The 72,089-nt window shown below is 37.8% G+C and overlaps 1 protein-coding gene across 1 annotated transcript; it reads left to right on the top strand.

Moving 5' to 3' along the window:
- The first annotated feature begins 16,822 nt into the window (after window positions 1-16,822).
- LOC135208411 (tripartite motif-containing protein 72-like) lies at window positions 16,823-61,715 on the top strand. Its single transcript, XM_064240548.1, has 5 exons — window positions 16,823-16,954; window positions 46,479-47,159; window positions 47,371-47,511; window positions 48,184-48,363; window positions 60,253-61,715. Exons 2-5 carry the CDS (start codon window positions 46,482-46,484, stop codon window positions 60,745-60,747), a joined length of 1,494 nt encoding a protein of 497 aa, XP_064096618.1. The 5' UTR covers window positions 16,823-16,954; window positions 46,479-46,481; the 3' UTR covers window positions 60,748-61,715.
- Window positions 61,716-72,089: the final 10,374 nt, after the last annotated feature.

The following is a 72,089-nucleotide window of genomic DNA, read 5'->3' as shown; positions in this document are numbered from 1 at the left end:
ATTTCACCAAAATTCAGCCAGATTCGTCACCCACGAACTACTGACATATTCCCCAGTCACAAAAACTCTATAAATAATTAACCACAAAACTTCTCCCATAATTCATCATAATAATTCTCCATCAAATATAATTATCTGTAATAATATAAAATTAATCTCCCATGAAATATCTCAAATCTCTCGTAAAATATATCTCAAGTAATGATAATTCTACTTAAGTAACTCTCCCCATAAAACTATCTCAAGTAATAATAATAATTCTCCATAGTAATAATTCTCCTGCAAATATCTCAAGTAAAGGCATTAATATTGCCATTCCACAGTATTTATCATAATTGCCACACCAAAATCAGCACCACTCACCACTAGGCACATACAACCCCATTACCACGCCCGGGTACTCATCATCAATCATCATCAGTCATCACCACAGGGCAATCACCAATTGACAAAATCAGTCATCACCACTCATCACCATCTAGCATTTTTAAAGTATCTCTCCACACCAAATCAAAATATCTATTAAAAAAAAGATAATAATCTCTGTGTCCCCATTATAATTGGGCCTTCCAAAGCATAAGGAAAACTTACACCCACATCCCATATGTACGTCATTTCTTTTTCTCTTCACTTAAGAGAAAGAAAATCTCTTTCAAAAAAAAAAACCCTACGGGCATCTCACATCATCAGCCCAAATCATTATCAGCTGATGTCCTGTGCCATTGGAAATTCATTATTCAAGGGCAGATTCTTCACCCAGTACCCCCGACACAGAAAAAAAAAGAAGGAGTTCACCCCCCACTAAAAAAAAAAAGAGAGAGCTTCACCCTCCTCTGAGCGTTAGAACACCACCCCCTGAATAGTGTTTGAGTACCCTCCGAGGCAGACCACTACTACCCTCCCCTTGCAATACCCTTGTGGGTCGGTCAGCAGAAATTACGCTGAGCACGTAAGAACAAGTGGGCGATCTTTTGGTCTCCAAGCAGAGAAACGCAATTCAAGCACAGTTTCACATGTATGAAAAAACTATTCATACACACACATATATCAACACAAAGACGAATACGTCTCTTCAAAACATGTGCCAATAAAAAAAAACACATCACTTTCTGCTACTATGGGAAAAAATGTGATATCCTAAACCAATCCCACAATTCACAAAATGATTCAAACACCCCCCCCCCCCCCCCCCCCGACTGAAACACACATTTTGTAACACTCACCGCTTCACAATGAGAGAAAACCCGAAATCTGCTCAATTATAAACAAGCTAACACACATACGCAGACGTCTCGGGAATGCACTCGCAAGATCTCAGCTCTAACTGACTGACCTGCTCTCTCGAAGGGGTCACTTGCCCTGGGCAAAATTGATGACTCTAGTTCAATTCTCTCATATCATTACCACAGTTAACGGACGGATATTTCTCATTCCCTCTCACTTAGTAACCGAAATCAATTTTCCACAATCTCACAAAAGGCTTTATCATTCGACCACCGCTAAGCCACCACTATTACCAGTGAAGGGCGTCGCCCCCCACTAGTTTTTTAATATTTGGTATGCTTGTTTTAGCCATAGCGTAAGGTGAACTGGTAAACCCTCAGTCTCTTCTCTCTCTCTTTCTCTCTCTCTCTCTCTCTCTCTCTCTCTCTCTCTCAAAGCATTCACTGGCAAATGCCCCCTCTCTCTCTCTCTTCTCTCTCTCTCTCTCTCTCTCTCTCTCTCTCTCAAATTAGAGTCGGAGTTACAAAAAATATATGTTTTATTCAAAGCAAAGTATTAGTTGAATAATTCAAGTTCTTACAAGATAATTGATGGAATGATAATAGTTCAAGTCTCACAGACAACTAACTCAGATAACCCCGTGGTATTTATACAGTCTAAATCAGTAATTAGTCACACCAATTATCTCTTCTCCAAAATACAGTCCCCTCACTAGGACACTCAGCCCCTCACTAGGACGCTCGGTCCCCTCACTAGAACCGCCCATTACAGCTTGGAACTTCACACACTTTAACAAATATACATTATAGAGCCATCCAGGCTCTTTCTCCCCAAGGCAGCATCTCCCTAGTTGTTGGCTAAACCATGCCGTTATGAATGGACATAGTTCGTACACGTACAAACGAATTCACACTCTTCGTCAACACCCAATTAACTTGTCACAGCCAGTTTTCATAGGTACCTTAAACAAGCCCTCACGAAACTCACATACCCACAGAACGAACATTGACCTGCTTAAGTAAGCATCTTCGTATCACACCATCCCAGAAATGATTTATCAGCTTTCTCCAGGTTGCCGCTCGGACTCTGTCTCCATGGGAAGTTAAATATGATGAATCTGTAAATTCCTCCTTTTTACACATTTCTGTTCTTCTTTGAGTGTGACACCGCCTTTGAGTGCCATACCTGTCCAGTTTGTGCAAAATGTAAAACTTTCAGGGTGGGACCATTTGGCGTGTTACAAACACAAGTTACAAAAAATGAATCTCACGCCTCACAGTGTCTTACAGAAAAACAAATTTAGGTTCACATTAAAAAATATCAATCAGTTCAGAAACTGTCAATAATCGTTAACAAGACAGACTAATGCAGACATACATAACCGTGCAAGTATTATTATTATTGACCCCGTGTGTGTGTGTGTGTGTACTTTGCATACATCATGATTATACTAAAAATCTGTAGGAGAAAAAGGGAAACTTGATAAGTTTTCCATGTCATTTTACTTCCAGTATTACAAATACCTAATAGAAATTGGTTTTACAATGCGACATAAAACGCTACATAATAATTATTTGATTCGTTTTCATTTTTACTCAGACCAACCAACCAAGGCTCATGATTTTCAATCTGTATTGCAGAATGATGCTAATATTCGAGCAAAATGAAATTAGAAAATAAAATACCCTACATTTTCCAGTACCCTTCGCAGCTTTTAGGCGAGGATGAAAGGTACGACTCCAATAGAATCAATTCCATCCTAAACAAAAATGCATAAAAAGGGGGCAGGAGAAACATAGAGAGAGATTGGGGAGGAAAAGTCTACGGATGAATACCATAACATTTTACTATCGATGAAACTATAATGCATGCTGGCTGGCATAGAATGAAGGATGTGCTTGGCAGGCCTCTATATATACCCCTGGTTCATATCTGACACAGCGTGGCACGGTGCATGTGCAACAATCTTGCAGCATTCCACTTCGTGTCTCGTGCACGTGTGCGCACTCCTTAACAACACCGCAGGCCACCCGCAACACACCGCTACACGGAGTAACAAAGCCGCAAGAGGGTGTGGCATCGCATATGAACCCACACCATAAAACCGCACCAACGTCGTGACACTGCGCCAGACACCGCAACAACACGCTGTAACACACCACACAGGTCCGTGGCACGCCGCCCAATAACAGATATTTTGACTCACACCGCATCAATTTTCTGGCGGCTTCTTGCAGACCCACACCGTAACTGCCCGTAACACAAAAGTGTTAGGCGTAAACGTGCCTTTACTTTCTACAAATTCCCTATCTGCATTTCCCTAAAACAACATGCTACTGATTACACTACTAAAAGTCTACACGACTTGCTCATTGTCCAGTTGAATTAGTACTAATATTACTATCAGTGACAACTTTTAGCAATTACAACAGCAGGTAGGGAGACGGCTTTTAGGTGGGGCGAGGTCTCCCACCTCCGGGGGTGTGAAGGGTATCCACTCTCATCACATTCCCAATCCCCATAGTGTCACAAGACATTATCCTGTACTGTCCTTCTCTCTCTGCCATACGGCTAAGATGTTTCTGTTTTCTATGCAATTGCTCACAGGTCAGCAGCTCTATTAGTGCCAGCAGCGGTGCCAGCGGTTTGCTACTGATGCTATTAGTTTGCTTGTATCTCCTTCACATTGCGCCTGGATTCTCTCGCTAGTTCCTGGCTGTCATCTGACGTCTATCAGTTATTCCTAATTCTAACATCGCGTCATCCTATCCATACCTTAGGCAGGTATAGTGACTTCCTTCACAGGTCGAGGTAGGTAAGGGAACTTCTGCGCTATTCACCTTAACACCATCCCTCTACTCTTCAATAGGTCACGATCAGAAGTAGGAGTGGACTTCCCCCTTCCCATGGGGTCATGGGAGAGAGGCTCTGGTCGACCTCTCTCTGTCCCAGCATTCTTGACTCGTGGGTGGAAAGGTTGTCTTCTAATCCCCTACTTCTCAGGGGTGGGGATTTGCACCCCTTCCACAACAAGACAACAAGGCGTCCCTTGTTTTCCCGGGCACTGCATAACAGTCCTGCAAAGACACTGGGGGAAACCAGGGGTACCTTCCCGGCATTACCTCCATGCCACCTCCTGCTGCCACCTTCCGTCCTTCCCAATGAGTCGGTACTGGTGGGGGGGGTCACGAAGGGTGTTCGGGTGCCACCACCATTGCACCACCATCCTTTGAATTTGGCAGGCACAGCACTGTAACTGTTGGTTTCGAATTCTCCCACACTAGCCTTTGTCTCAAACGGATTTTTCTAATATTTTGTTAATTCTTCCGCTGATTCGAATTATTCTCTCGCCCGCTTGTTATTGAATTCAGCCTCGAAGCTGTCTAACAGCAGTAATTTATTAACGATTTCTGCGATCACACTCTGTCTGTCTGGTTAGCACTGCGTTTTTTGAAATCGTAGGGTGTGTGATTGTACACTGCCTTCTTGGTTAGCACTGAGCTTTTCGAAATATTGGTGTGCGATTGTACACTGTCTGTTTGGTTGGCACTGTGCATTTCGAAATTGTAGGGCCACTCGATTTATTATTCCCGTTCAAAATAGCACCGCTCACCACTTTTCTGCCAATTGCTGTAGCCATAACTGTTTTTATCCAGTTCGTTCTTGTCACTATTTCCCTCGTAATCACTGTCCATCGAACTTGCTCTCGTTTCCATGTTTATTTCACTTCATATTACCATTTGTCTGCTAAAAGACCTCATAAGACCTCAGAAGACCTCATAAGACCTTATAGGACCCCACAAGACTCACAAGACCCCACAGGACCCCACAACTGACACCAAAATTACATGGACTGATCTCGGTCATTTGTGGGTTCGGGATATGAAGGAAAAACAGGAGAGAGAGAGAAGTTTACATGCATGCAATGCAGGACATGCAAAAATAATAATCGAGGGAATGTTTAACAAAATTGTATTCTTCTTAGCTACGCAGGTGGCCTGTAATTATTATGTTAACTATACTAGTGCACAACCGAACGGCAGGTTAGACTGTTATTGACACTCATGGGGATACACGTCTTTGTGTGGCAGCCGACGGGAATGGGACTGCGGTCACTGGTCACTCGTCTCGACCCAGTCTGTCCGGTATGGGACCCGCTAACGAACTGATTTGACTCTGTTTCAAATGCCCCATTCACACGGCATCATTATGCAAGAAGCTGATTGGGTTATTCTGGCTCCTTAGACCACAAGGGCCAATCGTGAAGGATTGTAGAGATGTGTGGCACTCTTTTGAATTGCCCAAGCCATGCCAACTTGTAACATCTTTGGCGGTTGACTTGTGTTGTCACACATACACACACAATCACTTATAACGGTTTCATGGGACTTCAGAATATCACGGAGAAGGCATATTCAAAACAGTATTAAATGAGCTCATCATTTTGATGCCAAACAGCGGTGATACATGAACGAGGGTGAACTCATAGCCAGCAGCGCATCTGCAGCGGAAATCAACATTCTTCATAAACAAACAAAAAGACAGGAATGAGTTCCGAAGGTTGAAGGAAGCGAGTCATATCACTAATTCAAACATATTTTCAGATATGGTGTTGTCGGTTGCAGTTTTTCAGAAGCGGAACAGAAGTCCTTGAATACAACATTCAAGTTAATCTTCAACAAGCTCCGACCCAATTTCAAAGGGAAGTGCGTCTGCAAGCCTGTCCATCTTCCGGCGATCCTTCCATAAAACCTCAGTTGAGTCTATTGTGGTTCTTAGTTTTTCAAGTCGTGCAGCACGTAATAGAGAAGCTGGGTGCCTAGCCCAGCAGACTGTGTCTTGTAACTGGATACCTGAGCTGTGAGTTTTAACCCCTTAGATTCCTTTCATTTATCTTTACGAAAGAGATTATTTCAACTTAGAATGTTTTTTTTCTTTTCAATTATTTTTCTTATCATATGAGGTTAAGATCAGGAAGAGTCTATCAAAATAGCTCTTCTGGTAGGAGGTAATAAAAATTCAGTTAGACCATCCAACAAACCCAACAAGATGCCAGCTGATGCTGACACTGACGCTAAATACATTTTCACCGTTGTGAATACCCGCTCAGCCATAGTGCCATTTCAAGGTTTGGTCAATGGTCAACTTACTCAAGGGGTTGAAGGCTGGATAACAGCCATTGAGTCTCACTTAAAAACTAAGAAATAGTGGATCCGGATAGCCAATTACAGGAGGCCAAATCATTTATAAAGTTAAGTTTAGTGTTAACAGCTCTCCTATGGCTGGCCCGAAGGATTAGCTATATTTTACGTGGCTAGGAACCAATTGGTCACCTAGCAACGGGACCTACAGCGTATTGTGGGATCTGAACCACACTACATCGAAAAATGAATTTCAATCACCAGAAATACATTTCTCTTATTCGACGTTGGCCGTGCCGAGAATCGAACTTCTGACCACCGGATTGGCAGCCGAGCGTGGAAACCACTCGTCCAACGAGGAACACTAATCATTTATAGATTATGGCAAAGGGGGTGCAGTGTTTTGGTTACGAACACTATCGTTCACAACATGTCAGACATGGGATGAGTTTAAAATCGCATTAAGGGATGTGTATGGTACCGAAGATCAGTTAGATGAGGTTCTAGTTCTTAGGAGTATATACAAAATAACAGAATGTAAGGACTTATCAATGATTAAACGTTCAGCCCTTATGGCAGATAAATTTCAGGAATGGTAGACGAAGGTTTTAGCTTCTTCACGAGATAATGGTAGGAATATAAGTGTCATAAATATGTGTCATTTGATGCAACTGACATTTACGACTGTTATGTTGCCTGATGCATTGGTGCGTTGTTTTGATACTAAACTTGAACACATTTCCACCGAGAGAACGGTCACTTATCAAATTAAAAGACATATGTCTTAATGCCCAGACTTAGATCCTACAATAGTAACTTGTATCAATGGGGCTCAAGCTAAACCTGATGCTACGGGGCTCCAACAGGTAAATGTGGTTAATTCCATCAACCAGTCCTTCAAATGTTTTAATTGTAGTTGGCCCGTCATTTTAAGGAGGACGGTAGGGCTAAATACTGTAGTTTCCACCAAACCTCATCCCATAGCTATCAGAATTGTTATCAGAGGAAAAACAAGTACAGTGGGAATAAGAACAATCAGGGTAACAACAAATCCAGTTCCACATCCACAAGTAATCACAATAATGATCAGAAGAAATTCCACATTAAGAAAACCCAGGGACAGAAATATCACAGCAACCATCAAGGTAAAGCCAATGTGAATACAGTCCAGGATCAAACCCCAAGTAGCTCGTCATCTTCACAGAATTTTCCAACTGTCAAGGACAAATAGTGTCAACTTAGATGTATCTAAAGTTTAGGATAGTTATGTTGAGTTGTCTGTGAGTAGTAGATTTCATGCATTGACTGATCAGTGTAATGTTCAATTAGATTTACAGGAGAGTGTTAATAATAATACTTTATTTTGCAATCATTCGTAATTTGATGGATTTGAAATCACATCACTTGTTTTCTGATTTTCCTATAGAGAGGAACCGATGTCAAGTTGGCAGGCATTGGAAATAACAACTTAAATGTCATAGGTACTGTCAGAATTCAGTTAGGATAGGAAAAATAATGTTCATTGATGATTTCATTGTGGTAAATGGGGTCAACTTGCACCCAGTTGTCATTCTTGGTTATCCATCTATGTCTAAGAATAATTTAATAATAGTTCCAGCAAAGCGTGGTGTTTTGAACAAGGGGAAATTTATAAAATCCTCCCATACACTTAAATCCTCATCAGATTGTAAGGACGCACCAGGTAGTAAAGTTACTTACATAGAAGAACCTACTAGTGTTTGGAGTATTTCAGAAATGAATGAAGCAACTAAACATAATTTGTTTTCACCGGTAATAGCTAGTTTAACCCAATATGTAGAACCTAATGAATCATCATACATTCTTGTAACAGCTAAGAAAGTCCTACCTGGGACTTAGATCATGGTTTTAAATGAGTTGATTAAGGTTCATGGTTTGTCTGCGACAGAAGCAATTTACACTGTTGATAGTAATCATCAAACAGTGGTAGAGGTTTACAATCATTTGAATAAAGAGCTGATCATTAATGAAAACACACCTGTGATGGATGTTGAGGTATACCACCATAGAATTTTATCAATAGCAGGAATAGAGGATGAACACTCATCAAGGGACAATGTTATTGTCATTGCAATAAAAGATAAGTTAGCAGGGGATATCCCACAAGACACAAATGTCCGTAAGGATTTTGAAAAGCTGTTAACAAAATACAGCAATGTATTCAGTGCCAACACGGGTTCTTTGGGAAAAACAACAGTGATAGAACAACAAATACGATTAAGAGACCCAAGCAAGGTGATATTTGTTCCTGCATACCGGTTACCTATGAAATTCCAGAATGAAATAACAGAGGAAGTAGATAAAATGCTTAAGGTAGGTGTGATAAAGAAGTCCATTAGTCCATATAACCTTCCACTTATAGTTGTTCCCAAGAAAGACAGGACTTGGAAGATTTGTTTTGATTTTCGAAAACTAAATGCTGAAGCAGTTCCAGATAGATTTCCTGTTCCATGTACTGATGTTATTTTGTCAGTTTTAGGTCAATATTCTTACTTTACTTCCTTAGACCTATTAAGAGGTTTTCATCAAATTCCCTTGGAGGATTTTAAAGAGTACACGATATACGGCATTTAGTACGAACAGGGGCCATTTTGAATTTGTCAGGATGCCTTTTGGGTTGCGTAGTGCACCTATAACATTCACGAGAATGAGTAACTTAGTTTTTGGTGACATGTTGGGTGATATTCTTCATGCATATATGGACAATTTAGTCATCTTTTCTCACACACTTGAAGAACTTCTGAGAAAACTAGAATTAGTTTTCCAAAGGTTAAGAGAGTATAATTTATGTATTAAACTTTCAAAGTGTGATTTTTTTCAAAGATGAACTAGTCTATTTGGGTTTCGTAGTATCAAAAGATGGTTTAAAGGTTTATACGATAAGGTTTATAGGTCTTTGCTGTCTTACCATGATTTCTTTTCATTACAATATTTGCATCAGACAACTGCTTGAAATCAAACCTAACCTTACTGACATCAGTTGCATTCCTTAATGGGTCAGGCTTATATGTGTGGAATTCAACACATCATGATTAACCTGAAAGATAGAGACGGAATGTAAAAACCATCCTCACAAATAAAGTGATAATTTACAATAATATATAAAACAATGTGATTAATAATATAGAATAATAATAAAAACGATACCAAACAAAAATATGTTATGGCAATGTTACGCACGATTTTGAGACATTAATTATCTGTTCATCATTTGGGTTAGCTAGATTCCTAACCTTCAATCTATTTGCTAACAATATTTCTAGAACTTGAAATGGACCATCAAATAGTTGGATTAACTTATAGTTCAAACCTTTTCTAACTATTTGATGGTCCATTTCAAGTTCTAGAAATATTGTTAGCCAATAGATTGAAGGTTAGGAATCTAGCTAACCCAAATGATGAACAGATGATTAAAATATATATATATATATATATATATATATATATATATATATATATATATATATATTTTTTTTTTTTTTTTTTTTTTTTTTTTTTCCTCTCCATATACATTTTGTAATGGAAAAAGTTGAATTATTATTCTTTTTCCTACAAGGGAAACTTGTAATCAGGGTTAAGCTTTACATAGGATTTCTATTATATAAAGGAGGTAGAATTTATCTTGGGATATGTAAGATAGAAGGGATATTCAGCATTATGTTTGATGGAGGTTAGCTGTATAAATATTACAGGGATGTTGCTGTATAGACATTATGGGGGTTTTTTGATGGTATATTTGTCAGATATAGGATTAGTTATGAGGATTCAGTGGATAAAGATCATATTTTATTTTAGTAGGAATTTTTAATAATTGACTATTAGATTGGGTATATTAGTTGATGACAGATTCGTGTGTTAAAGCAAGATTTTATTTGCTTTAAGATCATGAAGACTTTTCAAATACGGACACACAATGAATTTAGAGAATTCCCAACTTCACGCGAGGGTGACGACGGAAACAACTTGGATCTACAAGACCAGAGGTCGGATCTTCACATGGGCAACGATGTTACGGATCGTCTTTGCAATGGACGAGATGTCGTTAGTGGATCGTCTCACGATACATTCTGGGACAAATCAGGAGTCTACAATCTTCTACGAGGCGGGTGCAAGACGCTCTTGCATGGGAGTCACAGGATATTTCAAGTCGACAACTGGGTGGCGGTTACGATTCCTTTATTGGAAGATGTCGAATCTACAGTTCAGCAACGAGGGCAAGCTGAGTTGTTTTGAGATGGTTCACATGCTCAGCCGGGATCTACAATTATTCAACAAAGGTGTTCGTGAAACACTTACATGGGACCACGAGGCGGTTCAAGTTCCACCGCTAGAGGATAACGATGGGAATGAATTCTTCTTCGACGAATGCTACAGAGTTCCAGTGATCGCAGTTATAATAGCTATAATGATAGTCGAAATATGTGTTATAGGGGCTATCTTGCAAATATTAACCTTAGCTCTTGCCGGTTAGAGACAGGCGCAAAACACTGGATTCCTCGAAGATGCTGAAATGAAAAACAGACAGGATAGCTTACCAGTGCACTTTGTGGTCAATAACACGCCTCAAAGATCACGAGTTTCGAGCATGAAGCATGCATGCCTATTGTGTGCCAATCAATGTGTGTGTGTGTGTGTTCGTAACAAACAGAAAATGACATTTAATCTGGAGAACAAGTGCTAAAGGGGGATTCACTGATTGTGATTGACAGAGTGTGGAACACGCCTGGAAGAGGTGTTACAGGTCCGTCGGACAAGGTAACGTAAGAGAGAACTTGGAAAAGTAACATTTGAAGTGACAGTTACTTGTGTCTGGAGAAAGAAAAGTGGGGTGTGGTACATATTCTTTTTTGACAAACTTTAATATTTAAGTGATGTCATAATTATGGTCTCTTTATTTCAGATGGATTCGAAGTTACCCAGGGGTTTATTCTCTGACTGGTTTTGACTATTAATAAACTATTAATGTATGGACACTTAGGGGAAGAGGGGGTACTTACTTAAATATGATTTTGAGAGGAATATGATAGTTTAACGTTTCTTTTGAGTCAGAGTTAATTAATTTTATTCCATTTTAATGTTAGCCAATTTTTGGGAAATAAATAGTATATTTTTGTAACTACGGGGGTTTATCTTTGCCTAGCTTGGACTTTCATTATTTTTCACTCACAACCTTCCTCTTGATCTCACTTCCATTTCAGTTTCATTTATCTCCACTTTTATAAAGCTTCCCAGTCTCTTTACTTAGCCGACGCGAGTATTTCCTCACCGTTCCCAGCTATCTCTGATTGACACTGTATCATTTGGAAATATTAGTGACTACACACTCTGTTCATGACACCCTTTCTTCTCTAACAACTTTATGAAACATTTGTCTTACCAGTTGCATCAGTCCATCAATAGAGTTATTAAACAGCCATGAAATGGTCTAAAATCCACTTCTACAAAAAACCAGTCTCTTTCAGATCTGTATGTTTTAATACAATCTTTGCTCCCGTCATAAAAAGATAGTCATTATTCTAAACAATTTACCTTCGGTGCCAAATATTTTCATCACCTGTCCTCCTCCACGTTGCTTTTCTATTAAGTAAGTCAGACACACTTGTTTAGAAGGGCCCTGTCATCCACATATCCCATTACTCTCACACTTCTTAGAATAATATTTCAAATCATACACTTGACCCACATACCTCTTTTATGTCTAAATGCACACACAATGGCTACTTTTATCATTTGTCACACACTCCGAATCAAAGCCATGGCATACTCCCAGATAATATGCCGAGTAATTTAAAGTTCTTCTGTCTTACATAAACAGAACCTTTCCTTTTGTGTGCATGTATATTTTTTTTATTAAGTTTTGTATAAAATAATAAAAAGCATTATAAAATACAGACAGTCGCCTCTAAGAAGGTTAATCTGAATGACTTTCATCGAAATTATAATATAGTACTGCTTTTGGTATCCTCAAATAGATGTACGGCACTTTTTCTCATCTTTAGCAAATATTCGTATTCTGCGAATGAGATGAATGTTGCGTGAATGTTGCTTCTTTTGATCTTCTGGCTGAGTCTCTTAGGGAACACACTGTAGAGTTACATTGAATTTATTTAAGCTCCACCATACAAAAACTGTTCTTAATTCTATTATTTGATATTGTTTTGTAATTGTTAATAGTAAAATATTGCCATTTAATTCCCGGCCGTGGTTTTAGTATTCAATAGAAATATCAGTTCCATCACCTTCAAAATTAATACCTAGTTCGTTACTCTGACTTGGGAATTTCTATCATACCAATAAATACGGTGCATACCAGCTGCTCGATTCCATATATTTTTATTTTAATTCATGCTAAAGTCAAACATTTTTCCTTAGGAGGAGTCTTAGGAGTGCATCATTATGTTGATTATTTATCACCATTCTGATATACAATGGAGTAGTGCAGCAACGTGCCCAGGGTTGTAATCCCATACGTATGAGACTATGGGTTGTCAACCGGAAAAGGGCCGGGCAACATGAATCATTCGTGTTACGTTGCGCCGCCGTAGTCTGAGCGCGTTGTTTGGTTTTCGTATCCTCGTTCACTCGTGTAACAGGAAAGACGCTGATCCTGAAGTCAGAGACCACCATAAAGAGAATTAAGAAAAGGTCTGAGCAGTGGCAGATGAAGAACAATTCTCGTTCGTCCCTTACTTGATGAGAGAGACATTTTAGTCTCTGAAATATATTAGTATTTACTTTCTACTATTTGGCGTGTTTAAGGGCTCCTTTCATTAGATATATTTCCGAGACGAAACGGTCTCTCTCATCAGGTAAGAGGTGAATGAGAAAAGTTATAGAAAAAACGGTATTTATGCAAAGATATATATATATATATATATATATATATATATATATAATATATATGTATATATATTACATATATATATATATATGTGTGTGTGTGTGTGTGTGTGTATTTGTGTGAGTGTGCGTGTGTATAACGTACACACATACAGTAGTATATATCAATATATACATCTGTAAGCACAAAAGTAGTAGTTGTTGTTATTGTTCTTGTTGATGTACAGTTATTGCTGTTGTAGAAATAATCATAAACTAAGCAAAAGTTTGCTACCATTAATGATTTATTGAAAGAAAACCCTGTTCTATTATTCAAATTCATTGCGGGGTCCCACGTGACCAGGTGGCCCCACCTTTAAATCCGCCGCCATTGGTTCTGAGGAAGATTAGCGGATGCAAGTGTAGCAAAGATTGAAAGAGAAGTGGACAGGGAAGGAACAGAAAGCCCAAAGACCGAAAAGAACGTCCCGGTCGTCACTGGCTCTTCAGGTGCCTGCCATTTTAGGAAATAATCGAATTTTACTGTCATCCGGAGTGTAAGGTCGTGGCCACCAACCCTCTCCCCCATCTGCCTTAATTCCACTGTCGAGTTACATCAAGATCCAGACTTGATGATCAGTGATCATCTCTACGACAATGAAATATGGATTGACTGGAAAAGAAGTGAACAAACTATGTTTGTCCAAGTCCATAAGTGAAATAACAAATATGATAAACGTAATCAAACTGCATGTCCCCTGTCTTATTTAATTGGCCTTCATCATAATTATCATCAACTCCGCGGGTAATTCAGTATGCATTTTGCGTTGCACCGCCAGAATAATTATCCATTCCTAAGGCTGGCCACCAGAAGGACTACTGATACAAACTTTCATTCTCCTCTTACCTGAAAATGAAGTCTGATGGAGAACCAGAGCCCCGACTTTCTTTTCTCGAAGAAATAATTCTGAAATCTGCCGGTAGTCGTACAACGAGAAACATTTTATTTTTCATAACCTAACGAAGCGAAAATGACAAATGCGAGAAGGCAAATTTGTATAGATTATGAGAGAGAGAGAGAGAGCGTCGCGGGGCAGGGTGGGGGAGGGGGGGCAGCAGGGGTGTTATTGCATTTTTTTGTTGGGGGCCCAAAGACGGATTGGCGAGCAAAGCGAGCCAAATAAATTTTTTTTTTTTTTTTAATTTTTTTTTTTTTTTTTTTTTAGCTATTTTGTGTTTCTTAAAGCCATATGAGCAAGGCATTTCAGCAAAAACTATATTTTCCCACTACTGTTTGTTTATCTCATCATCACTGGTAGCTAGTGGACAGACAAGGATCAAGAAACGTAATATTTCCGCGAAATTTCATATATTTATGATTGCACATTTAAAGACAAAACATGTTGTTACTTCTTGGGGCTTGGGGGTGAGGGCAACTTGATTCTTGGGGGAGCAGTTGCCCCGCCCAAATGACGCCCCTGGGTGGCGGGGGAGAAAGCGGGTGCCTTTACGGTATGCATATATATATATATATATATATATATATATATATATAGATATATAATATATATATATATATTAGAACCATTTGAGTCGACACTCGTGAAGTCGTTATCGTTTGTAATTATTGTGGGCTCGAAAAAGTGACGTACTACAGGTATCAAGATATCCCGCACACGTTCTGACCAAAATATGAACACACGTTACTTAGACCGTCCGTTTCACCAATTCTCATCAAGAACTTTTTGGTTTCTTTTAATAGAGAAAATATTCAATATTTTACAGATTTAATCGTATTACATGCAGAATTTTATGGAAGGTGTCTTAATTCAAAAGAATTTAACAGAAATTTTAGCGTGTACATTTTACAAATAATCTATGTATTTCTATGTTAATATTTTTCTGTAGTTACCCATGTAAGATTTTATCAGTATACATCTATTTTTTTTTATTATCTGTGATTTTATAAACCGTCCAATACCATCGTTTCCATCTTTTATTCCTGCTTTGTGGGCTAGCCAAATCCCAACAACATAATCTCAAATTAAAATTACAGCAGTGTTCCTGTCCTTTTCTGAATGTGCTTCAAAATCCAATTTTAAAATTTTCCATAAACTTTTTGTCTTGATGTTACACAATTCATTTCATAAGTCACAAAACCAATTCACCAGTTTCTTGTTACACTCACAGAAATCAATTGGATGCATCGCATTTTCTGGTTCTTTGCAGTTTTCACATAGTTTACTATTTGATATTTTCGTCATATACAATCTATCTTTTATGGCCAGAATTTCACGAACATATTTGTACAAAATTTTTCTATCATAACTGCTAATCAATTTACTGATAACATTTTTCCAAATATTTTTCCATTCAAATAAAGGGTCTCTTCAATTTTGAGGTTGAACTTCTCATAAATACTCTTAAAAGTTCACATTTGGGAAGTTGTCCGTCTTTATTACCTTCCGTAAGGCTGTTATTAAATCATCATAGTAGGGAGAAGATACTTTGTTCAATCTCCAAAAAATACCATGTCCCCATATTATAAGAAAAAAATATCCTGCCACCTCGGTGGCCTCGAGTTCGATTCTCGGGCATTCCACTGAAGGGTTAGAGATTGGGTATTTCTGGTGATAGAAGTTCACTCTCGACGTGGTTCGGAAGTCACGTAAAGCCGTTGGTCCCGTTGCTGAATAACCACTGGTTCCATGCAACGTAAAAACTCCATGCAAACAAAGAAACAAAGAAAACCAGATTATAATACACAAGAAATTCATAATCAATTACCCTTCTTATGAAGGACTTAAAAAGTTTTGAAAAATACTGAATTGGCGTTCGTTGTTACATTGATAAAGTCCAATGCCTCCCTTTTCGCTTTTTAAATACGTAGTCTGCCTGTTTATTGGGTGATAGTTTCCGTTCCTTAAAAACTTGAATATACATCTTTCTATTGATTTCCCAGTCGTTTTTAGTAAAGGGAAAACACGGGAAATATAACCAAGATTTTTATAAAACCTTTGAATTGACTATAATTGAATTTTGGAATAGAGATTCACAGGGTGATCTCTCCTTGGCTTTTTTCCGTAAGGTATTGGGATTTTGTAAGTGATCTGGGAATCTTGGAATTTTTCAATAGCTATCGTCCTGATCTTGGGATTTTCAAATCCGAGTTAAATTTATTAAATAAATAAATAAATATGAAAAAATCAAGATAACACCATTCTCTACTCCAGTAATATTTTTCTTATTTTATCATTCTCATTCCTAGACACAGCTTATAAGAAGATAAATTACGTAAAATCAGGCGCGAGTAACAGTTATGATGAGTCATGGATCATGATGCTGGTCACATACGGCATACTTGTTCATATCTCGGCTTTTCAGTCGAACGAGTGTATGAAATTCAGATTAAGAGTTTTGCTTATTCCAATATTTCATTTTATTTCATCAGTTTCATTGCTATAAAAATACACCGAATATGGATAAATAAAGAATAAGCCTCAAATAAGTAGATATTAAATTACGACGTAGAGACTTCGATCTTTAACCCGCGCGTGCGCATTTCGATTTCTGAACATAACAAACCAGGTGAATGTGTCACACACTTAGTGACTGACTGAATCAATACGCAGTCGAGTACGCCCAACCATTGTTGCGGTAGTGACTTGTTTTGAGGCTTACGTTTAATCTAGTGTTTATTCATTACCGAGTTATTTCTGAAGTTATCGGAGGTGAGTGCATTTAAGATATTGATAACAAATAAGCATATCCCGTGCCAGAACTAATATTGATAACAAATGAGCATATCCCTTGCCAGAACTAACAGTGCATGTTGTCAAGGTCGTCTTGGTTTGTGCTAGTCCAGTTGCCTGCAAGTGAAGGCTTTTAGCTAAATGTTTGTGCAGTGCATCGTATGGCGTCAGTGTGATTTAATAAACTTGGCTGACTAGTTTTAGATATTTAATATATATACATACTAAAACTTTTGAGAAGCAATGAATGACAAGCGCTAACAGCAAAGATATTAATATTCCAACCATAGTTGCTGTGTAGTACGTACTCCATTATAATATCAGGTGATAGCGTTACCAAATTTTTAAGATGCCAGGCAGGGCTTCATTCATAATATGTATGTGAGAGCACTTCCATAATTGTGGAAATGACTGTAGTTAGTCAGATTTATTTTGAATTCTCAAAATCAAGAATACAAGTTAAAAATAGATTTGCTACACACGACAGATCGATTATTTCTCTAAAGTCTAAACTGACTAAATTTTGATACACGAAGGAAATGCTTGGTTTTTTCTCTCTTTCTCTTTTTCCTATCAGAATATTTTTTATATGGAGTGGAAAGAAAATCATTCATGTTAAAATATATACGAAAAGCTTTGAAAATTCATTATAAGTCGTTCGGAATGTCATGAAGGAAACATCAGGATTTTATTAAAAATAGCTGTTAGTGGTTGTGATATGTATGAGAATCAAATTTACTTAGATTCCAGCGGATTACTGTCCTGCAAAATTATCAAAACTTGCTCAAGAGTCAACAACCGCCGTAGCACTGACGAATTTCTCAGTGCATTTGGCTTATCTGAAACGTGGATGGTTATTAATTTTAAATAAAAAAGTATTTTTAAGAATTCTTCGTTTTTAAATATTAAGTATGCACCTAGCATTGTTGATCACTCGTTTTTTCATCTTGGTAAAATGAGTTGCTCATGCCATCACGTAGAGTATACCTGCTGTTTACATGAATTACTGTATACACCTTTTTATAATTGTAACTGTAATTGACATAAAGCATGTGTGTAATTACACCAAGCCTGACTGAAGGAAATTTGTCTGCTAAACGGATAAAGACGTCATACTACAGATATTACGATATCTCCTGCAGAAATATTTCTTGGAAAGCAATGGTAATTTACAAATTTCATTATGTTTTTCTGATTTATGTGGCACAAGACACCATAATTTACCTATGTTAAGATGTCAAAAAAAAAGTTCAAAAGACTGCCTACCCCCTTTGACAACTGAAAGCTGACGAGCATGGGGGAGGATCTTATTAACGTCACCCATAGCTAGCCAATCAGGACAAAAAAGTTTTCAATTATGCAATTTTTTATTATTATTATTTTTTAATCATTGTCGATATCGTTATCAGGAGTGCAACAAAAAATGTAAACTTTCCTTTAAGCTTGTGAAACTATTTTCATTATAGCGAAACTTGAATAACAACGGGTAAAAATCATATTTTGGTTTGTTTCCACAGAGCTCAAAGGGTGTGGCAGTCACTACCCCTTTCTCTAGATACCTTGATAATTAGGTAGTAATTGCTGTCTGAAGCGGTAACGTCGATTATGGCAACATTTTTAGTCGTAAATAAGTCGGCAAAATAACGAGAATCCTCATTGTAGGAATTTATTTTAGGGCAATACCTAGAAGTTTACTAGGGCTGTCGAATGACCACAGTGAAAATTATATGAGAAAAGACGTAGAACAACTCCTTTTAAGAGACTTTGGTGCATGCAACCTGATCAAAGATGATGCAACACTTGAACTTGAAAACGGAAAAGGAGACGTTTGGTAGCATCGTTGCCAATTTAGTGGAGCTTCACACATACCCCAATGCATTTACAAACTGTTTCCATGAATTCTAGTTGTCATAGTAATGCAGTGATGATAAAATTGCTCTAATATGTATAAATACTACAAATAGATACGTCGATTTCACTTATTTCCCCGGTTTTGTGTAAGTCTTATACCCAGTTTGGAGGGTAAACATATACCAATTGGCAACACTGTTTGGTGGTGTTCTCTTTGGTTGACTTTGGTATCAGAGATAAGGTTTTTCATTATTCACCTCAACATAAAAGTTACTCAGTAATACTGGGACTGCTGCCAGGTTAAGATGTGGTAAATAACTTTTGGGATGGGTGTTTTGCTGTCTTTATTTTTATTTCTCTTCGTTATGTTTGCGTGGCGTACTTATGAGTTCTTATTCTCTCTCTTCTTCTTCTAGTTCTTTTCGTTGTTACGGGTAATGTTTGAAAGGTTATTTGTCATATTGGCTAACCTTCATTTATCACTTGTTATGGTTGAGTTTCTTCTCTCGTAGGAACATTTAGTTTATTTATTCTTTTCACTAAGTCTCTCAGGAGGAAATTTATAGGTTTAAAACATGGGTTGGATATCTAGAGTCTGTCTAGAAATAGCTAGGGAAAATTTAGTTAGGAAAACCACTGGTAGAATATATATAGTGAAAGTAGAGTGATGAAGAATCTACCAGAAGTTAAGGTAGAAAAGGGAGTAGATGTGTGCAGCATAAGATTGCACGAATAGCAGTTTCGTAAACCAGACCAAAACATTGGCACTTGTTTTTGAAAACAGTAAAATGCAAACCGAACCAGAATATATGAACTTTGACTCCTTCAGTAGGTGGTTACCGTCAAGGGACGAAACCAATCAGACGAATCTAGAGGTGGCACCGGAAGTAAGGATAGCCATTCATAAAGAAGTAGGATGTGTCCTAAAGGATAATTGAGGAGGAGCAAATTGAAGTAGTTAGGTCGAAACTTCATTTGAAGTCCTAGAGAAACTCAGTCAAGAACCAGTCCTTAAACGGGGAGGCTGTGTTCCTTCCAACTCTGTTCCATTGTAGTGTCAAGTGAACCTTGTACTTTATCTAATATAAGTAAATTTTATGAAGAGGTGTTTAACTTGCCCAGTTTCCCAAGGATATCCAACCCATGTTTTAAACCTATAAATTTCCTCCTGAGAGACTTAGTGAAAAGAATAAATAAACTAAATGTTCCTACGAGAGAAGAAACTCAACCGTAACAAGTGATAAATGAAGGTTAGCCCATATGACAAATAACCTTTCAAACATTACCCGTAACAACGAAAAGAACTAGAAGAAGAAGAGAGAGAATAAGAACTCGTAAGTACGCCACGCAAACATAACGAAGAGAAATAAAAATAAAGACAGCACAACATGGGAACTTGACCACACGCCTATTGATTATAGTCGAGACAAGATTGGGAGCCTAACTTGACAAATGCTGACCCTGGAGATTTCCCCTCGCTAAGTATTAGGGTAATGGCACTACTATGAGATTCAGGGTCTCTGTAACACGGTTTTTTGGACTTTGCTCCTTGTCAAAGCATTGGATGTAGCTGAAAGTTGACATATGAATATTTTACAACCACACACAAATTTTGTCAGCATTATCAATAACCTAAACCCGATAGTTTTAATTTTTATAGAGTAAAAATGATCTAGCCGACGCCATGGCCAATGATTACGAGCCAAGAGTCGAAAAACATTCATTACGTAAGCAAGGTAAACAAACACCTTTTGACTAAATGTTGCCCCGCCCATCCACCAGACAGAAATTCCATCGGCTCTGAAACCCAAAGACTTTATGAATGGCGGAACGATACATAGATGTGGGTGGGGTATCAGTGCTAGCGTAGTAATACTACTGTAGCAGTAGTGTCGCACAGTATAGCAGTAATATACATGAATTAAACGTTTAGGCCAACTGCTGGGATCCTTGAGGATCATTTAGCACTTCTTACAACTACTCGAGAAGTTAGTTTTTATAGCCAGAAGTTAAATTTTCTAATACAACAATGCCCATGGTAGCCTTCAGTGTTATCCTGAATTATAACGAGGCGAAAGTGGGTGGAGCCTCATGAAGTCACCATTCTGACGATAATTATTGGTGAAGGTTTCAAGCCAAAGTACGGTATCGGCTATTTTTTTTTCAGTAAATAGGTAGATAGCCAATAAATAAAAATTGCTTGACATTGGATATAGCAGTTATCAAATCAAGCTTGTCTACTATGTTTTTGATAATGACCAACTATTCCCTACATCTTATCAATCTGATTGTGACCTATAAAGTAGACTGTAATTTCTTTGGAAACTTATTTTGGGAGTTAGACTAATAATCGAAGTGTTTTTGTATTTATTAACATATTTTGTTGGTTTGTTCATTATGACAATTATCAGTGGAGAGGTTCCAGAGTTCATAAAGGTGTACTGCTTTGCTTGTATTTAAATTTGTATGTCATTGTTGCCAGAGGTTTAGCCTTCGTTACGTATAGCCAATCATCCATCGAGAAAGAGGGAAGAAATGTAGTCATAAGTTACGTAACGGGTGCGTTCGAAACCTTTTCTCTGAGTAAGTTGGCCCGTCTTCAAAAAAGGTCACTTTTACATTATAAGTACCAAATTTATTCAACCTACGTAGTGCAGAATACTCTCAAAATTTATGTGTTGATATAATATGTATTCTGAATAAGCGTTATATTTATGAAATGCATAGATAAAAAGTTATTCGCGGAAAACCGTGTTACAGAGGCCCTGAATCTCATAGTAGTTTCCGGACAGCTGAGGAAACTTTCTAGCGGTACTCTCGAGTGAAGGGCAACCCCTCTTATTGGGAGTCCTAGTTTTCCTTTCTAGGAGAAGAGATTCGGCCAATAACATCTTAAAATCTTGTAACATTAGCACTTTTGTAGAGGGTACCTCTAGATCTTTACAGCCAGCAATTCAGTACAACAACGTCCAATAAATGAAAAAAATAATTTGTGATAGAATTTCTTTGAACTGATATGAATTTTGCAAAGATGATATTGCATCCATCAGGTCTACCCAACCCATGAATTGATTGTAATCCTGAACATTTGTGGGGCATGGAATCATCACATCTTGTTTCTGGGATAAAGAAACATCTGAAATACTCAACTGGCAAATGTACAGGCACCGAGGGTTCAATATTCTCTTGCCAGTTTGATTTCTCTCAAGTTGCGCCAAATGGAAACCTCGGTTCGATTTCTTCCTTTATTTGCTTTATTCCCGTGAGTGTTGGCAGGGGTTGGTTCTTCAGGATCAGTTGATGTGTTCATTGGTGTTGAAGCGCCTCAGCGGCGTGGTTGGTATGGTATTAGCGTCCCACCTCGGTGGTCGCGGGTTCGATTCTCGGCCATTCCATTGAGGAGTGAGTGATGTGTATTTCTGGTGATAAAAGTTCACTCTCGACGTGGTTCGGAAGTCACGTAAAGCCGTTGGTCCCGTTGCTGAATAACCACTGGTTCCATGCAACGTAAAAGCACCATACAAAAAAACAAACATTGGTGTTGAATGAATGAGACTTTGCTCTGCATTACCTACATGAAGGGACAGATATTTCATCTGTAGTGGCCACAAGAAAATTTCTGCATCATTAAGTCCCAAGATGATGATCTTATCATCAGCATCAGATATATCATCACTACCTGTATCAGAGCATAGAAATGTTGAAACTAAATTCTCCCCCTCCCCCTCCCTCTGTTATTTTCGTTCATTTCTCCCTCTCTCCTCTCACTTATAAGCAAGCAGTAACAAGATAGCAATGTCTGTAAGTAATAATGTACACAAATATGCAGTGGCGACTAGACATGAAAACCAATGACAATTTATCAGTGCTCGTAATGTATAGTATAATAATCATGAGTCTTTTACCGTCAGGGTCCCCTGAACTGCATACTCGCCACTGTTCATGTTCATATGTGATGTTTTTCTAAAATAGAACATAATCTTCCAACATTTTGCATCAATAGAATAACAGGTAAATTAGTCTATTTTCAAAAGTGCAGTCTGTTAGTTACTCGATCTACTTGTAAGTTTTAGTCCCATTTAGGTAAACTTTTGTTAGCATTTTCTAGAGTTACAAGTACTAACTTGCTTCTCTCTCTCTCTCTCTCTCTCTCTCTCTCTCTCTCTCACGAATTTTGCTTTTGTTTCTTGCACTCGTAAGTTATGTGCATCTACATATTAGGCTCATAAACATATAACACAAACATACACAAAATCTTACAAAAGTACGGAAAAACGAAGGCAATGGACGAAGGGCACGAGTACGTTTAGTAACATAATAATGACTGAATTTTGGGTCCATGGAGCCTTGTGACTAATATGCTACGCTTGGAGTTACGCTTCGAAGTACAGTCCCTATGATCACAATTTACAATTTTTGTTATCGCTACTTGACCACTAACACATCACCTGACTGCCAAGATTTTCTCAGTGTCGTAGCTTGCCTCATACACTGATAAATTTGGCCCTGAAATGCGGTAAACCAACCATCAAGACACTAGCATGAAACCTAACACTTCGCTAGCGCTATCGTCTTAAAAACATAAACAAACCTAGTGTTGCCAAAATGATGCCCAAATCTCATAATGCTCAGATATGCGAGACGAAAAAGTTACGCTGCCCCATAGGTGCAAATGAAGAATATTCCATACATTAGGGTCTATTCTTTGAAAAGTAACTAATTAGTCACGAGTCCCAAAATATTGCACTAAACTAGGACCTAGGCTACACTAAGCCTAACTTTTCCAAACTCGCACTACACTTTCTGCTAATTTTTATCCAAATACTCTACCATACCTGGTCCATTCATATCACTTCTCTGACAATACAGTCATTTCATTCTTTGTTTCCTACCTGTTTCATGGAAAATGTTTCACTTCTTTAAAGAAGTACCTCGGCCCCTTCTTCATGTGAACGGATGACCGTGAAAGAGAAATGTTTGATTATTTTTTAAGCATTAAATCAGGAGTAGGGATGAAGAACACACAGCACTTTGATACCTTTATTGGTGCTGAATGTGTTTTTTTTTAACTTTAGCGTAGTGTTATATTTTCAAAATTTTAGCCTATCATTGAATGTTATCATGAGTTGCATGGGATAGTAATCAAAAGAAACTAAACTTATTGTACTAGGCTATATAGTCAACCACTCGGATACCTCACTCACCTGACCCAGAAGAAATATGTACGAAGTGCTTCTTCTTCCTGTATGTGACACCCCTTTTGTCTGGATTATGTCATCACAGCTTTGTCTGTCATTTCCATAACTTCATTTTGGTACTGGTCTTTGAATATTAGATCAAACTCATCACTACTGAATGGTGATCTTGGCAGAGGCTCTCTTCTGAACTTTTTTATGGACCTAGAACCTGGTCCAATCTTCTTTTCATTGATTTTCTTTTTTTGCTCCTTGTTTGGATTTGGTCTGGCACTGGGTTCCTTTCAATTTTTTCTTTGTAATTTGCTGCTTCTTTTTGTCCTCCTCTTACTGTAATTTCTCTTCCCATTCAGCTTGTAGGCAAGCTATCCTTTGTTCAGAGAAAATAGCAAAAGCTTGGTCCATAAGTGTGGACTTTTTCCTTTTTGGCCCTTGTTCTTTTCTAGAAGGGCAGAATTGGGAATTCTTAAAAGCTTCACTCACTTTTTAACTCACATGCTAAGGGTAGACAGAGGGGATTCATTTAAAACTACAGAGTTAGGTGAAGTAAACTTGGAGCTGTGAGGTGTTCTAGGAGAAACATAAGATTGGAGAGCCTTAGAAGCGCTAGGTCTAGGTGTTGAAATTGATATGTCAGCTGATTGCTTCTTGGGAAGTGCTTTTATCTGACCCTGCATTTCTCTTATCATCTTAAGTATCTCTTCCACAAAAGGTGGTGTGGGCTTTTTTGAAACAGTAAGCTCTTGATGTTGGCTGCTAGAGGAGAGGTTTGAGAAGTTTCTATAGTCATTAGTATAGTTTAACCAACAGAAACTGAATCAAGAAGTTCCCAAGCGACATCAACATTGACTATGTGTATATAACTATAACATTTGGATGGAGATGTCAGAGCATCAACATAGGGTGAACGGAGTATCAACATTGGGTGAAAGAGACTTAGGAGATGTAGGAAATGAAAGTACACCAATGAATACCCCAATGCTGATATCATCCTGTCAAGATGTAGGAAATGAAAGTACATCAATGAATACCCCAATGCTGATATCATCCCGTCATTGTGATGGAAAAATCAAAATTTTTAATAGTAAATTGTATTTTTCCTAACTATACAGACCTGAGGTCCTTTACATAAGGAATTACTTTCAGCGTAGCTGGAATTACAACTCTTAAATTCTTCAACGAGGTGGTTAGGCAGTAACTACCATCTGGTAGGCGGGATGTAAACACTTCACTTTGCCATTTGGCCCAGGTTCAAATTGAGGGGTGGCATGAAGTGGGTATAAATGTAAAGAACCTCATGTTTATATAGTTAGAAAAAATACAATTTACTTTCAAAAATTGTGATTTGTTCCTACACGATATACAAACCCTCGGTCCTTCACATAAGGAAGACTCACTGATTGGGGGGAGGAATGTGAGTGAGCCTCTAGAACTGACTGGAGTTCTACACACCTGGGCTATTCCTCCTGGTCGTAAGAGCGAGGAGTGCCCTGCCTCTGACAACTTGATCGGAGTATAGGAGCTGCATGATCAAGAGTCAGACTTCTGGGTCTTTTCGAAATGAGTGAGGAACCATAACTCATCCGAAAAAGGGCTGGGAAGAATATTTTAGAGTCGGAGGCATTAATGCAAATTTCTAGGAAGGATTTGCATTATTGCCAGTCTCCTTCCTCCACTTGCTAGAGGAAGGAGCAGGATTAATTCTATGATTCTAATAAGAAAAATAGAAAGAAAGCCTGATGTGTAAGCTTACCGCATCAATCGGCCGACCCGCCATTGTAAGTTTGAGTCCTATCCTCAACTTGAAGGAAAAGGAGCAGAAGGTCGAGGTGGGGAAGGTGGAGAGGCCAGTCAATCTGCACCCTTCTTACCTCTAGAACCACACACCATAGGCGAGATGCAACTTGTCCTCTTGAAGGAGCCGGGCAAGCAAACAACTTTCAAGCATCCACCATCAGTCCAAGGAAATGGGGTTCCAAGGACCTGTGGGCAGACCCAAAGGAAGAAAGATATAAATATGGTCGCAATGAGACCTCCTCTATCTTCCAGTCCGACATATTCTTCAGAGTAATGAAATGTACCCATCCACTAGACTATCCAACTGCAGAGAACTCTCTCACAATCTCGTAAGACTCGGAGAAAGACGTGTCATTGGACACTTCTGCAATGGCAGTCTGCAGCGGATAAAGACACCGACACTCAATGATGGGTGTCTATCCTTCATGGGTACAGCAACACACCAATAGGACAAAGTAATGACTGATCTTTATCAACCATTACAAAGTCCACAACGCAGATCATGAAGGACTTGGACTCGTAAACAGATACCGATGTTACACTGTCATGCATCCGAGACATAGTCACAACATGACACCTGCCTTTTGAAGGGTTATGCTGAGAATAAGCAATCAAATCATCTATCTTGTTTGCCAATGATGTTGAGAGACAAGATGATGTTTCTCGCGAGGAATGTGCGCATCAGACGATAGTCAATTGCCTTCTAGAAACTGAAGTCCCTTTGATAACAAGACCAAGGTTTCTCATCAGTAGTTGAATCTCAAGCAAGGAGGAACAATACTATATTACTAGTGAATGACTAAGGTGAATATGTACCTACTTCACAGTTGAATCGAGAAAAGTAAACTTTCAAGATTCTGATCATAGAAAAAGTCCCATTGATGACACCAACCAGTGAAGACGACTTTAATCCTTGTTGTTTACAAAGGACTGAAAAAGTAATCCGCTATTTCATTGCTGCTCGGCGAGAAAGTCGGAGTTTGCAATGAAAGCAAAGAGTTTTTTAGTAATGAAAACACAGTGATTGTACTGCCTGAAGAACCGCTTCTCGTGGGTTGGATCAGGGAGGAAGTTTCTATTTACTTTCATTATTCATTTACAATTTGGGTTGAAAAAAGAATAATTGAACACTTTACGAATTAGGAAATGTATATTAGAAGACAAACCCAAATTGTCTGAAGAATATCATTCTGCGTCATCGCAGCGGCTGATGGGACAGATGCGATGAAGCAGAAGACTAGGCTACAGATTTCTGTTTTACCTTGGGGTAAACAGAAAGATGATAATGATTCTAATGACATATATCTCTGTCTGAAAATTCGAACTGGTAGTCAATCATCGACAGAGGAGAAACAATACCAAACCAAAAAGAATCTCGGAGAGCAAGCAGTATTGAGGCAGAGCCCTACACCGCTCGCTGAACTTATCATCATAGAGCATTCCATGAAAGAATATGTTCGGCTAGAATCATCAAGTGTAAAAAAGATGCACTCGAACATCTGCATTTTAACTGAAATGGGAGGGAAGAAAGCCCTCTTGTTCGGTGATAATGCAAATGCTGTGGTGTTGGGAAACAATACCACTAGTTATCTCAAAATCAAAACAGTTAACTCTTGGGAGTCCTGAAAGGCTGTCCTGAGTTCCAAGTTAATTAAGAGAAGGTACTATTCGTCTCGGTCACATACCAGAAGAGTTAACTTACAGGTATGCACCTACTACTCGGACAGAAGCATGTTGCGAGAGAAATATTCTAGTATATTTGTAGGTTCCTGTAAATTGCACTCCAGCCTAATTCTTCTTCATTCGAGGGACAAGAACAAGGACTGGAAGCAAACCTCCTTCATTCTCTAATGAAGAGAGAGAAGGAAGACTTCTACAGTTATAAACAGGATACAAAATACGACTAGTTCAAGCCGAACTGGTTGTTCCTAAAACAGTAGCACTGGAGAGGCGTTCATACCTCTTGGTGCTATCTATCCTGAAAGGATTGACATATGCTCTGTAAGGTCTTAAGATTGAACCAAAAACATAGTCTCTCGGGTTCGAATTCCAAGGAGTAGACTCCACAGAATTCCACTTATTTCCTTGTTCATTTCTTGAAGCTATCTCATGCCGAGTTGCCAGATTTGAAAACAGAGTTGCGAAAGGTTAAATATTCACCAAAAATCAGGTAGATTTTTGGCAGATCGTAGAAGACCAAAACACTCTGAGAGTGCTAGATATTCCAAAGAATTTTAAGCGTTCAGCGAGGCCCCCGAATTTCGTCAAACAATCATCGGGGTGGGGCCCCCCTTCAACTCCCGCAGAAATCGAGGAGAAACAGGCATAAGAACCACCCCTAGATGCGAGCATTTATGGACTGGAATGAGAGTACAGTTCAATAGAATATTCAATCGAGTCTCCCAAAATGCAAGCACCCATAGGGTACTGTGAATTGAAATCCGTCCAAATGACAGAAAATGCCATGGAGACATAGTCTCCAGTTTTAACATAAGATCCTTCCTCAACGACGTGGACATACATCCGGTAGGACACTAAGGTCCCTCCAGGAATGTAGTCCCCCGATTCTGAATCCTACAGAGAGAACTCTGCAGGATCCCTCCTATTCACCTCACCCCTCCCGGCATAGCCATAGGAAGTAGAGGGAATAGGGGAGGAAGACTGGACACGCTCGCCTTGCTAGCGGAACTAGCAGGAGAAATGAGTCACAGGCACCCATCAACCTGCAGCGATGGTCGCTCCGCAAGTCTAGGAAAGCATTATCATCTGGAGAAAACACTTTCCCGAGAAAGGTTACAAAACTCTCGTACGGTAGGCCAAATGTTTGCCGCCACCGAGAGTGGTCACACGAACGTGACCATCGTCTGGGTGGGGCTGAGTGGGCACCTGACTGGAGAGAGGAGCCAATACCATCCTCCAACGCGTCCAAGTCCTCATCGAGGCCAAAACATCTCAAGAGAACATCACTGCAAGAGCAATCACTGGCAAGGTGCAAGTCACCTGAGCGACTCGCTCCTTTCTTCTACTCTGTGCCTGAGTCATGATGGTGAGCAGCCTCAGTGTCACCGACTCAGCATGCACCCGAATCCGAAGATATATGTACACTCAGGGACTCGCAAACGAGGGCCCGACATGGAACTAGTCTTAGGGGCAGAACCTCTGGTACTAGTAGTAGAAGTGCGAACCGAAGTTTGCGCTTCTAAGGCTCCCGACACGCTAGGCCCTGGTGACAGCATGATGGTTCCCATTCCCGAAGGAACGGGAGAGCCAGCAGAAGACCCAACTGCCTCCCCAGTTTGAGGGGGCAGACCCTTACAAGTTCCATGATGAGACTTCTTAGGGGGGCGAGACTACCTTCTCCTTTTTCTGCAGGGAGCCTTAGAAGTCGAAAGAGTGGAGACTGATGAAAAATATGATGATTTCGAAGAGGAAGATGACGACACTTAATGAGCTCTTCTTCTTCAACTTCTCCAAATTCTGCAAGACTTCTTCTACAGGGTGAGGTATATTTACCAGCAGGAATAGAGTTAATAATCACAGGGTAGCGGCAAAGGATTTGTCCAGTGACGTAACTCCAGGATAGCAGTGGTAAATGAATATGATTTCCAGCAGGGGATCAGTGTACACACTCGAGGACCATTATCACAGCATGTTACGAGTCGCAGGTACAATTCCAAGGTTAGGATAACCAACAGGAAGAGATATCCAACCATCTACTCCTGTAATCACTATCACCACTGTTAGCCTGTAAAAGAAAGAAATATGATTTAAAGTAATAAGGATATTCCTCTCGCATCCATGGGCACCGCCCTCCGAAATAAGAGGAGATCCCCAAACACCAACACCACACGCCCCCTCTTCTACCTTCGTCCAATAGCTAGCGAAAAGATGAAGGAGAAGAGGAATTACCAGAAGAAACAAAGGACAAACCTCCAAAGTTGCCATCGGTAATTTCCAAAGCGCAAGCATAAATTTCTGATGAATACGTCTCGTCCTAACGTTAAAGGGTGAAAATATGTACTAATAAAGATGTTGGCATACCATTGCTGCTGACCCTTAACACAAAGTAGAAAGATGGCTATCACAATAAGTGTGTTTGCATATTAATTATTAAATTCAATTGATTATTAATATCAAACACAGTATATACATATTCAAAAAATGAGAAATTAAAGATCCCACCAGGAAAATGATTAACGACTAGTCAGCAAGATCTCACACAAATACATCTTCATCGGAAGACAGCCGAAAGCAAAGTGAAGTGTTTACATCGGGGCAGGCGGCCCTACCTGCCTACCATATGGTAGTCACTGCCTCACCACCTTGTTCAAGAATTTAATGGCCGTAATTCCAGCTATGCTGAAAGTAATTCCATATGTAAAGGACCGAGGGTTTGTATATCATGTAGGAACAACTTGTTTTTACATAAGTAGCTTACCAAGCAATTACAAAGCAATCAGTTTTAGCACTGGCAGGTAAAATTCAGAATTTGCGGTAGCGATTCTTCTTTGTTTTGCCTATAGGTAACTCGTCCCACCCACTCTCGCGAAGAAGAGGCACAACTAAGCCAGGTGCTTCAATTTGTTTCTGCCGGCTTATGACAAGGTTGTGGCTCAGCAGCTGGTTCAGAATTTGCATTCCTTGCTGGTTTTCCCTGGAAGTCGGTGAAGTAATCTTTTTTGGTAGCCATTCGCCATTTCTTTTGATTTGACTTGTAAAGAATTTATGTTTTTATTTGATAATTTATACAGTTAATTTAGAGAATCAGTCTCAATTACTGAATTTGACTTGACTTGTAACCAACGATGTCTGATGCAAGTGCATCAAGCACTCGTTATTGCAGCAAGGGCTGCAGGACAAGATAGTGTCGGCCAAATATGGCACTCATACAATTTGTGTTAATTATAGAGTGCAAAACTGCTCAATTGACAATACTTGCTTGGAGTGCGAAGGATGGGATGCAAAAAATGCAAAACAGTGGAAGACTTTAGCTTCTTATTTATGTAAATTGGCTAGGGATAGACAAACAAATTCTAGTATTAGACTAGACAGATTGACTGCTAGTCAAGAATTAGATAGTTCTATTGATGTTCCAGTTGTTTCTGTACCCACTGTTTCTCCCGTTCCCAGCCCTCCTATTCCTGATCCCAACTCCCAGGTTCTTAACCCCACCATCATTGTCGCATTGGAAAGTAAATTCGACAGTAAGTTCGAAATATTAATTAATACAGTAACTCAATTAGGGCATTCAGTGAAAGCTCTCATGGAGCACAAAAGTGTTGTAAGTGAAGTGCAAGAGGAGGAGCTGGCTGTCCGTCCTGCTGAATCTCCTAGGCAAAGGTCCTTGGCATACTCCCCTGCAAAATCACCAGGGAGAAGCCATACCAAAAGCCCAAGGGAGGTCAGAAGGGTCTGCCCATGGGCAGTCAGCCCCTCAGTCTCACCTGTCGCTAAATTCCAGGTGAAGACAGAAGGCAGCCACTGGAAAGGCGTCTTTGCAGAAGTGCACTGTCTTTCCTCGAGTTCTGAGGCTTCCAGCCCAGGAAAGAGGTGCCTACGGCAGTATAGTGATTCTTCCAGACCACTGAAAAGGTCTGCAGCTGACACTTCAGCAGCACCAGCGGTTCCATGTACGAAGTCTAGAGAAGCTGTACCTTTGTGCAGCCTTTGGGATAGCCCAGAAAGGTTTTCTCTGGAGAGCTTATCATCAGTTAAGAGCTGTAAGCGAGCACCTGCGCCTAGAAGCGCAGCTGTCCCAGAAGCGTGCCAATTGTCTCCCGTGCGCAAGTTGGCGCCCGAACGTTCAGTGGACTGCTAGCGCCAGCAGGAGTAAAACCACCCAGCATCTTCCAAGCGCTCGAAAGTAGTCGATCACCCAGTGGAACACCCCATGAACGACGTTCACATGGTATTAGTGGAAGAGCCAGTTCCCAAGCAACAGGCAGTGAAGGATCCTGAGCGATCTTTTGGTTCTTCGGCAAGTTGGGTGCAAGAAGACGATTTGTCAGTGAATTCGGTGCCTCAGCAAGATCTGGCAAGACCAAGCCAGACTAAAGATCCTGTCCATCAGAAGTTGGATGACATTTTAGGCTACTTGAAGAAGCCTTATGCACTGAAATCCATTAGCAATCCTCCCCTTTCTCCAGTGTCGTCAGTAGAAGAGGAAGAAGTCAGTGCACCAGAAGAGGCTTTGTCATTTTCAGCTTATGCAGCATTACTGAAGTTTCTCTTGCATACTTATCTACCTCGCCAGCAGCTCCTGCTTCTCCTACTACAACGCTTCAGTTAAGTGGTACAGGAAACAACAAAGCTGCCAAAGATGGTTTTGTCAACCTCTGTGAAGAAAGCCCTTAAGGAGGCGGACTTGTCCCTTGCAGACGAGAGAGAAAAGGAAGGCTTGTTTTAGCTATCCGCCTTTGCACTTTCTAATTAGAAGGTATGCATAGTACACGACTGGAGAAGCTCCTTCCTTGGGAGTCTCTGCCTCCTCTCAAGGGGTCTTCTCTAGCCTTTTAGGTTCGGCCCGAAGGTCAGCATTTTCTGCTGCCAAGATAATGTTCTCCTCAGCAGAACTCTATCATTTTAGATTTTAGAGGTTATTAGTTTTTTTGGTTTGGTTTTTAGCCTTGGCAAAGAAGATTCATAATTACCCTTACTTCCCTTCAGACATAGGATCAGATCTTCTGGATGTCCTGTTTTGTGCAGATAAGGGAGTAAAAGACGCTTCAAGGGAAATAGCCTCACTTTATGTGATGGGAGTGTTGTTAAAGGGGGAGCTTTGGTGTTTCTTTACTGCTAATGGAGTCGCACCAGTTCTGAAGTCCATTCTTCTATTTTCTCCTTTAGTAAAGGACTGCCTCTTTCCTCTGTCTTTGATTAATGACATAGCATCAGGGCTTGAGAAGAAGTCCACACAAGATTTGTTGGCCCATTCAACAAGACGGTCAAAAGAAGCTATTCCATCGAGCATGAAGGTAGCTTCCCTGTTACAGCCGTTTCCCTTTCGTGGCAGTAGACTGAGAGCGAACCCCAGAACAAGATCAAATGTCCGCTTTGGCTCTTAAGCCATTAAAAAAACTCAATGAGGTCAACCCCCAAAAAGTGAAAGCAATCTCCTCCATGCACCAGTTAGAGCAAGACTCCAGCAATTTTGGGAAGTTTGGAGCAAGAAAGGTGCAGAACCATGGGTAATGGAAGTATTTAAGATTCAGGTATTCAATTCTGTTTCTAGACAAACCCCCTTCGATATGGGACCACCTTGAAATGGTGAGGGGGCTCTTGAACCCCGGAATTAGTCCAAGAGTGTCATATATTTTTATGTTTTCATTTGGAGTAATATTGTGGAATTTTCCACTTTGTGTAAAATTTATTGGACCTGACAAATAGGAAAAGATAAAGCTGGGAATGGGTTTATATCCGAAGCTAAATAGTGGGAACTGTGGAGGGACCATCAACAGGGGTCTGGTTCTGGGTATAGGACTCTCGGCATTCTATCCGGTTTGACCATAATGTGATTAGGATGGGGATGATTGCATTCTTGTAATACTCTCAGTCGTAGGACACAGACTTCTATAAGAAGTTTTCTTCCAAAGTTAAATCCTCAACACAGCCAGGTTATGTGAAAAATTTGAGAATGCTCCATATCAAAGACTTACCTGTCAGTTGTGAATATGAAATGATCTCGACAGCTTTGAAATCACTTGGAACTGTTGCAGAAATCGGGATGAACTTTATTGATAGTGCAAGTAAATGGGAAGCATAGTCGCCATCATGAGGCTCTAAAGGCTAGTAGTATGTTAAGTGCCATTCAAATCGGTAAAATTACAGTACGAGGAGCCTTAAAAGACAAATCCCCAAGAAATTGGACATTTATTTGCTATCTAAATGGGCTCAAGATAACCAGACAGAAAGCAGATTGCAGAAGTAAGAACTCCTAAACATCCAATGTGGCTGGTAGCTTCAGCCAAGGAAGAAAATTATAACTGCTACAAATTTTTGCAGGTTTCTTCAGAAAAAAGTGGGAGGAATAAAGAGCAGTGATATTTCTCGGTTTGGAAAGAGCTCCGTTCATATTCATGCCAAGTTCACAACCCAAGCATATATGCCAACCTTGTTGGACATTAAAAGTAATGAAATGATTACGAAGATCAAACCCTACCCAAGCTTAGTTATGGGAGAGGAGTACCTACTATTTGATAACGATCTTTATGATATGAAAGAAGAAGAAATTCTAGAAATAAGCCCACTTCCGTTTGGAAAGTGAAAAAGGCAGCTATTGACTTTGAAGTACCTTCTCATGTCATTATGAAAATGAAAGGGTATGAGTACATCCTTTCCAGGAAATACCAATGCAGTGCTATCATTGTTTTCAGTTTGGCCACTCGTCAAAAAACTGTGAAAACACTAAAATTTGCATAAATTGCTCTGGTGTCCATCATGATGATGAATATAATAGAAAAGCAAAATGTATGAATTGTCAACTGGAACATAAATCCAATAACAAAAATTGTGAAACATACAAAGTTGAACTGTCTGCACTAAATAAAGCCAATGCAGAGCATTTAAGTAGTATTGGTTTTGCAAAAAGACAATTAGGACAACAACCTAAGAGTTATGCTCAAGTTCTTAAGCCACTACCCTTATCTACCACTAGGGGTGCAGTGGCAGCACCCTCTAATGTAGCAGGTGAATCCACCCCTGTGGCAGTGGCCCAGCCATCTGGGTCAGGTGCATGGCCTGTTAGGGCTAGAGCGCAAGCCTCCAAGGAGGATAAGATGGCACTCAACCCAACCACCTTGGAAAAGTCTCAGGCTGCATTTTTGTATTGATTGGTGACTGAGGAGCAAAAGCACCAAAAGAGATGTTCCCCCTCATCCTCTCCTCCATCAAATCCAATTAAACTTGCATCACTTACTAATAGGTACAAAGTACTAAGCTTGATGCAAGAACCCCAGCTTGAATTCAAAGAATTTGACAAGAAAGGGAAACAAAATGGCACTAGTAAGTTAAAAGATAATAACCAAACCTGTCAAGACCAGTCCTTTCCAAATCATCACTTGATAATGCTCATAAACAGAAGAGAGTAAATGAGGACGCTCCATCCAAAGGGCCTTCCACCAAGCCCAAAGAGTACCAGATCCTCTAGCATTGGCTACGGACACGATGCTATAGGATTAGTTGGATAAATTCCTTTACGCCTTCCATCCATTCGGGTTAATAAGGGAGGTACTGAACAAGCTGCTACCACACACAAATGTGTCCATGATTTTGGTAGCCCTGTTCTAGCCACTAAAAGAGTGGTTTCCAGATCTGTTGCTCTAAGTAATCTGTCAACAGATTACTTAGAGCAAAAGGGTTTTCGATAAAGGCTGCTAGAGCAATTTCAGAATGTAGGCATAAATCCTGTGTAGCAGTCTACCAAAATAAGTGGGCAATCTTTCGCACATGGTGCAAACAAAGAGGTCTCTCATCTTCCAAGACAACTGTGACAGAAATTGTAGACATTCTTCTTTTCCTCAGAGATTGCAGAGGCTTATTGGTGTCTATGATCAAGTTGAGCTATGCTCAACTCCGTTTTCAGACATAGAGGATTAGATTTGTCAGTAAACCAAGACATCACATACTTGATTAAATCTTTGAATATGAGTAAAAGAGGAAAAGAATCGTGGCCTGGAATCTAGATGTGGTGTAAAAGTGGCTTTCAGGCCCCCCTTATGAACCATTGGAATATGCTTCATTCAGAAATCTGACAAAGAAGATGCTCTTTTCAATAACCTTAGCTACAGCAAAAAAAGTAAGTGAACTTCAGGCTATGGATAGGAGACTCAGGTTCTCTGGAGGAGACGTGATCTGTTTACTATCTCTTAATTTTCTCACCAAAAACGACAACCTAGAAGACTGGCCCTATTCTTTTGTAATTAAGAGTTTGTCAGCATTGAAGACTGGCCCCATTCTTTTGTAATTAAGAGTTTGTCAGAATTATTAGGGCTTGAAGAAGAGCCCTGAAGTTCTACTTGAAGGGCCTTCCAGTAATTTATGGACATCAGTAAAAGAGCCCCTACGTCCTTTTTACAAGAAGGCTCTTTCATTCTTCTTAGGGGAAGTGATTAGAGAATCACACTCTCAAATAGGTGAAGAATGTTTACCTATTATCAAGGTAAAAGCGCATGAAACCAGACCGATTTCCACTTCTTTGGTATTTAAGAAGAACCTTTCCCTGACGGAGATCCTTCTAGCAACTTTCTGGAGATGGAAGTCTGTGTTTGCATCACTAAATCTGGAGATGCAAGTCAGTGTTTGCATCACACTACCTAAAAGAGATAGAAACAGTGTATAGTGATTGCAGTACGTTAGGCCCCTTATCAGTGGCTGGCATGGTGTTAGGGAAGGGAACTAGGAAGCATTCCTTCCTACCTTTTTGCCTTGATTTAAGGTCGTATGTTCTTGGGTGTCTAGGGGTGCTCACCAGATACCCTCCAGTTGTTTTGGTGAAGGGTTGGAATTAAGTTTTATGATATAGGTAATGTTGTTGATCTGGTCTTTGTTGGTTCTGTGCCCTGGGCAGAGGCATTATGTGCTTAATCTTTGCAACTGATTAGACCATAGGCTTCGCTTCAAAGCTCCCATTAAGGTAGTAGGGGATCTGGGCTCCCATTAAGGTAGTAGGGGACCTGGGTCAAACTACTCAGCCTCTACCACATAAAATGAGCGCCAACCAGAGGCAGTATTTTCGTGCAGCAGCTTTCTTGCAAGGTAAGGAACAACAAACATTTCAGATATGTGATCCCCTTTTCTATTCACAAATTCATTATCACCTAATGGTTTGGGGTAGAGTAGTCCATGTATCCTACCTCCTGTCAGTGTGGAATCAGCAATGTAATTGCTTGATAGGTTACTTATGTAAAAAAATCTTTAACAAAATATGGGAAACTGGTATTCTTCCCCTTCTTGTCAGATTGCAGTTGTTGTTCCCATTAAGAAACCAATGAAAGATCCACATCTTCCTGCAAGCTATCAGCCAATATCTCTTACAAGTTGTGTGTGCAAATTGTTTGAGAAAATGGTGAATTCTAGAATAATGTGGCATCTAGAGAAAAATAGTTTGTTATCATCGGACCAATTTGGCTTTGGAGAAATCATTCCACTCCTAACCCGCTAAGATTATCATCCCAAATTCAGCAAGGTTTCTCAAAACGCAGTCAGACTATTGACTATGACATGGGAATACAAGGTATTATGTTAAATTTCATCCTATTTCTAAGTGATAGGTATATTAAAGTTAGAGTTGGAAATACCTTGTCTAATGCTTTTCAGCTGAAGGAAGGCATCCCAAAAGGCCGTGTATTGAGTGTCATCTTATTTGCTGTGGTTATAAACAGAATTGTTGAATGTGTCTCACCTCCAGTAAAGGCATCTTTGTTGATGACCTTGCTATATATATATATAGGTCACAAGTTATGATGCTATTGCAGTGTGTATTTTCTTGCAAAAGTCAGGTAATGCAATCAGCAATTGGGCTAATGACAATGGCTTTCGATTCTCCTCTTCCAAAACTGTGGCAGGTCATTTTACTAGAAGTACTCAAAGGGAAACCATCCCAGATATTAAGCTGAAAGACACATGAATACCATATGAGGGGGATGTGAAGTTTTTAGGGATGATTTCTTATAGGAGCTAAATGGGCTGGTCATATTGACTCCTTGAAAATTAAAGTAAAGAAATCCCTTAACATTTTAAAAGTAGTCTCAGGTTTTAACTAGGATGCTGATAAAAAGTCATTGTTACGGTTATATGACTCGTTATGTAAATCTATGCTTGAGTATGGTTGCCAAGTCTACTCTTCAGCAAATGCAAGCAAACTCAAGGAGTTGGATGTATTTCATCATGCTGGAGCATTTAAGACATCACCAGTTGAAAGCTTATATACTGACAGAGGAGGCCTGCTAGATTTATGTCGAGAGGAACTGGGTTTCCTGTATATGTTAAAATCAAGATGTTCCTCTGAAAACCCTGCAGCATCCATTCTTAACCAAAACGACACTGGTTAGTTTGCAACCGCTAGAGCATCCAAACCTTTTCATGTAAGAATTAATGCCACAGTTGACAATGTGTCTATTAAAAGCCAGAAGATAAGGCAATCCATTGCTCTAAGTTGCCTCCTTGGTTGACCCCAGAACCATCTGTCTGTCAAAAAGCTGCTGTTAAAAAATCAGTTCATGTCAACAAAGTGAAGGCTCCTTTTCTTGATCATGATCAGTTACATTTGGGTTCTATTAAACTATTCACTGATGGATCAAAATCATCAAGTGGTGTTGGTTGTGCTGTTCTTCATGGTAATAGTTCATATGTTGGCTGACTGTCTAATAATGCCTCTATTTTTACAGCTGAATCAACGGCACTATCCAAATCTTTTGGGATTATTTCTACTCAACAGGGTAATACTTTCACCATATACTCAGATTCTTATAGTGCACTCATGGCCATTAAGTAATATGACCCTAAACATCCAATTATTCAATACTATAGGTTGTATAGGCTTGCTGCCAAATTCAAATTAGTCCATTTTTGCTGGGTCCCTCCCCATGTAGGCATTGTAGGTAACGAACTTGCTAACCATGAAGCCACAGAATTCACTGCTAAAGAAGACATTCTATTCCACCATATTCCCGATATCGATATGAAATGGACTAGTCTTTCATATATCAAAAATAAATAGCCAGCGCATTGGTCTTCTCCCCTTCTGGCCAACAATAAAATGTACAGAAAGATCAGACAAAGTATTGAACATTGGTCATCTGGATTCCAACAAAACCCTAGGGTAGAAATTGTATTATGTCATCTAATAATTGGTCATACTCAATTGACCCACAGATTCCTTTTAGACTTATGTGCCTCCTACTACTCGGACAATTCAACTGATAACAGAGGCATGTCGCGAGAGAAATATATGTAGTATATTTGTAGGTTCCTGTACATCGACCTCCTTCATTCTCTAATGAAGAGAGTGAAGGTGAAGTTTTCCCGAAGGAAGACTTCTATGGTGATAACAGGATACCGAAGATGACTAGTTTAAGCCGAACTGGATGTTCCCAAAACAGTAGCACTGGAGAGGCATTGAAACTCTCGGTGCTATCCATCCTGATCGGATTGACTTATGTTCGGTAAAATCCAAGGTTTGGATCAAAAACATAGTCTCTCGGGTTCAAATTCCGAGGAGTAAACTCCACCAAATTCCTCTTATTTCCTTGTTTCATTCAGGTATAACCAAGAAGCAAAAGGAAAAAAAGAGAGGAGACTGTTATTGCCCGTTCTTCTCTATCCCAGGGGTGACCGCCTACTGAGGCGATAGACCGTCAGGTCCATCCAGACTGAGCCCCTCCTGAGATATTCTCCTTCAGCAGTAGTACTTCCTTCGAACGCTAGAAATTCCATTACTGGGAATGTCTGTCTCGACAGTGTGTTTGGAAATTACAGGAAAACCAAAACACTCCTGAGACGCCAGAAATTCCAAGGAATTCGAGCATTTGGCGAGATTCCCGATGATTATCGTAGTAACAATTATCAGGAATTCTCGTCTTGCCCACTCTGGACTGTGGTCTTGCCCAAGTATTTGCAGATCGTAGAAGACAAAAACATTCGGATAGTGCTCGATATTCCGAAGAATTTTAAGTGCTCGGCGAAACTCCCCCGAATTTCATCAGACGATCATCAGGTGGTGGTCCTCCCAATTCCTACTGAAATCGAGGAGGTATAGGCAAGATCCTCCCTCAATAACGGGGACTTATGTCTTGTAGAACTCGAAGGTCCATCCAGGAACATAGTTCCCGACACGGAATCCTATGGAGAACACTCTGCAGGATCCCTCCCATTCCCGTCATAACCATAGGAAGAGAGGGAATGGGGGAGGAAGACTGGACGCTCTCACTCACCTTGCCAGCAGAACTATAGTTTGACAGATCTAGACTGAGAGATTGTTTTCGTCTTTGGGTAAGAACCCTGTTGCCACATCTGCCAGTATCCAGTTTTGAATACTTACTTTATAACACATGAATCAACAAATCAATAGTTTAAAGTTTTTAGCATGTTTTGCTGAACTTAAGCGTTTACATATTGTAATTATAATTTTATTAGTAAATAAAATGAGAAATCGCATTTATAATCGTGACAACTGTTTCGAAAGACACTGCAACTTTTCCTGTTACCTTTGACAGGCGATATGCAGGTGGGTCAAGTCTATTAAACCATGAAGTTTAAAGGAATTATCTCTTAAGCTACCCTTTAGATAGGCCCCACCGGCCGGTCTAGCTGAGAACTTTAGCGCCAAAAAGAATGACTTCTTGCTTTAGGTTACCGAGAACAATAGTCAGTAGGGATATTGATTCATTCCTACAGAAAGCCCGCTGTGAAACGGGCAGCAGTGAAACAGGCAAATGCAGTTAAGCATTCTGAAAACTTGCAAACAGGCGATGCTGTGAAGGATATCTGTTATTGAATTAAGATCATCTGACGACGAAGATTCTTTGTAATGTACATTTTGTAAAAGAATCATATTATTACAATTCCTGTGATAATTATTGTAAATATATTTTTTCTCTCCCAATGATGAATTTATGTGCAACAACCTTATAAAAATTAAAAATTGTTACACACATTAAATCTATGAGTTATAACACAGTCCAGACCGTGAGCGAAAAAGGAAATGAAATTTAAGTAAGTCATAACTTGATGAAGGAAAAGGAGGGGGAAACCTAAAATGAAGAGCAATGAAATGCAAAATATTACAAACTTGTTTAAGAAATGGATAGTATGGCAAGATTATAAGAAAATGTCATAAGACATACATACTGAATGGCAATTGCCGATTTTTATTACTTTTAATGAAAAAGATCATCAAATAAAATTTGTAATATAATATGCAAAATTTAAGGATATAAGTCATAACAAATGTAACAATTAATACTCTCAAAAGTAATAACAAAATAGAATGGGGACTGAGTTTATGGATTAGGATTTATACGGTCAGTTTCATTAGGTACTGTCCCAAATATCGCCTCGCTGGGAGATGGCTGAGGACTTAAGAATGGGACGATTTAAAGATTAAGAGAGAACTGGCAACCGGGGTTTTCTCAAGGAGGTAAACAATCTATCAGTTTAGATCTGTCTGACTATAGCAGCCGGAGAATGGCTGCTCCGAGAGTCTAGGAAAACATTACAGTCTGGAGAATATGTTTTCCCGAGGAGGGTTATGTAACTCGTACTGTAGGTGAAACGTATGCTGCCACCGTGACCGTCGTCTGGGTGGGGCTGAGCGTGCACCTGACAGGAGAGAGCTGATACTGTCCTCCGAAGAGTACCAGTCCTCGTCGAGGCCGAAACCTCTCAAGAGGACTGAAGGGGGAGCCCACACTGGTCTCTGCGTGCGCTGTCCAGTGGGACCATCACATGAATAGCGGTGATGGTCACTCTGTGAGTCTAGGAAAGCGTCATCATCCTCGCCAGCCCCCACGATCTGCTCCAAACTTGAGCGTATGATCTGTTAGGTCCCAAGACCAAACCAGGCTCATGGCCAGACCGTAAGAAGCGCATTCATCACGGTCACTCCTGTTTGCCTCATTCCTCCTGGTGTATTCCGAGGAAGTTGAAGGGACAGGTGAGGGAGACCTGACGCTGCTACCCTGCCTACTAGCAGAACCAGTAGGCTGGGAGGAGTGCAGGCGATCGTCAACCCCCAGTCTCCTTGCAGAGAAGTGCTGGACCGAGGATGGTAGCGTCAGTCTCGTGCATCAGGGGAGATGCTACGAGCGTTCCTACCCTGCCTACCAGCAGAACCGGTAGGCTGGGAGGACTGCAGGCAATCACCAACCAGCGGTGGTGATCGAGCTGCAGGTCTGGACCAGCGGTCTCCTTGCTGAGAAGCGCTGGACTGAGGATGGTAGCATCGGTCTCATGCGTCAGGGGAGCTGCTACCAGTCGTGCGAACCATCTGGTCCCGGTGGGAGCGACGGTCGGGTGACTGGTAGTGTCCACTAACGCGGTGAGAGCAAGCACCATCCTCTCGACGCACTACGGTACCAGGTGGTGACCAGGGGGACCTCTTTCCAGCCTCGCTACGTGAATGGTCTGGAGGGAATGTCACGTCAACCCTGGGTACCAGACGATTGCTGTGCGAGTGATCGCCCGGCCTGGCGAGAGTCACCTGAGCGATTCTTACCAACCTTCCGCTCCGTGCCTCGGTCCTGACGGTGAGGGTACTCAGCAGTCTGGACCTTGGCTGCACGGTCACCTGTAGGTGACTGTACACTTGGTAACGCTCACGAGCAAGCGACCGAAATGGTTCCCAGTCCGGAGGTGGAACCTCTGGAGCCGGAAGAGGAGGCACCAGCTGTGGCTGGTACCTCCACGGTCCCCATCTTCTTCCTGAGAAAGGAGAAATGGGTCCCGTTCCCGGAGGAACGGGAGGACCAGCGGAAGACCCACCTGTCTCACCGGAGCGATACAGACCCTTAGAAGTCCCGTGATGAGACTTCTTAGGGGGGGAGACCACCTTCTCTTCTACGGCAAAGCCTTAGGAGTCGAAGGGGTCGAGACATGAAAATATGATGATCTCGAAGAGGAGGATGACGACACTTGACGAGCTCTCTTCCTCTTCGATTCCTCCAAATTCTGCCAGACTTCTACCATCAGGAATAGATAAACATCACAGGGCAGCGCGAAAGCTTTGTTCAGTGACGTAATTCCAGTGTAGTAGTGGTAAATGAATATGATTACCAGTTGGGGATCAGTACACACTTGTGGATCGGTATCATAACATTCTACAAGTCACAGGTACAATTCCAAGATTACGATAACCAATACGAAGAGCTATCCAACCAATACTTCTGTAAACACAATCACCGCTGTTAGTCTGTAAAATAAAGCAAAAATGATTAAAGTAATAAGGATACTCCTCTCGCATCCAAGGGCACCGCCCTCCGAAGTGAGAGGAGATCCCCCAAAACCAACACCAAACGCCCCCTAATCTACCTTCGTCCGATAGTAAGTGAAAGGATGAAGAAGAGAAATTACCTTAAAAACAAAACAAGGACAAACCTCTGATGTTCCCCTTGGTAATTCCCAAGCGTAAGCATAATTTTGGGATGAATACATGTCACGTTACAGGATCAATATCACTAGCGTTAAATACATGTCGCGTCCTCACAATAAATACATATCTTGTCTTCACGTTAAAGAGCGAACGAATGTAAATAATATGGTGGCATACCTTTGCTGCCGACTCTTAACACAAAGTAGAAAGGCAGCTGTAAGGCTATCACAAAAAGTGGGTTTGTATATTAACTGAATTTAATATTAATATCAAACACCGTATATACATATTTATTTAAAAAAACAAAAATAAACCAGAAAGATCCCACTGGGAAAAATGATCAACGACCAGTCAGCAAGAGCTCACAAACATGCGTCTTCATCGGAAGATGGCCAAAAGCAAAGAGGTGTGTTTACATCCGGGCTAACTAGCCTATCCGCCTGCTGCACGGCAGTTACTGCCTAACCACCTTGTTCAAGAATTTAACAGCCGTAATTCCAACTGCGCCAAAAGTAATTCCTTATGTAAAGGACCGAGGGTTTGTATATCATGTAGAAACAATTTCACTTTTATTGTCACAGTACATATATCCTTATATTTTTTGTATCCAAAACAACACCCTTAATGGTTAAGCTGTTAATCGCCGGACTAACCAGTACCCATACCTCAAGGTCATACTTTCTGAAAGTTGCTTGATAGTGCCATAACGCGAAACAGCTGTCGCGACAAAATCCAATAAATGGAAGAAGGGAGTCTGCATATTTTTCACCAGAAATTGACGAACGAGAATATATATATATATATTATAATATATATATATATATATATATATATATATATATATATATATATATGTATGTGTGTGTGCATATTTTTACATTTCAAATCAATGTATAGAGTTAGCTGTTATTTCTCCTGTAAGGACGGCATTTCGCCAAATGTTCATCCTTCCTCTGTATATACTTTTTACACCATATACTAAAATGTAGAGCATTTCACGGCTATCCACCGATGTATATATCATATAAAAATGTACTCTCTCCATTAAGATATGTATATTTTCAGCTGCAAAGAAACACAATCACAGCAGGGGTTGCCTGATGGACACAACGTTTCTGTCCGCATTGCTGCCTCATATACAGCCGTCCTTTCAATAAAGCTAGTTAGAGCTTTCTCCTTGTCTGATTCCAGTGCTCACAACTGGTGACACTATGGGGTGTAGGAACCATTCTGCCCCTAGAACTTGGCAATGCCTGCTGAGCCCATCGGCTATCACATTCTTCTTCCCCGGGATGAACCTTGCTTTTAGAGAGGTTCCTACACTTTCCGCCCACTCTAGGATGATTTCCACCAGGTCGCACAGGTAGCGTAACTGCAGGCCCCCGTTTTTTTATGTACGCCACTACTGTGGCATTGTCACATATGACCACCACCGTTCTGTGCTTCACTTTGGCCTCGAAGGCCTGGAGGCCTTCTGGATGGCAAGCAGCTCCAACCTGTTGATGTGGAGTTGTCGTTCTTGCTCCAACCACAACCCCATTTCACCACTGACTGTAGGTGGGCTCCCCAGCCGTCCTTTGACGTGTCGGTGAACAGGAGCATCTCCAGAGGGACATCCGTGAGGAGCACTCGCTGTTGGTTGCTCGTCTCGTCCAACCATCAGCGCAGAGCTTCTCTCGCTGCTTGAGAGGGGGGAACTAGTTCCAGAGGGTGATTGTCTACTGAGGTCCATCCCTCCTTCAGGTTCCACTGGATGGGCCTCAGCTTTAGTCTGCCTTGTGGAACCAGTTTCTCCAGGGAGATGAGGTGGCCTATGAGCCTCTGCCAATCCCTTGCCGGAAGGGGAGTCCCTACCAGGAAGGGACTTGCTACCTTCTGAAGGTAGATCAGGCATTCCTCTGATGGGAAGGCTCTGGCCTTTACCATGTCCAAGTCCATCTCCCCGGTAAACCATCCTAGTTTTGGACGATGCCCAACCTCCTGCAAAGGGACAGGAGATCATCCCCCTGCACCTCCAAGAGTTCCTTTGAAGGCGCCTCTTGTAGGAGAACCGGCGAAGGTAAAGGGCCTCCTGGGCCACAGCTACCACACCTACTACGAGGGGCCTCCGAAGTACCCTTCTAGGAGGGGGTTCTCAGCTTCTTTTCTCTCATCATAGAGGCGGCTCCCACTGATGCTCTGACCACGATGCGCAATCGCCACACATGGCCTACTTAGAACAAGGCTGACCACGACAATTATTACACAAAGTGTGGGGATCGATCTTCACAGGCGACAGAAAAGCCCCACATACCCTTCCCTCAGGGCCGGGGCAACACCGCTGCAAAGACTCCATCGTGCACACACACATGAAGGGAAAACACACTAACCAACAAGGAAGGGACAAACAAAGGGAAATTGGGCTGGTAACATATGACGAACTGGAGCGTGTGACCACGACAGTGACCAGGAAAGGTCTGGACACCGGGTCAGAGGTTGTGTGGTCTTCGACGCCTGGGACATTACCTTGCCGGGGTAGGGGAGGAATAAACAGTTTTTTCTGGTCAGTACCGGATTGACATCCACATTACTCCTACGATAGTAGTTAGGGGTAAGTATACGGCATCAGAACAAAAGCGATTTAAGAGTTTAGAAGTTATATTAGCTGGTATCGTAGCAGAAAGGTGAGAGTGCAAAAACATTTTAATTTAGCAGCAGAGGAGATTATAGCCCGCGAAATTTTGTGTTGGTGATGTACACCAACACCAGTAAGTGCAGTAAGAACTTTAGGAAGTGCTTGGCAGGGAGTTCATTGCACGTATTAGTCGAAAAGAGTTAGCTAAGTGTATTGTGTGAAAACAGTTACAGCAAAGGATGTATACAATTCCTTTGACAGTGGAGTGTTAGGAGAAACTTGTGTTAAAATTCGTGTTAGGAATAATACCACATGTTAGCAACTCTTAGCCCAGTTCACTGATGCATGTGTGAATTGTACCTGCCAGCCAGTAACCAGACCGTCAGTTCAAACTTTATCATAACGAGTCAAGCCAAATAGAATAAATTTTGATGTTTTTAAAATTATATATATATATATATATATACATATATATATATATATATATATATATATAGCTATATATATATATAGATAGATAAAGAGATAAATGCCACGAAGGAAAAATAAACGAAGGAGGTCTGCAAGATCTTTCGACTTTAAAAGTCCTTTATTTATGGATTTATCATGTTCCTAACTTTCGTGATTCAGTTATACATATATATATATATATATATATATATATATATATTATATATATATATATATATATATATATGCGCGTGTGTGTATGCATGATATACATATAAACAATGAAATTCTTATTTTTTTATAAACTAAAGATTTCTAGGGAAAATACACCACATTCACACCACGCATACCTCAAGCACACATCAATTTTCTACACCTGCTAGATCTATGAACTAAACCGACAAAAAAAGGAAAAAAACACAGATATCGACAAAAAAAACAGTTTACTGAGATATATAAGTAGTAACACTATATTATTTTCCCCTCATCTCAAGTTAGTTCATTTTGTTGCAGGAGATGGAGAGTGTTGATACTTGTCAACTGTGCTATGAAGTTTACGATGAAGAAACAAGAAGACCTCGTGTGCTACCCTGTGGCCATAGTTACTGCACTGACTGCATAACCAAGCTAATTGTGAATGGTAAACCTTCATGCCCAGAGTGCAATACAAACTTTGTAGCTTCAGATTCATCACAAATTCCAGTAAATTATGGGATGGAAAGGTTTATTTCTGCTATGAAAGAAAAGCAATCAGGCACCATTTGTAAACTGCAGTCACTGAACAAAATTAGAACAATGCAAGACATGATTTATTCTCATAAATCAAGTGCCCTTAATCTACTTCTTTCTTCTGAAGCTTTGGAGAAGCAGTTGTCAGATTATATAGATTTTCTACAGAAAAGCATAAAATCGCACAAAGAATTGGCTGTAAAGTTGCACAGTAAGATCAGCTGGCATGAATCTATTGTAAAACAGATGACAGAAGAGCAAGAGAAGACAAAGGAAGCACAGAAGCAAGTGATAATTTACAGCAAAAACATGAGAGCTAATTTACCCGAACTAGATTGTGCAGACAGTAATAAAGCTGTTTCTATTGCTGTGGCCAAAGTAGCTGAAACTTTTGGTGAACTTGCCAATTGTCTAAGCAATTGTCAGGCAAAGCTTCCTAACCCTACAGTTGCGCTTTCACAGAAGGTAATTCTTTTATTCTGATATTGATTGACAAATTATATAAGGATTTAATATATTCATGCCCAAAACCTGAACCTGGCAGACCGTATATTATGTAGCTAATCCATTTCAGTCACTTGAGAAAAGAATGACGAAATTTTTTATTATTGTCTATCGTATATTATTAGTATATTATTAGTGTTAATTCTGAATACTAATCTATATTAAATAACAGACTCTAATGAAGTATGAGGCATTGTTACATGAAGAGGACTCTAATAATGAAGAGGACTTCTATGCTTCCGTTTTGTCCAGCAGATATTTCACAATTTTAGAGAAGATAACTTTGTGCAGCAATGGGAAATTATCATTCACTGTAAGTATTTGAAATGAGGATTACGTACTTTTCTAAGTTTATGTTTAATGTTTTTTGTAATCTAACACCATCATCCATTTTTCTTTTATCTTTTTTAATAAAAGCTTTAACAAAGTGAACATTATTATCTCTCTCTCTCTCTCTCTCTCTCTCTCTCTCTCTCTCTCTCTCTCTCTCTCTCTCTCTCCCGATGGCAACTGAGTTCACCATGTATGCTTTAGGATACTCACATGTATATAGTTATTAGTTTAGCTTTGTTGTGTATTAAATTGTCAAACGAATAATATTAATATCGTTTTAAGAGGAGATTATTAACATTGTATAATTATGTTGAATGTTTAATCATCTTCAAAGATTATGTTTTCCAATACGAATGTAAATTTCCTGGAGTTGAAGTGTGAAGTTTAATAAAAAAAAAAATTGTACATCAGATATTTAGTTCTGTTAGAAAATTGCTTTCAATTTCTGAGAGAAAACAATAAATCAGAAATGTTTTTATAACATTTATTTATAAACTGTAGCAGTTTAGAAAGCCTGTTGGTGTTTAGATAGTACTGACGATGATCCCAAACTTAGATTGTGTACATACTAAACTTACTAGAGCATATATTGTATTCTCCAAAGAATTTCATAATAGGTTACCTATTGACACGCCATCTAATATTTTCGTAGGTGGATCAACTCAAGTCTGACCCGGATACCTGGAGGGAAAAAATAAAATCCGGCAGAGTTTTTGCGGTATCTTCTGTTGATGGGCGTAACAGATCTGCATCTCTCTCGATGAAGGATGGACAAGTGTACCTTCATTGTTTGAAAGATGAAGAAGCTCCACTGGTTAGCTGCCAAATTGAGGTACAATGCGTTCTTTTTTTCATATTTGCAGACTCTCTCTCTCTCTCTCTCTCTCTCTCTCTCTCTCTCTCAGGTTTAATTTCTATTTTGTCATTTAACCACAAACTGCAAATCTATTACCTTAAAAGATATACGCAAACGCAGAAGGACAACGTGTAGCAGTGTGCGGAATTTAAAAATCCTCTTCTAGTGGCTTTCGTCGAATACGAAAGGGCATCTGACAGTATGCACATACCAGTATTTCATAAAATCTATTAAAAGGGCAAACCTTTAAGGTGGAATATTTCTTTTAAAATCCCCTTAGACACTACAAATCCACTTCACAGCACCATATCTACAGTAGCGTTGCATTTACTTCGTTTATGGAATTTTTTCGAGCAAATTTTCAATTTGTAAAGCTGCTCGGAATATTCCATGAACGCAATAGGTGCAATTCTAATGTTCATGTGGTCAAGTCAATTTGCAGGGAATAGCAGGATGCTAAAAGAAATATTATTTCACCCTTGCGGTTTCCTTTCTCATAGATTTTGTTGTGAAAAAAGTGGTCGCAGATGAAAAAAAAGTAGCTGACCTAAAATATTCATATGCTGCCTTGATAATCACCAAAACCCAGCAAGATTTAAAGAACTTGCTTAATAGAATCCGTCAAATATATTAAGAGATGAGACTAGGAATAAATTCCTGAAAAATCAAAGTAATGAGGATACTGCTTACACAAAGGGATGGAATAATACATGGAGGAAAAAGGGTTAATCAGGGTGGATCTTACAAGTATCTGCGAACAATGATACCTAAAAAGGCAAATCAAAAGGAAAATCAAAACAGTGGGTACATTTAATGAGATTTGGAAATCACAGGCTGAAATGGCGTATAAAGTCTAATATAAAAGATTTTGTCCATGTGTTAACAAAGACTTAAGAAAGACAATTAGGAGACAGTTGGCAGTGTACAGTTAGAAACTATACCTATGAAAATATACAGGAGTTCCACAAGTACAGCAAATAACGATGAAAAAAAAAAAGACGGTAAATGTCTCGGGCCTGTCCTCCGAACAACGCTTGTGAGAATTGTCCATAGTACTATTAGCTGGGCTTTTGTAGATGAGAGATGAATTGGAAGAAGCAGATCTGATTGAATGAGAACAGTGAAATGGAACCCTACAGCTGAGTGGAGATTTGTGGAAGATAAAACATGTGAAATACATTCATTATACTATTCTGAACTGCAACGTTTCAGGGATCAGCCCTATTTTCATTCACCTGTGAAATATAAACATTTAAAGATTTATTATATATATATATATATATATATATATATATATATATATATATATATATATATATATAATAACGGAGACAATATTATCTCGTTATTCATTTTGGTAGCGAAGGCCAGAGCGGCAGACAACTGCTTTTTGGTAACACTTCCTCTCTCTCTCTCTCTCTCTCCTCCATTTCAATAGATCATCAAATCAGAGTCGTGAATTACAAAAATATGCATTTATTTAAAAGCAAAGTATTAACTGAATAACTCAGATTCTTAACAGAATGATTAAATGGAATGTTAACTCAAAGTCCAAATAACTCAGATAACCCTCGGTAATTAACAGTCTACACAGTAATTAATCAACACCATTTCTCCAACGAATAATCCCACTCTTCTCCAATTATAGTTCCCCTCCTCCAGAATAGTTCCCTCTACTAGAACCGCCCATTTCAGCCAGTTTCACTTTCACCAAACAGAAACACGTTGGCAGAGCCACCCCCGCTCTGCCTTCTCTTCCCGTAACAGTCTCTTCACGATAAGTCTACATTTCCTTAATATGTAGGAAAGAGGCTCAGACGTACACACAAACTCACACCCATTGTTCACGCCCAGAAACCACTCATAACCAGTTTCAAAGGCACCTTTGACAAACGCCCATAACGACAGACGAGCGTTGACCTGCCTAGGTAAGGATTTTAATATCACACCACCCAAAAGGACCTATCAGCATTTTCTAATCTGAGATGTTCTCTGTCTCCATGGGAAGCTAAAAACGATGATTCCCAATTTCTGAGGAATGTCAAAGCACGTGACATACAACGATGTCTCATACATATCATATCATATTATATTATTTAAAATATCTCATAACAAATTCCCCCTTTTATGTTTACTATATAATATAGAATATTTATATATATATATATACATTATATATATATATAGATTCATATATATATGTATAATATATAAGATAATATCTAATAATATAGATATATAGACTATATATATATATATATATATATATATATATATAAGTAAACGGTTCAGACTTGCGAAAGATGGTGCAATCCTTCCGCATGATTACTTGGCAAAGGCAAGTGTGAATCAAGACACAAGCATAGCATGTTAAAAAAAATTAATAAATCGAACCACGCGGCCCGAAGCGGTGACAGCTATCTTCCTGCATCAAACAGACAATGCTATTTCTCTCACATTCTACTTTATATCAACTTTTAAATTATATCATTCGAAATCTGAACATACATTATCAGAACAGACTAACTCTGAGCTAAATAAGGAATCTGAAAATATTGCAAATAATTTTACAATACTTCATACACTTGAAGAGAGGATGATACGCATTAAGATAGTAACAGCATATATATAATATATATATGTATATATTTATATATATATAATAATATATATAATATATAATATATATATATAATTATTATAAAAATAATATATATATAATTTATAGATATAGATATATTTATTATATATATATATATATATATATATATATATATATAGATATATATCTATAAATATATATATATATATACATATATATATATTCTTATATGCTGTTACTATCGTAATGCGTATCATCCTCTCTTTAAGTGTATGAAGTATTGTAAAATTATTTGCAATATTTTCAGATTCCTTATTTAGCTTAGAGTTAGTCTGTTCTGATAATGTATGTCCAGATTTCGCTTCTTAGAGTTAGTCTGTTCTGATAATGTATGTTCAGATTTCGCATGATATAATTTAAAAGTTAAGATAAAGTAGAATGTGAAAGAGAAATAGCATTGTCTGTCCGAAGCAGAAAGATAGCTGTCACCGCTTCGGGCCACGTGGTTCTATTTATTTATTTATTTATTTTTTGTTTAAACATGCTATGCTCGTGTCTTGTTTCACACTTGCCTTTGCCAAGTAATCACGTGGAAGGATTGCACCATATTTCGCAATTCTAAAACGTTTCACATACGTCTGATGCCTTTCATTTCATATAAGTAGTTAGAGATATTTTTGTATTGAAAACTATATAATATTACTATTAAATTAACTCTTATATCTCTCGATTTGTCTAAAGAGGATTTGTAGACTCGTAAGTAGCTTTAATTTTGAAATGGAAAGTTTGTGACGTCACTCAAGGAAATGACGAAACTTAATTTCATTCGAGAAGATTCTGTAATCACATCTTTTACTTTGAAAGACTTTTATTGTCTTAAATCATGTAAAAATAAATGTTAGTTATGATTGTAATCTCACTTTCTTTCTACTTATTGTTTTGAAAGCGAATTTTTACGATACTAGCTGAACTTCGGGTACAAAACGATTTGAGCCCCTCAGGGCTTATGTCCCGCCCATACATAGGGTGACCATTTATTTGACTTGCGAAAGGGGGACAAAATGATATAGTAAGCCTATGTGCACTTGCACTTATGTTGAGTCGTTGTAAATTCATCGACTTGCTTATAAGGCGGATGCATTGGCACGCTTATGTCTATCGGTCTTTATGTGACATTCAATATCATATTTTCCACCATTCGGTATCGAAAAAGATGATGTATACACTTATGCATTTGACATCACTTTCACTTTTTATTTTCTTTATGAAAGGATATTCTTGTTCTAAATCTTTATTGAAAGTAGCTTTCCTTTTGGTTTACATAATTACCGTGATATACGTACTACATCGTATTTCAAGGGCTGGTTGCGTACTAGCCGGGGCAATACATTATCAACACAGACATGGACAATTGTAGGATCAGTTGTTCACTGTATCATGCGTGTACAGAATGCACATTAGTTCCCTTCTTCCATTTGTTTAAAGAAAACGAAGCATCATGCGGTGTATGGGTCAGTATAGAAACCATACAGATTTGTTAAAAGAAAACAAAAATCAGCAATTTATATAACTAAATACATATGCAATGGCAGGGGAGGACAAATGTAGGAGATAAGGCTGAAAGGGGGACATCAGGGCGTCCCCCCAAGACCGCAATTTTTTGGGGGATAAAGATTCAAAAAGAGGGACTGTCCCCCTCAAAGGGGGACGTATGGTCACCCTACCCATACAAGAAAGAGAGAGAAAGCTCATTCGGAACTTTGAACTCGGGGCATGAAGAGACCCCTCTCCCTTTTTCTCTCTCTCTCCCGCGCCATTTTATATTTCACATTAACGTAAAGATTTTACACTTGGTGATTGGTCACTTGTAAATTTTAAATTTCATATTTCCTAGACTTATTTAGTATTACTTAGTGCTTTTTGTGGAATCTGAACAAACATTGTACAAGTGTGAAACGGCACCTTTTCTGTTTTGAAATAATGTGAATGAAATTTGGAGCCAGCTGCAGCAGAAAAACATAATTGGTACCAGGGTAATGTTATTACAATTATTAAGTTACAACTTTCAGAAACTTTAAAGATTTGGTGAGACTAATAAATATTTACAGTGGTTTGATTAAAAAATTTGAATTTTTACACATTGCAAATTTTTCTGTTTTGTGTTTTTTTCTTTTGAAGCGATTTTTTGTGCATTTATCCATTTTTCTTATTTAAATGATTTTTGTGCATTTGTCCGTTTTTCTTTTTGACGTGTGTTTTTTTATATTCTATGTGATTAATGCTTTCTTATTGTAATTTTGGTATTTTCTACATTTTTCTGTGTTTTCATTTGCACTCACAATTTTATTAACTTAGTTGTTTTCATTAATTAATCGTTGCATATTTAATTGAATTTTACACTTGTAAATTAATGTGCAATTACTTAGAATTCTGTTCAAGTTTTAGTGTTGTTTAGCACTAGTGGATTGATTTCCAAATTTTAATTATTACCTAACACTTGAATTTTGATTGAATTAATCAATTTTCTTGATTTTTGTGATAAATTAATTTTGATTTAATTTTGCTTAATAATTAATTCTAGAACTAATTAAACTTTGTGTTGTTTTTAAGTAACAGTAAATTTCCATGAGATTGTGAATTTCACTTATAAATTTTGAGTTCAATAATAATTTTTTTTTATTTAGAATTTTTATAAATGTTTCCTATTTCACCAGTATATTTAATTTTGTTTAAATAGAAACATAGAGTGGTAATTGATCTGTTTTTCTTCAATTTAATTAAAGTGAGTTAGAACCAGGGAATTACTTAGACTTAAAATCAAGGAAATACTTGAACTTTTAAAGTTGTTGATAGAGTGATGTCCTTTAATTAATATAATTACATATAAGATTACCTCACACCTGTTTTAATGAACTTATCATCTGATTTCCTGAAATACTGGTAAGTTGTTTAAGGGATCACTGTTGCCTTTAGAGTATTCAGTCTTATTTTACCTGTGATGAAGGTTCAGGTGTCTGGCTGTGGTGAGGTAATATTTGATGATTGGTAAGTGTAATAACCAGATACTTGGCACTTCGTCACATGTATTAATAGTGCCCAGACCCGAGAAAACAGATTACATTATCACTCTAGTCTACACTGGTGGTGTTAGAGATATATTTTGTTAGGAGAGTGACCATATAGCTTTTGTTTTGCATTTATTGCGTTGAATTGTTAGTTGATAACTTGGAGAAAATGGCTCTGTTCAATGTTCAGGAATTTTTAGCAGCCCTTCCATCCAAGTGTTATCTGAAACCACTTTGACTAAGGCACAGTGGAGCGCTTTAGCATTGCATGTGGTGGTTGTGTGTCTACTAGTATGGTAAAGGCACAAATAAGATGTATTGCTATGGAATCATTGATAGACTTTGGTAGAATAACTGATGAAGATGAGCTAGAATTGGCTCAAGAGTTGTTGAATGTAACACGTGCTGATCTTATATATAAGCAAGAAGAAAAGAAAGAGAAAAGCGATGCAGAGTTGGAGCTTAGACGCATTGAAGCAGAAGAGCATTTGATTAAGGTGAATATGCAAGCTGAAAGAGAAAGAAGACAGGGAGAAAAGAGAAAGAGAAGGCAGGAAGAAAAGAGAAAGCGAAGAAGAAATAGCAGCAGAAGAGGAAAGAGAAAGGGTAAAAGAGGAAAGAGAAAGGATAAAAGGGGAAAGAGAAGTCGCAAGGTTGAAAGGGAGATGGAAATGATAAGATCTATATCCACATTACTTATGACACCGTCTAACCCTAACCAAGGTAATCAAGACCCTGTATTTGATGTAGTAAAAGTACAGAAGTTAATCCCTAAGTTACTGAAGAAGAGTTTTTTTTATCACTTTGAGAAAGTGGCTTCAGGAATGGGATGGCCAGAAGATAAATGGTCTGTATTGTCACAAAGTGTCTTAATTGGTAAAGGGACAAGTGCTTATCTAACCTTAACAGCTGATCAGTGTAAAGACTACAAGGTACTTAAACACAATGTGCTACAAGTTTACCAGATGACTCCAGAGTACTACAATGAAAGATTCAGAAATTTAACAAAAGATGAGAAGGGAACCTTCTTAGATTATGCTTACAAAGTGAGAAGGTGTTTTAAACGTTGGTTAGAAGCTGCTAAAGTTAAATCTTTTGATGAGTTAGAAGAGTTATTTGTCCTTAAACAATATCTTGGGGGAATTCCTGAACATATAAGAGCCTATTTGAGAGAGAGAGGTTAAGAAACTTGACAAAGCTGCTACACTGAGCGAAGATTACAGTATAATTAGTAGCAAACGCAATTACAATGTCAAGCGCCAGAATCAACAACGCCCAGGTTTTAAGTCTCATTCAAGTTTCAGGAACAAATTTAATGGGAACCTACAAGTGATACTACCAAGAGTACACAAGGTAATACACCTCAGCAAGCTAAAGTGAAATCCTCATACAATTTTTCAAGACAGTTACAGAAACCTAATGTTTTCTGCTTTAAGTGTGGAAGAGTTGGACACTTAAGTCAAGAGTGTTACCGGAATCAACAGCTGTCAAAGCCAGTGCGTCAAGTAGTGAAAGGCGACCAGGTGAAACAAACTACGAAGAAGAGCAGTGTGAGAAAGAATCAGACTCCAGAGAAGACTGAAACTAAACAAACTGAATGTTTAGCAGCCAGTGGAAATGTAACCTCAAGCAGTGAGTGGCTTAGCAGTGTGGAGGCTTTTAAGCCATATATCTATGAGGGTATGCTGTCAACTTAAGGAGAGAGTGTGCAGGTACCAGTCAAGATATTACGTGATACAGGGAGTAACCATAGTATGGTAGTACCTGGTGCTCACCCTCAGTTGGAGAAGAGTCTCACAGGAGATTCAGTAATTTTGAAGGGTATAGGAGGAGAGGAAGTAACTCCTATATAATAACCTGAAGGGTATAGGAGGAGAGGAAGTAACTCCTATATAACCACTCACCTGTCGTGTGAATTGGTGACAGGGAATGTTGATTTTGCTGTAAAGGACTCACTGGCTGTGGAAAGTGTACATATTCTGTTGGGGAATGAAGTTGGTGGTCTCCCATTTATTCCTTGTCCTGTAGTGACAGACAGACTGTTAAGGATTAGTCCTATGGTAGAGTTGGAGAAGAATAACCCCCCACCTGTTTCCTAGTTGTGTAACTACCAGAAGTATGAAGAGGACTATGCCTGTAAGTGAAGAAACTGAGTATTTACACACCCAAGAAGGATCAAGTGAAAGAACTTTAAACTTAGAAGAATTGTTTCAGGGAAGTTTTTTAAGGTTTAACGACGAAAACTGGCACCCACCCACAATCAGAAATAATGGTCATCTCGGGCTCAGTCCTGTTTTTAATCACCGACAGGAGGGTGTCACAATTCCGGGTTTCCACGAGAACTAGAAAAAACTCTAGAGATTCGTGGCAAATGCCACCAAATACCCTGCTAATTTTTTTGCTGCGGCAAAAAACCCAAGAAACAACCACTTCTCTGCAAAATGAGCACCAATCGCATACAGTAGCTTTATTCAATTTAAGTTCAGAAATGGCTACATCACACCTAAACCAATTTTGGACCCAAAGAACTATAAATTTTACATTTATTTCAATGTCCAGTTTCACTTTAGAAAACCACGTACCAGCAAATAAATACACTTTGTATGAACACTGCTTTTGTCTTCGTCCTTTCATAAGGAAAGATTTATCAAACCTAAAACTATGTTTGTTAAAATCTACCCTACACACTGCATGACAACTCGGGCAAAATTTCTCTCTTGAAATTAAGTTGTGTCTCTTGCACAAATCTACTAGTTTTGTGTATTTCCAGAATACACTAGACAAAAGTCACCATAACTTAAGTAACAGTCACTACAAGATCCTGGAATTTCGTCGACAGGCTCAGAAGAAGTGCTGTCAACTGGCCCCATGTCTAAGAAGGAACTGAAATAGCATTGGTAGGATAATGTATTCTTGCACTGAGAAAATTTTCAAACACCAGCGCCATTGGCCACAGTTCCTGAGGTGTCAAAAAATGAAACTGTGATTGGTGAAACGTGTAAGATGTCATAGTGTACTCGTTTCTCTGCGGATTTTAGTAGTTATACGGCTCATTTGAGCTAAAACAAGACACAGTAAACAATAACAAAAGACTTAGAAAAAATCTGGGAGGAAGACAAGAGTACCATGAGTTTTATCGCCGATATTTCGAGTATTATTGAATTTCACTACATTATCTCACTCATATACCACTATTTACTTACATTCCAACACATTCTAGTAAAAAGACATTATCACTGATATCTGCATGCAGCCCTCTCGTAAACATTTACCGAGATGTTTCCCCCAGTGCTGACCAAGAGGAGATTTCCCAAGAGGAAGAAGAAGAAGAACCTGTTGTTCCTGAAGAGACTTCGAGAAGTCAAAGTGTTCCTGAAGATAGTAGTGAAACTGCAGTAGCTGAGTTAGCAGATATTGAGAATTCAACCTTTGAAGTTGGGCAAGTGACAAGAGAGAAGCTAATAGACTTGCAGAAGAAGCATGCATCGTTAGCTGATTTTTTCTTCAGAGTTGTTGATCATGAAGAGATGCAACAAACTCCTAGCTGTTATTATCTAAATGAAGGTTTTCTGATGAGGAAGTATAGACCTGCAGATATATCAGGAGATGCTGTATGGGGAGAATTTCATCAGATTTTGATTCCATATCCATTGAGGAAGCAAGTGGTAGCATTAGCTCACAAGTCTGGATATACGGGAATCAGGAAGAGTGTGGAAAAGATCATGAAATATTTTTTCTGGCCTGGACTTCACAGAGATGTTAGCAGGTTTTGTCGTGAGTGTCATACCAGCCAGATAGCTGGAAAACCAAATGAAACCATCCAGAAAGACCCCTATAGAAGTTAGAGGAGAACCCTTTAGCAAAGTGATTATAGATATGGTTGGACCGTTGCCGAAATCAAAGAAGGGAAATGAGTATTTGTTAACATTATTGGGCCCTCTGACAAGATATCCATAGGTGATCCCTGTGAGAAACATATCAGCCAAGATAGTTGTTGAAAAACTATTGGAGTTTTTCTCAAAGTTTGGTAAACCAAAAATAGTACAAAGTTATAGAGGAACAAATATTAATTCCAAGTTATTCCTGGATGCAATGAATTTGTTAGGAGTGAAACAACAGTTATCAACTGCTTATCATCCAGAGACTCAAGGAGTCTTGGAAAGGTTCCATCAGACATTGAAAAGTATGCTGACAAAGTATTGTTCTGAGTCAGGAAGAGAATGGGATGTTGGTTTACCCTTAATCTTGTTTGAAGTTAGGAACGCTTATCAAGAAAGCATGGGTTGTTCACCTGATGAGATGATTTTTGGTAGAGAAGTGAGAGGACCTTGAAGATTCTTCCAGAAAATTGGGAAGAACATCAAGAGAAAATCCAAGGAGAATATGTGAAGAACTTAAGGAAAAGGTTGAAAGAGAATAGAAAATTCTCTTTAGAAAATTTGAAAGTGAGCCAAGAGAAACTGGAAAGGAGATATGATGCTAAGACTAAGCTAAGAAGTTTTAGTGTTGGTCAACAAGTGTTAGTGTTCTTATCTGTTGAAAGATTTCCCCTCACCAATAAATTTCAAGGTCCTTACAATATAATTGAGAAGTTAAGTGATAGAACTTATGTTATTGAAACACGAGAAAGAAGAACACGACAAAGGAAGATACATGTGAACCTCTTGATAGCAAATGGCACCTCAGACGTGAAGAGTACAAGGTCATTACATAGGTTATATATATATATATATATATATATATATAATATATATATATATATATATTATATATATAATATATATATATATATATACATATATAATATATATATATATATATATATATATATATATATATATATATATATACATATATTATTAATATTATATATATGTGTGTGTGTGTGTGTGTGTGTGTGTGTGTGTGTGTCTGTGTGTAGTAAGGGGGAATACACAGACTCATCATATTTAACTTCCCATGGAGACAGAGTCTGAGCGACAGCTTAAGAAAGCTGATGACTTTTCTGGGATGGTGTGACATTTAGATGCTTACTTAGTAGGTCAATGGTCGTCCTGTAGGTATGTGAGTTCGAGAGAAGATGACTTTGAAACTAGTTGAAAGCAGTTTCTGGGTGTGGACGAAGAGTGTGAATTCATCTGTACATGTGCGCCTCTTTCGTTCTTAACGGAAAGTAACTATGCTGAAGGATGGAGACAGCTACGGGGAGAAAAGGCAGAATGCCGGGATAGCTCTGCGAAAGTTATATTTGTTTCTGTGTGTGGTGTTCCAAGCTGCAATGGGTAAGTTACTGTGATTTAGCCAAAGTTGTAGCTTGGTTGTTTGTTTTGACATTTTGTAAAGATGTTCTATTTCATTTAATCTTTTGACTTTGTCTTTACAATTGTGTGTGCTCACTAGTGTGTTCTGTCTTTTAAACAGGCGGATCTAGTGGAGGGGACTAAGTTTCCTAGTGAGGGGACTGTATTTTGGAGAAGAGATAATTGGTGTGACTAATTACTGATTAAGACTATTAAAATACCGGGGGGTTGTCTGTGAGACTTGAACTATGAATTATCATTCTAGTAATTATCCTGTAAGAACCTGAGTTATCCAATTAGCACTTTACTTTGAATAAACGTATATTTTTGTAGCTCCGACTCTGATTTGGTGACCTTAGACAATGGTGTGGAGGTTGCGAGAGAGAGAGAGACAGAGAGAGAGGAAGGCTATTGCCAGTGATCGCCTTGAGGGAGAGAGAGAGAGAGGAGGGACAAAATGTTACCAGTTCGCTTTCCGCTCTGGCTAAACACATACCAAATATGAAAATAGCGGGGGCAACACTCCCGTTGTTAATATATACATAGTATATATGATATTAAATATCGTGCACAATTTTTCTTTGGCAATATTCAACTCGTGAATTTTCACGTGTAAGATGGGAGTATGAGCCATTCCTTGAATATAGCTGTATAATGAATTGCAAAGCCTTTAATATGTTAATGATTCTACTTGAAAGTAAAGGAATTTGAGACATTAATTGACTCTACACCAACTACATGTATTCAGATTTTTCGTCATCAGGATTATTCCTTAAGCCATTTTCCGCGAATTTTTTCCATTGCTCCCTACAAAGCATAAGGAATATTATGATCTCTTACTTTTTTTTTATTATGAAACCATTCAGTGAAGCATTCTAAAATTTACCTTCATTTGCAGCACAGTGAAATTGTCAATTGCAGTGGAGAAGCTTCAACTGTTGCTTTCTTCGATCTGGAATGGGACGGTTCCACTAAAGGACGAATTCATATCCTGATGCCTTCCAATACTCCTCTGGCACATCACTTCAGAGATGTCTGCTCGGGGGAATTAGGACTCACGTACATAAACAAGAAACTCGTTCGTGTAGATGATACTACAATATCATGTGAATCTTACGATGACAGTAGTACCAAAGGAAGCTTAAGCCATTTAAGGCTCATAAATCTTAAAGATGACTTGTATAAGCGTGTACCTGAAACTGGAACCATTTGGATGGACCCGAATGGCTCATTCCAGATTGTAACTTGTTCAGTAGTAGGCTGTAATCTGTATTCTCGAGTTTTTGGTAAAGTTAAAGATGACATTATAATGCTGAGTAAAGTTGCAGAACGGTTACGAAATGGATTCAATGACATTAAAATTGTTGGAAGTGGTGTTGTTTTGCAAGTCTGATATAAAGGTAAATAAAGACAGAAAAGCGGGGACATCTTGACTCAATGGGATATAACTTTTCAGCTTTTTAATCACATTAAATCTTGGACCTCTAACCTTGTGGAGTGCAGTTCATCAATATAATGGCATCTCTGTAAGGGCTTGGAAATTGTTTAAAATTTTGCTAGAGAGGAAGATTACATAGATTTTGAAAGTTGATGAAGCTGCATGTAAATGATCTTTCCGTTACAAATTGCATTAACTTGTCACAGCTCCTCAGGAAAGAGGGACAGAACTAAAATGAGGGTATTCTACTTCAGCCAAACCCGCAGAGTTTGTAGCTTGCACCACTCCTAAGTGACCCCCAAAGATTTACGTAAAATCTTTTTACCAGCATTTTATCAATAGTAATTTATACATACCAGAGCTCAGATTAAATGTTTTCCCTGAATACTTCCTTATAAAAGCAGACTCGATTGTATTCCTGTTATTATAATTATTACAAAATAAACATTCCTGCTGCCTTTGTAAAATCGATAGCATGATGAAAATTACTAAGGTGAATAAAAATGGAATTACACTTTTCATAAGCAAAATTAAACCGTAATTCTGTCATAACGCAACCAAGGTGACTTCTCAATTGGAACTATAATTCCAGTTCTTAATTATCACATAATTATGGACAGAATTAAGGTCTGTCAAAGCATGCAGCCATTCGCTCGGGCACATCCCTTAACCTGAGAAGTACTACCTGGGGATCTTTAATATCACTTAACGACAACGCTCTTACATAATATGACTTAGGACTCTGCACTTAATCACCTGTCAGAGTACTCTGTGGTGGTTTACTTAACCTATCGCTTCCAGTTTTCAATTATGTTCGGGAACTTTATAAAAACAATGTATTTTGTAGAATTTTACTCTTGAATAAAAGATGAGCAATGTCACTCAGATGAGCAGTCCCTCCCAGAACTTTGCGGAGCTATGCGATGACATCTCTTCTATGTTTTTTATGTAAAATCTCTCTCTCTCTCTCTCTCTCTCTCTCTCTCTCTCTCTCTCTCTCTCTCTCTCTCTTTCTATCTAGCTAGGTAGCTGCTTTCTTTCTTCTCGATCTCTTAGGCCTATTTGAAAAATTATAGACTAGCAATTAGGAAGTTATTTTATTCTTTATTTTTTTCGTGTCTTTTTAACTTTAGGTAAAGTACTTGTGTTTATTTGGAAAGCAGCCCAGCAGTCTAACATGTACAGCCTTTACTATTCAGGTAATATCTAGTGCTACGTGAACAGTTTGTCTACTTATACATGCCATATAGTGTGAGACAAATTGCTAACCTATTGATTTTAATATAAGTCAGCAATATTCGTGGCGTTTTAGTAAGCGTGTTTATTGCAACTAATAGATATATATAAAATGGGAATCGTTAAGTGATTTTGAAAAACTTCATAAAGATATATGAACATTTTTCCTGCAAATTTCACAGCAAGCCAGCTAGTGCAACTCTGATTCAGTATTTCAATGACGATCTTGGTGATAATAAAGCCATGGCGGCTGGGGATTCATGCAGCAGCAGATCTAGAAATCTATCATATGGTTTTGGGGGGGGCGGGCCAAGGTAGTGTAATATATATATTATATAATATATATATTATATATATTAATTATATAATAATTATAATATAATATTTATTTAATATTTATTTATAATATAATTAATATATATTTATATTTTTATATATATATATAATATAATTTATGTATGACTGTATATGTATATAATTAATGTTTAGGTATATATAAAATATATTATTATAATATATATATATAATATATAGATATAAGATTAATTATATATTATATTTTATATGTATATATATTATTAGATATATATATATTATATTTATTATATAATATTATATATAATATATTACATATTTTTAAATTATATATTATATATATATATTATATTACATATTATTTATTATAATATTATATAAATATATATATATATATATATTATATGTAATAATATATAATATATATATATATTATATATTATTAATATTGTTAATATTAATATAATTATTAATATATTATATATATGTATGTTATTATATTGTATATATATATATATTTATATATATTTATATATATATTATATATATATATATATATATAATGTATTATTGTTATATATATAATTATATATTATAATATATTATATATATATTATTTTTATATATATATATATATATATAATTATATATATATATTATTATTATAATTATAATAATAATATATAATATTTTAATATATATATATGGATATATATATACTATATATATATATTATTATAATATATATAATAATAATATTATAATATATATTTTATATATTAATAGGATTATTATATAATTATATATATATATATTAATATATATGATATATATATATATATATATATAATTTTTAATATACTTTATTATAATTATATTATTTATAATATATATATTATTATATATAATGGAGTATGGATAATTATAATAATAATATATATTATATATATATATATATATTATATACAGAAAACAACGTTCTCACTTTCATACATTCACTACTTTAGCTATCATGACATTACTATCAAAATAGGTGTAGCTAGTAACTTGTTCTTAAGAGCCTTACGAATTTGTTCCCCTGAATTCCTGGAAAAAGAATTTGAACTAATTCGCAAGCAACTTTCGTCTTTAAATATCCTGACCATATAATTGAGAAAGCAATTCACAAAGCAAACGTAATTTTCTACCGACCCCCTAAAGACAAGACCAGAGATACACCCAACAATAAAATAATAATTCCCCACCTGGACACGATTAAGAGAATAACCCACCCCCTCGGAAAATCGAACCCTTTTGTATTTACTTACCCAAACACCTTAGCCAAATCCCTGATTAACGTCCAACAAAAGACATCTCCAAAGGACTCTGGGGTATACGAAATCCCATGCCAGGACTGTGACCAATCTTACATCGGATTTACAGGTAAATCCCTTCCCCAGAGATTAATACAACACAAAACGGTCAGTTAGGTATGGACAACAGAACTCGGCTATTTTCAACCATATAAATGAACATAACCATAGAATAAACTGGAATTTGTCACATGTAATTTATAGCAGCAACTGCCGGTACAAGAGTCAAATGATGGAATCGGCCTTAATAAAAGAGAGGCAGGTAATGAACATCTCAAAAGGAGCATGGATTTCGGACACGATCGACAACGTCTTCATTCAACCAACCCTTAAGAAGATTAAAGGAAGATTATCAGCGGGGGTGACTTAAAATGGCTTGTTTGTGGATGGACCTCTTGGTATAAATACCACCTTTTCTGTAAACTTTTCTCATTCATCTACCTGAAGAGGGAGAGCAGCAGTCTTTGAAATATAGTACTTTTTCTCTATTTTGGTGTTTTTATGGGCTCCTTTTATTAGATATATATAATATATATATATATATATGTATGTAATATGTATATATATTATATATATTATATATATATATATTATATATATATATATAATATATATATATATATATTATATTATTATATTATTTATATATTATATATATATACATATATATTTTATATATATATATATATATATATATATATATATATATATATATATATATATATATATGATATATATATATATATATATATATATATATATATATATATATATATATATAGTATAATAAATATATATATATATATATATATATATATATATATATATATATATATGTATATATATATATATATATATATATATGGATATATATATATGGATATATATATATATATATATATCTATATATATATATATATATATATATATAATATACAGACATAATTTACATCATATGCACATATATATTGTATGTACTGAATTACAAGGAGTTACAAGGTTTAGGATGTCTCTTAGACTTATTAGTCCATCCGAGGAGACATCACGTGCTCACCTATCTTAGGAGTAGGTTTGACAATTCATTCACAGTCTTCTAACGATTTTGTCTACCTTTATTTTGAACTATTCTACCTTGCTGATGTTTACAATTTCTGGTGGCAGTTTATTCCATGTGTCACATATCTTGTATGTAAAGAAGTTCCCACAATGCGATGTGTTGTATCTCTTCAGTTCTAGTTTCCATCCATTATTTCTTGTCTGGTTTTCGTTTAACGTGAATAGGTTACTGTTTACTTTTGTTATGCCTTTCAGTATTTTGAACGTCCATTAGTTGTCCTCGGAATCGTTGTGTTTCTAGGCCATACATGTTCAGGCTCTCTAATCGTCTTTGGTAACTTATTTGCCTGATGGATGGAATTAACTCTGTGGCTCTTGCTTGTACCTCTTCTAGTCCATTTATGTCCTGTACTGCATATTCAAGATGAAGTCTAACTATTGATGTGTTTCCTTATTTCTGTATCTGAACTGTCTCTTTATGTATCGCACTAGTGTCTGTTCCCTCTTTTCAGTTTTTATGCCCTTTTTGTGGATTTTGAGACTCCTGTAATAATAACTCCAAGATCCTCTTCTTGTTGTACACTATTTATGTCATTCCCAAGCAGCATGAAGTTGGCATGAGGGTTGTTTGTCCAATTCGTAGCACTTTGCATTTATCTAGATTAAAAGACATTTGCTATATTTTTTTACCACGCTCCTATTTTCATTAGGTAATTTCTTAAACTTTCCACTATGTCTTGGTCTGCTGCATTTACACCTAGCATGGTGTCATCTGCAAATGTGGCTACCCTGCTAGTTAATCCTACATTAATGTCATTAATGTAAATAAAAAACAAGAGTGGGCCAAGGACAGAACCCTGACGAATTCCGCTTGTCCCATCTGCCTCATTCTGATTCTTCACCATTTATTACGATTCTCTGTTTTCTATTAGTTAGCCAGTCTTCGATCCAGTCTGCTATTTTTCATATAATTCCTAAAGCTCTAACTTTGTCATAGTTTGTTGTGTGGAACTTTGTCAAAGGGCTTTTGGAAATCTAAGTATTAGAGTATATCTGTTGCTCTACCGTTGTCGTAAATACCAAGCATGTTATGAAAAAAACTCCAAGAGGTTTGATGGGCAGGATCATTTTTGTCTGAAACCGTGTTGGCTGTTTAACATTAAGTTGTTTCTATCAATGTGTGTGTGAGAAAGAGAGAGAGAGAGAGAGAGAGACCTTACAGACCTTACCTTACAGACCTTACAGTTCGTTCGGGTTGCCCCAGGTCCCTCAGTGTGAGGCACCTCTAATGTCTACCAGAGAGTTGCTAGTACATCTTCCGGTATATTTTGCATCTTCCAATCTTGGATGGTCTGGGATGCAGTTTAGATATTTGTCGAGCTTATTTTAAACACATCTACGCTCACTCCTGATATATTCCTCAGATGAGCTGGCAACACATTGAATAGACGCTGCATTATCGATGCTGGTGCGTAGTGGATTAATGTCCTGTGTGCTTTCCTTATTTTTCCTGGTATTGTTTTGGGCACTATTAATCTACCTCTGCTTGTTCTTTCTGATATTTTTAGTTCCATGATATTTTCTGTTATTCCTTCTATCTGTTTCCATGCCTGAATTATCATGTAGCGTTCTCTTCTCCTTTCTAGACTATATAATTTTAAGGATTGTAGTCTTTCCCAGTAGTCAAGGTCCTTAACTTCTTCTATTCTAGCTGTAAAGGACCTTTGTACACTCTCTATTTGTGCAATATCCTTTTGATAGTGTGGGTACCATATCATATTGCAATATTCAAGTGGACTACGAACATATGTTTTATAAAGCATAATCATGTGTTCAGCTTTTCTTGTTTGAAGTGCCGTAACAACATTCCCATTTTTGCTTTACATTTTGCCAAAAGAATTGCTATTTGATCATTGCATAACATGTTCCTATTCATCATCACACCAAGGTCTTTAACTGCTTCCTTATTTGTGATTGTCTCATTATTAGGTCCCCTATATGCATATAGCTTTCCTTCTCTGTCTCCATAATTTATTGATTCAAATTTATCAGAGTTAAATACCATCCTATTTTCCTCTGCCCAATCATATACTTTGTTAAGGTCTCTTTGTAGAGCGTTCCTATCTTCATCACAAGTAATTTCTCTACTTATTCTTGTGTCATCAGCGAAACTACTCACTACCGAATCCCTAACATTACTGTCTATGTCTTCAATCATAATAACAAACAGTATTGCAGCTAACACCGTACCTTGTGGCACACCGGATATTACCTTGGTTTCATCCGATTTCTCATCGTTTGCAATAACTATCTGTTTTCTGTTGTGTAAAAATTCTTTTAACCATCTTCCTACTTTATCTACGATATTGTGTTTTCTAATTTTCTTCGCTAATATATTATGGTCTACTTTGTCAAAAGCTTTTGCAAAGTCTAGATAAACCACATCTGTTTCATTTCCGCTTTTCATATTTTTGAATATGTTCTCACGGTGGACTAACAGTTGGGTTTGTGTACTTTTTCCGGGTACGAAACCGTGTTGTCCTATATTAAACAAATTATTTTTAATTAAATGTTTCATAATATTTTTCTTCATTACCCTTTCATACACTTTCATAATATGTGATGTTAGACTCACAGGCCTATAATTACTTGCCTCAAGTCTTGATCCACTTTTGAAAGTAGGGGTGATATATGCTAATTTGTGCTCATCATAAATCTTGCCTGTATCTACACTTTGTCTTAATAATATTGCAAGTGGCTTTGCGATAGAATGAACTACTTTCTTTAACAATATAGCAAGGATTCCATCAGGCCCTGCAGCAGCTCCATTTTTAATTTCATTAATTGCCTGCACAATATCAGCTTCATTAATTTCTATGTCAGCTAAATATTCACTATTTTCGTCCCTTACTTCTATATCATTATCTTCATTATCTATTCTAGGGGTGAATTCTCTCTTATATCGTTCTGCCAGTATGTTGCAAATTTCCTTTTTTTCATTCGTTAATCTCCCTTCAATTCTCAGAGGGCCTATTTCTATTCTTCTTTTATTCATCTTCTTCACATATGAGTATAATAGTTTGGGGTTTTGCTTGATATTTAATAGGGTTTTTTCTTCCAAGTCCCGTTTTTCATTTTCTTTTGATTGTATAATCTTTTGTTCTGCATTTTCTATCTTACTTTTTAGTTCTATAACTTTCCATGCATTTTTTTCTTTTGCAAGACCTTTTTTCCACTTTCTGATTTTCTGGAACAAGATCCTTCTGTCTCTTGGTATGCATGAATGATGTTTACTTTTCTTCTTCGGTATATATTTATCCACTATTTTCTCTAATATATAATATCTCCGTATTTACCCTTATGTCATCGCTTACGAAAATGTTATCCCAATCATTGTTTAATTCTTCATTTATTTCTGACCTTTTTCCATTTTATATTTTTACTGTAGAAGTTGTATTTTCCATATCCTTCCCACTTTTTCATTTCTTGCTTATCTCTGTTTTCACTTGCTTTGGAATGAACTGTTAATTCTATGACATTATGGTCTGAAATACTCGCATTATAAACTATTATTTCTTTAACATAATTCATCTCGTTCACAAATACTAGGTCTAAAGTATTTTCCTTTCTTGTTGGCAGGTGATTTATTTGTTGAAATGTTGTATTCTAGTAGCATATCTAATAGCTTTTCGAATTGCCTCTTATCTTCTGCACTACTATTACTCTCTTTTTTATATGTATAAGTACATCCACAATCTCCTATTCGTTCTTTCCATTCTACGAAAGGAAAGTTGAAGTCACCAGATAGGAGAATAGTCCAGTCCTTGTGATTTCTACATATATCATCCAATTTTTCAATTATTAAGTCAAATTCTTTAGTATTAGGAGGTCTATATATTACTATGTTTCATTAATTTTTCAGATTCAAATTCTACCGCTATTAGTTCACATTCTGAGTTACTATATTTCTCATATATTTTTCCTTGTTTTTTGTCTTTCCCATATATTGCGGTTCCCCCTTGATTCCTATTTTTTCTATTTGATCTATAAGTTTGAAACCCTTTTATTTGATCATCATTCCCAGTCTCTTGGGAATACCAGGTTTCACTTATATTCATTATATCTATTTTCTTTTCAATTTGGGTTAGTTCTTCTAAGTACTCTATTTTTCTTTTTGAATTACTCGTAACTAAACCCTGCGCATTCATCACTATGATGGTTTGCGTGTTTTCTCCTTCATTTAATATTGGTAGTAATAAGGATTTTCCCATGTCTCTTTCCTGTTCTGGTATGTTGTTCTTTTTTTCATTTCCAGAAATTCTGACATTAAAAAATCCAACTTTTCCATAATATTTGATCTTCCTTCATCATAATTATTCATTTTGTGTCTGAATCTGCAATTTTCTCCGTTTCTGCAATATCCTCTTGCATAATAAATACAGTTATTATCCCTTGAGTAGAATTTTGGAGCTGATGCATTGAAATTTTTTGCTGACATCTCTGCATATCTCATTGGTGGTTTGCTTTTCTCTTTTACCTGATATTCTTGATTTCTCTCTTTATTTGTTTCTTTCTTATTTTGGATTTTATTACTTGGTTGGTTATTTATTTGATTATGATTCATGGCTACAGGGTGCATATATTTGCATTTTTTGTCGAACTTACATCCTTTTCCTTCTTTTAGGTTTTTGCATATTTTTGGATGCAGATCTCTGCAATCATCCCCATATCCATCTAGGTATGCACATTTACCATATATTTCATAGTTGTGACATACCTTAGGATGTTTGTAGTAACATCTTTCTCCAAATCTGCAATTCCCTCTTTTCAAAAGGTTGCAGATTTTGTCTTTCTTGTCTATTTTTTCCTCTTTCCCGTCATTGTGTAGATCTGGGTAGAGCCTCTTCGGATTTGCTTTTCTGTTGCCATATCGTAATTTATTTCTTCGTAGGTATGCTGCTTTATTGCCTCATATGTAGTATCAATGAGTATCTCTGCATCCATACTTTTATCTTGTTCTTTGTTTTCCTTATTTTTTTCTGTCATTTCATTTTTGTTTACTTCTCTTCCGTTTTCCTCTTCTTCCTTCATCTTCTTCTCTCTTCCTCTTCTTCTTCATCCTCAACTATTTGTACATTCAATCTTGATTTAATAACATTGTCTATCCATGATAGACATGTTGAACAAAAAATTCTGTATCTTTTCTCATATCTTGCATTACCTCAGCACACTGTGGATGGGTCGGAATGTTGCATGCAGCACATTTTCTGATTAGGTTTTGTGGATTGACTATGCTATACCATACCTTACACAGTTTGCATGCTTTTGGCATTCTTTTTCCTAATGCGTCAATTAGGATATTCACAAGATTCACCTTATTCATTTTCTTTGTCGGAATATGTTGGTTTATGTATATTTTCTTTATGAGTCTCTTGACCACTTGGATTTTATTTGGAACTTCTTCAATTATTTTCAAGATGTTTTCATTAGATTTGTTCCAGTTTGAAGGATTATATCCTTCTAATATATCTATGAATGCTTTTGTATCTTTTTGGTTAGGACTCTTGCTGATTTCATAGATGAGAAATGCCAGTTCCCTTCCTGCTACCTCATCGTATTGCGAATCCGCCAAGCAAGCTAAATTACGCCATCTCTTCCCGCAGTTGGAACTTACTGCCATCTTGTTCTGATTTACAGTATTACACTTGATAACTAACTTATCAGACGCTTTATCCTACTATTTTCACACTAATCTTATCACCGATAGTACACGAACACTTCTAGATATTTCTCAAATTCTAGTCGTATGTTAAACTTGTGATATCTGTTGATTAATCTGACTTCACGCGGGAACGTCTCACCAAGCAAGATGGCTACTACGAGAGAGAGAGAATGAGATTATAATTTTGAAGATTGTTTCCAAACCTGTACTTTCCAGAGAAGTAGCAGGTGAAGATTCTTTGGCAAATATAGGCATTAAATACTTGCATAAAAAACAAATTACATAATTTTGTTTTCAGTGTTGCTATCAATATTTTGCTTGTGTGCATTGGGTACACACTATCAAAATTCAATTATAGCTTCGAGATTTACACATTAATCTATCCATTATGGAGGAGGGGCCCGGTACGTAAATAGGTTCAGCCCCCCCCCATAAATCCGCCACTAGATTCATGGGCTACTCGAAGATTTAAAATTAAAAAAAAAAAAAAACTATCATTCTCGTCAACAAACCCATCATGACTTCTAAGCAAACAATGCTGACTTCCTTGTTTGTTTAAACAAAATGAGTGCAAGAAAAATAATGTACAGGCGACTGATGCTGATCAGAGTAGGAGTGAAAAAATAGTGATTCAGACGGATCCAGATTTCCAAACTATCCGTGTTCACTTTAGAAAGCAATATTGCTTTAAAGTCTAGTGTGTATCCTTGTTCAGGTGTCTGGACTGAAAAAATGTGGAAGAAAAAGGAGGAAAACTCATCCAGGGTTAGACTTTAGGGATAATAAATTGTGTAAAGTATGTACAAGCATTAGTAATGTGACTTTATATTTCAAAGCTTTTGAGGGATTTGAGGGATCATGAGCAAGCATAGTCAGTATGACACCTTTTACTTCTAAAGAATCGAAGTCCACATGTGAATTATCAGAAAAAAAGTATCTCATAAACTACCGAAAGGTCAGTGTTGCTTTGCGTCATCAAAACGTAGCTAATAAAGTTGCCCTTGGAAAATTTAGTGATACCATGAAGGCTTCTTATCTAGAGATAACATGTTCGTTTAGAGATAACTTGTTCGTTTTTTATTTTTCTGAATATTACATTTTTGTAGCTCAGAATGACAGACCATACTCTGATCACTTTGGCTTGCTGGAACTATTAAAAGAAAGGTGATGACATTGGCTTGGGACGGCATTTCTGCCCAAGTGCTAAAGAACGTATGTGATCAGAAAGAAAATTTGCCGATACTTAAAGCAGGTAAAAGGAGAAATTATGTACTCATTGATGAATGAACAAGCCTGAGCATGAAAACCGCCTTGATAGGTTAATTGAAATATCGAAGTTATCAGGAAGATCATCTCCATTTGATGCTCTTAGGTCTAATTTAGCCACCTGATCAGAAAACTGCAACTGTGGTTAAGCATCTACTATTGAACTGCCTGAGTAACCATGGACTTGATGATTCATATATAAAACAACCATGTAGCATTTGCTGGTAATGCAGCAAGCGTCAGATCTGGTATTGCAACAATTATCATGAACAGTTATCCTGATAAAGTAATCTGGCATTGGCTTGATCACTAAAAAGAATTTGCAGTTTGCAGTAGGTATGTCGTTGAGA

The sequence above is a fragment of the Macrobrachium nipponense genome, chromosome 35 (assembly GCF_015104395.2).
Source record: "Macrobrachium nipponense isolate FS-2020 chromosome 35, ASM1510439v2, whole genome shotgun sequence".
Classification (NCBI taxonomy): domain Eukaryota; kingdom Metazoa; phylum Arthropoda; class Malacostraca; order Decapoda; family Palaemonidae; genus Macrobrachium; species Macrobrachium nipponense.
This window is presented reverse-complemented; position numbering and strand designations above follow the sequence as displayed.

Coding starts and splice junctions, on each gene's coding strand:
- LOC135208411 (XM_064240548.1), top strand. CDS start 46,482: ATGGAGAGTGTTGATACTTGTCAACTGTGCTATGAAGTTTACGATGAA. Junction 47,160..47,370: donor CAGTTGCGCTTTCACAGAAG/GTAATTCTTTTA, acceptor ATTAAATAACAG/ACTCTAATGAAGTATGAGGC. Junction 48,364..60,252: donor TGGTTAGCTGCCAAATTGAG/GTACAATGCGTT, acceptor CTTCATTTGCAG/CACAGTGAAATTGTCAATTG.